At 43.6% G+C, this 60,948-nt stretch overlaps 2 protein-coding genes across 4 annotated transcripts; both read left to right on the top strand.

Annotated features, from left to right (window-relative positions):
• Window positions 1-5,472: 5,472 nt before the first annotated feature.
• Window positions 5,473-27,673, top strand: HNRNPUL1 (heterogeneous nuclear ribonucleoprotein U like 1). Of its 3 annotated transcripts, none has more exons than XM_063431300.1 (15): window positions 5,473-5,631; window positions 10,947-11,084; window positions 16,316-16,463; window positions 17,035-17,123; window positions 17,342-17,481; window positions 17,823-17,922; window positions 18,169-18,281; window positions 19,477-19,743; window positions 20,027-20,149; window positions 21,631-21,759; window positions 21,842-22,010; window positions 22,581-22,886; window positions 24,400-24,599; window positions 24,688-25,215; window positions 27,188-27,673. In XM_063431300.1, exons 1-15 carry the CDS (start codon window positions 5,553-5,555, stop codon window positions 27,332-27,334), a joined length of 2,676 nt encoding a protein of 891 aa, XP_063287370.1. In that variant the 5' UTR covers window positions 5,473-5,552; the 3' UTR covers window positions 27,335-27,673. The 3 variants fall into 3 exon arrangements, with proteins under 3 accessions (XP_063287370.1, XP_063287369.1, XP_063287368.1); XM_063431299.1 differs by having other exon boundaries at window positions 22,581-22,904; window positions 24,691-25,215; XM_063431298.1 differs by having other exon boundaries at window positions 22,581-22,904.
• Window positions 27,674-38,688: 11,015 nt separating this feature from the next.
• On the top strand, window positions 38,689-45,617 carry CCDC97 (coiled-coil domain containing 97). Its single transcript, XM_063433231.1, has 5 exons — window positions 38,689-38,756; window positions 41,161-41,646; window positions 42,058-42,318; window positions 43,429-43,555; window positions 44,533-45,617. The coding sequence occupies exons 1-5, from the start codon at window positions 38,699-38,701 to the stop codon at window positions 44,681-44,683; spliced, it is 1,083 nt and encodes a 360-aa protein (XP_063289301.1). The 5' UTR covers window positions 38,689-38,698; the 3' UTR covers window positions 44,684-45,617.
• The last annotated feature ends 15,331 nt before the right edge of the window (window positions 45,618-60,948 follow it).

The following is a 60,948-nucleotide window of genomic DNA, read 5'->3' as shown; positions in this document are numbered from 1 at the left end:
CGCTATGAAACTTGTTGGCGCTCGATTAATAATATACTCGCTACAGTGGAGCTCTGTGATATATTTATACCTTGCACATTACTGTATTACTGTGGAGCTCTGTGATTTGTGGAGCTCTGTGAAATGTGTGGAGCTCTGTGATATTTGTGGAGATCTGTGATCTCTTCATACACTGCTCATTACTGTATTATTACTGTGGAGCTCTGTGATATGTATGGAGCTCTGTGATTTGTGGAGCTCTGTGATCTCTTCATACACTGCTCATTACTGTATTATTACTGTGGAGCTCTGTGATTTGTGGAGCTCTGTGATATCTTCATACACTGCTCATTACTGTAGAGCTCTGTGATTAGTGGAGCTCTGTGATCTCTTCATACACTGCACATTACTGTATTATTACTATGGAGATCTGTGATTTGTGGAGCTCTGTGATCTCTTCATACACTGCTCATTACTGTATTATTACTGTGGAGCTCTGTGATATGTGTGGAGCTCTGTGATTTGTGGAGCTCTGTGATCTCTTCATACACTGCTCATTACTGTATTATTACTGTGGAGCTCTGTGATTAGTGGAGCTCTGTGATCTCTTCATACACTGCACATTACTGTATTATTACTATGGAGCTCTGTGATTTGTGGAGCTCTGTGATTTGTGGAGCTCTGTGATCGCTTCATACACTGCTCATTACTGTAATATTACTGCAGAGCTCTGTGATATGGCTGGAGCTCTGTGATTTGTGGAGCTCTGTGAGCTCTTCATACACTGCTCATTACTGTATTATTACTGTGGAGCTCTGTGATATGTGTGGAGCTCTATGAGCTCTTCATACACTGCACATTACTGTATTATTACTGTGGAGCACTGTGATATGTGTGGAGCTCTGTGATATGTGTGGAGCTCTGTACGAAGTGCCTGCTGACAGGTATAAACTCTGTTTCTGATCCAAGACATGGAATCTCCACCCAGTCCTGGATCCAGTGAGGTGTACCAACATGGCAGATAAAATGGCGGCGCGCTACTGTTGCCAAGGGTAACTGCTGTGTCACATGACTACCCGGTACTCGGTCTGAAACTACAGGCAACATGCCGGACAAAGAGAGCCCGCTTCCTCTGCCATGGCATGGAGGGGCACACCAATCTGTGTGTGAGCAGAGCTGGTGCTTGCTTTGCTCAGCGCACCAGCTCTGTTAGGGTGAAAGTTAAATACTGCTTGGGAAGAAGTGGGGGGGGGGGGGAGATATGGAAGGGAAAAAGAGAAATGGATGGAAAGGGGAAGAAAGACATGGATGGAAAGGGGAAGAAAGACATGGATGAAAGGGGGAGGGAGACATGGATGGAAAGGGGAAGAAAGACATGGATGAAAGGGGGAGGGAGACATGGAAGGAAGGGGGAGGGAGACATGGATGGAAGGGGGACATGGAAGGAGGGGGAGAGACACATGGAAGGAGAGGAGAAATATAGAACGGAGAAGAGATGGATGGAAGGGAGATAATAAACATGTTCAGTTAACAGTAGATTTGTGTAGAAATTACTTATTTTTTTCAAAATGGTAAAAGTATAGAATATCGGTAAGTTATCAGCTATCGGCATGAAAGTTGACAGATTATCGGCACTAAAAAAATCAGTATCGGTCGATCTCTAGTATCCAATGATCTTATCGCTGCAAAATCTCGCTGTCACTATTCTATCCTAATTATCCTTGACCTTTCTGCTGCTTTTGATACTGTTGATCATCAACAGCTTCTTCCCATTGTGTCTACTAGATATTGCCCTCTCCTGGTGCTCCTCCTAACTCACCCAGCGCTCTTTCAGTGTTCCTTTCTCTGGTCCTTCGTCCCCTACTGTTCACGATCTACTGCCTCCCTTGGTAAACTCATCAGCTTCTTTGGCTTCCAATATAATTTCTATGCGGATGACACTCAAATCTATCTGTCCTCTCACCAACCCTCTTGACTTGTGTCTCTGATTGCCTCTCTGCTATTTCTAACTGGATGGTTGCTCACTCCTCGCAACCTGTAAAAAACAGAACTTCTGGTCTTTCCTCCCTCAAGTGTCTCCCTCCATGTTAACGCCACTACCATCATCTCCACCTCGCAGGCTCGCTGCCTACGTGTTCTCTTTGACTTCGACCTATTCTTCACTTCTAACATTCAGTCGATCGCCTCATCCTGCCGCTTCCATCTGAAACACATAGTGTACATCCGCCCCTACTTAACGCTGGATGCAGGTAAGGTGCAGATCCATGCCGCTATCCTCTCTCGCCTTGACTACTGCAAACCGCTTCTTACTGGTCTTTCGTGGTCCCAACTTGCCCAATTACATTTTCGATTCTTGCTCAACAATCTATACATAATGGTGCTCCAACCGACCTATCCTCCCTAATACACAAGTATGTCGCGTCGAGGCCCCTGCGCTCTGCCGAAGAACTACGTCTATCCTCTGTTCGTACTCTGATGCTTGCCTTCAAGACTTCTCTATGACTGCACTGTTCTTGTGGATCTCCCTTCCCTTCTCCGTTAGACGTTCACCCAGTCTCCACTCCTTCAAGAAATCATTGTAAACTCACTACAGGAAAGCATATCAACTAAACTGTTAATAGCTCTCCTCACACACCCTGATTCGTGTCAGACAACTGTCATTAAAAAAAACCCCACAAAGTCATCAGTGAATACTATTCCACCAACCAACTCTTCTTCCCTACCCTTAGTGTCACTATATCCCACTCCCTCTAACATGTAAACTCACTGAGCAGGCCCTCAATCCCTCTGTTACTGTGTCACAATACCCCACTCCCTCTAACATGTAAACTCACTGAGCAGGCCCTCAATCCCTCTGTTACTGTGTCACTATACCTCACTCCCTCTAGCATGTAAGCTCATTGAGCAGGCCCTCAATCCCTCTGTTACTGTGTCACTATACCCCACTCCCTCTTTTATTGTGTCACTATACCCCACTCCCACTAGCATTTAAACTCACTGAGCAGGGCCTCAATCCCTCTGTTACTGTGTCACTATACCCCACTCCCTCTAGCATGTAAACTCACTGAGCTGGGCCCTCAATCCCTCTGTTACTGTGTCACTATACCCCACTCCCTCTAACATGTAAACTCACTGAGCAGGGCCCTCAATCCCTCTGTTACTGTGTCACTATACCCGACTCCCTCTAACATGTAAACTCACTGAGCAGGCCCTAAATCCCTCTGTTACTGTGTCACTATACCCCACTACCTTTAGCATGTAAACTCACTGAGCAGGGCCCTCAATCCCTCTGTTACTGTCACTATACCACACTCCGTCTAGCATGTAAACTCACAGAGCAGGCCCTCAATCCATCTGTTCCTGTGTCACTATACCCCACTCCCTCTGTTATTGTGTCACTATACTCCACTCCCTCTAACATGTAAGCTCACTGAGCAGGGCCCCCAATCCCTCTGTTACTGTGTCACTATACCCCACTCCCTCTAACATGTAAACTCACTGAGCAGGGCCTCAATCCCTCTGTTATTGTGTCACTATGCCCCACTCCCTCTAACATGTAAGCTCACTGAGCAGGGCCCTCAACCCCTCTGTTACTGTGTCACTATGCCCCACTCCCTCTAACATGTAAACTCACTGAGCAGGGCCTCAATCCCTCTGTTACTGTGTCACTGTACCCCACTCCCTCTAGCATGTAAACTCACTGAGCAGGCCCTCAATCCCTCTGTTACTGTGTCACTATACCCCACTCCCTCTAACATGTAAGCTCACTGAGCAGGCCCTCAATCCCTCTGTTACTGTGTCACTATACCCCACTCCCTCTAACATGTAAGCTCACTGAGCAGGCCCTCAATCCCTCTGTTACTGTGTCACTATACCCCACTCCCTCTAACATGTAAACTCACTGAGCAGGCCCTCAATCCCTCTGTTACTGTGTCACTATACCCCACTCCCTCTAACATGTAAACTCACTGAGCAGGCCCTCAATCCCTCTGTTACTGTGTCACTATACCCCACTCCCTGTAGCATGTAAGCTCATTGAGCAGGGCCCTCAATCCCTCTGTTACTGTGTCACTATACCCCACTCCCTCTAACATGTAAACGCACCGAGCAGGCCCTTAATCCCTCTCTTACTGAGTCACTATACCCCACTCCCTCTAGCATTTAAACTCACTGAGCAGGGCCCTCAACCCTTCTGTTCCTGTGTGTCCAACTTGTCTGGTTACAATTACGTGTTTGTTAGTCCACCCATTGAACAGCGCTATGAAACTTGTTGGCGCTCGATTAATAATATACTCGCTACAGTGGAGCTCTGTGATATATTTATACCTTGCACATTACTGTATTACTGTGGAGCTCTGTGATTTGTGGAGCTCTGTGAAATGTGTGGAGCTCTGTGATATTTGTGGAGATCTGTGATCTCTTCATACACTGCTCATTACTGTATTATTACTGTGGAGCTCTGTGATATGTATGGAGCTCTGTGATTTGTGGAGCTCTGTGATCTCTTCATACACTGCTCATTACTGTATTATTACTGTGGAGCTCTGTGATTTGTGGAGCTCTGTGATATCTTCATACACTGCTCATTACTGTAGAGCTCTGTGATTAGTGGAGCTCTGTGATCTCTTCATACACTGCACATTACTGTATTATTACTATGGAGATCTGTGATTTGTGGAGCTCTGTGATCTCTTCATACACTGCTCATTACTGTATTATTACTGTGGAGCTCTGTGATATGTGTGGAGCTCTGTGATTTGTGGAGCTCTGTGATCTCTTCATACACTGCTCATTACTGTATTATTACTGTGGAGCTCTGTGATTAGTGGAGCTCTGTGATCTCTTCATACACTGCACATTACTGTATTATTACTATGGAGCTCTGTGATTTGTGGAGCTCTGTGATTTGTGGAGCTCTGTGATCGCTTCATACACTGCTCATTACTGTAATATTACTGCAGAGCTCTGTGATATGGCTGGAGCTCTGTGATTTGTGGAGCTCTGTGAGCTCTTCATACACTGCTCATTACTGTATTATTACTGTGGAGCTCTGTGATATGTGTGGAGCTCTATGAGCTCTTCATACACTGCACATTACTGTATTATTACTGTGGAGGTCTGTGATATGTGTGGAGCTCTGTGACCTCTTCATACACTGCACATTACTGTATTATTACTGTGGAGCACTGTGATATGTGTGGAGCTCTGTGATATGTGTGGAGCTCTGTACGAAGTGCCTGCTGACAGGTATAAACTCTGTTTCTGATCCAAGACATGGAATCTCCACCCAGTCCTGGATCCAGTGAGGTGTACCAACATGGCAGATAAAATGGCGGCGCGCTACTGTTGCCAAGGGTAACTGCTGATCGCGTATATCATTGGATGAACTACGTCACCTCCTACCTGACAGCAGCCAATCAGATACGTTACAGATAGCCGCCCGCGCTCCCTATTGGCTGAACGTTCTAATCCGCCCCAGCCAATCAGGGAGCAGCAGGCTGCGCAGGTCGGACTGGGGAGACCGGTGCCGCCATTTTGTCAGCTTCCTACTGACCCCGCGCTCACAGCTAAGGATGGGGGACCACCAGCACTACCGTGGGGGCTACCAACCAGGGCAACCGAGGGACCACCGCAGGGACGGCGACAGCCGCTGTAAGGAACCCGGGGGAGAGAATGGGGGGGATATCATAATATTGGGAGCCCGGGGAGAGAAGGGGGGGGGGATATCATAATATTGGGAGCCCGGGGGAGAGAATGGGGGGTATATCATAATATTGGGAGAATGGGGGATATATCATAATATTGGGAGCCCGGGGGAGAGAATGGGGGGATATATCATAATATTGGAAGCCCGGGGGAGAGACTGGGGGGGATATCATAATATTGGGAGCCCGGGGGAGAGAATGGGGGGGATATCATAATATTGGGAGCCCGGGGGAGAGAATGGGGGGGATATCATAATATTGGGAGCCCGGGGATTGAAGGGGGGGGGATATCATAATATTGGGAGCCCGGGGGAGAGACTGGGGGGGGGGGGTATCATAATATTGGGAGCCCGGGGGAGAGAATAGGGGGGGATATCATAATATTGGGAGCCCCGGGGAGAGAATGGGGGGGGATATCATAATATTGGGAGCCCCGGGGAGAGAATGGGGGGTATATCATAATATTGGGAGCCCGGGGGAGAGAATGGTGGTATATCATAATATTGGGAGCCCGGGGGTGAGAATGGGGGTATATCATAATATTGGGAGCCAGTGGGAGAGACTGGGGGGATATCATAATATTGGGAGCCCGGGGGAGGGGGGGGGATATCATAATATTGGGAGCCCGGGGGAGAATGGGGGGATATCATAATATTGGGAGCCCGGGGGAGAGAATGGTGGTATATCATAATATTGGGAGCCCGGGGGAGAGAATGGGGGGTATATCATAATATTGGGAGAATGGGGGATATATCATAATATTGGGAGCCCGGGGGAGAGAATGGGGGGATATATCATAATATTGGAAGCCCGGGGGAGAGACTGGGGGGGATATCATAATATTGGGAGCCCGGGGGAGAGAATGGGGGGGATATCATAATATTGGGAGCCCGGGGGAGAGAATGGGGGGGATATCATAATATTGGGAGCCCGGGGAGAGAAGGGGGGGGGATATCATAATATTGGGAGCCCGGGGGAGAGACTGGGGGGGGGTATCATAATATTGGGAGCCCGGGGGAGAGAATAGGGGGGGATATCATAATATTGGGAGCCCCGGGGAGAGAATGGGGGGGGATATCATAATATTGGGAGCCCCGGGGAGAGAATGGGGGGTATATCATAATATTGGGAGCCCGGGGGAGAGAATGGTGGTATATCATAATATTGGGAGCCCGGGGGTGAGAATGGGGGTATATCATAATATTGGGAGCCAGTGGGAGAGACTGGGGGGATATCATAATATTGGGAGCCAGGGGGAGAGAATGGGGGGATATCATAATATTGGGAGCCCGGGGGAGAGAATGGGGGGGTATATCATAATATAGGGAGCCCGGGGAGCGAATGGGGGGTATATCATAATATTGGGAGCCCGGGGGAGAGAATGGTGGTATATCATAATATTGGGAGCCCGGGGGAGAGAATGGGCGGGATATCATAATATTGGGAGAATGGGGGGATATCATAATATTGGGAGCCCGGGGGAGAGAATGGTGGTATATCATAATATTGGGAGCCCGGGGGAGAGAATGGGGGGTATATCATAATATTGGGAGAATGGGGGATATATCATAATATTGGGAGCCCGGGGGAGAGAATGGGGGGATATATCATAATATTGGGAGCCCGGGGGAGAGAATGGGGGGATATATCATAATATTGGGAGCCCGGGGGAGAGAATGGCGGGTATATCATAATATTGGGAGCCCGGGGGAGAGAATGGGGGTATATCATAATATTGGGAGCCCGGGGGAGAGAATGGGGGTATACCATAATATTGGGAGCCCGGGGGAGAGAATGGGGGTATATCATAATATTGGGAGCCCGGGGGGATGGAATGGGGGGATATCATAATATTGGGAGCCCGGGGGAGAGAATGGGGGGGGTATCATAATATTGGGAGCCCGGGGGAGAGAATGGGGGGGGGTATCATAATATTGGGAGCCCGGGGGAGAGAATGGGGGGTATATCATAATATTGGGAGAATGGGGGATATATCATAATATTGGGAGCCCGGGGGAGAGAATGGGGGGATATATCATAATATTGGGAGCCCGGGGGAGAGAATGGCGGGTATATCATAATATTGGGAGCCCGGGGGAGAGAATGGGGGGATGTCATAATATTGGGAGCCCGGGGGATGGAATGGGGGGGGATGTCATAATATTGGGAGCCCGGGGGATGGAATGGGGGGGGGGTATATCATAATATTGGGGGCCTGGGGGAGAGAATGGTGGGTATATCATAATATTGGGAGCCCGGGGGAGAGAATGGGGGTATATCATAATATTGGGAGCCCGGGGGGATGGAATGGGGGGATATCATAATATTGGGAGCCCGGGGGAGAGAATGGGGGGGGTATCATAATATTGGGAGCCCGGGGGAGAGAATGGGGGGGGGGTATCATAATATTGGGAGCCCGGGGGAGAGAATGGGGGGGGTATCATAATATTGAGAGAATGGAGGGGATATCATAATATTGGGATCCCAGAGGAGAGAATGGGGGGATGTCATAATATTGGGAGCCCGGGGGATGGAATGGGGGGGGATGTCATAATATTGGGAGCCCGGGGGATGGAATGGGGGGGGGGTATATCATAATATTGGGGGCCTGGGGGAGAGAATGGTGGGTATATCATAATATTGGGAGCCCGGGGGAGAGAATGGGGATATATCATAATATTGGATGAATGGGGGGTATATCATAATATTGGGAGCCCGGGGGATAGAATGGGGTGTATATCATAATATTGGGAGCCCGGGGGAGAGAATGGGGGGTATATCATAATATTGGGAGCCCGGGGGAGAGAATGGGGGGTATATGATAATATTGGGAGCCCCGGGGAGAGAATGGGGGGGATATCATAATATTGGGAGCCCCGGGGAGAGAATGGGGGGGGATATCATAATATTGGGAGCCCCGGGGAGAGAATGGGGGGGGAATATCATAATATTGGGAGTCCCGGGAGAGAATGGGGGGGGGGGGGATATCATAATATTGGGGTCCTGGGGGAGAGAATGGGGGTATATCATATTATTGGGAGCCCGGGGAAGAGAATGGGGGGTATATCATAATATTGGGAGCCCGGGGAAGAGAATGGGGGGATGTCATAATATTGGGAGCCCGGGGGATGGAATGGGGGGGGGGTATATCATAATATTGGGGGCCTGGGGGAGAGAATGGTGGGTATATCATAATATTGGGAGCCCGGGGGAGAGAATGGGGATATATCATAATATTGGATGAATGGGGGGTATATCATAATATTGGGAGCCCGGGGGATAGAATGGGGTGTATATCATAATATTGGGAGCCCGGGGGAGAGAATGGGGGGTATATCATAATATTGGGAGCCCGGGGGAGAGAATGGGGGGTATATGATAATATTGGGAGCCCCGGGGAGAGAATGGGGGGGATATCATAATATTGGGAGCCCCGGGGAGAGAATGGGGGGGGATATCATAATATTGGGAGCCCCGGGGAGAGAATGGGGGGGGAATATCATAATATTGGGAGTCCCGGGAGAGAATGGGGGGGGGGGGGATATCATAATATTGGGGTCCTGGGGGAGAGAATGGGGGTATATCATAATATTGGGAGCCCGGGGGAGAGAATGGGGGGTATATCATAATATTGGGAGCCCGGGGGAGAGAATGGGGGGTATATGATAATATTGGGAGCCCCGGGGAGAGAATGGGGGGGATATCATAATATTGGGAGCCCGGGGAAGAGAATGGGGGGTATATCATAATATTGGGAGCCCGGGGAAGAGAATGGGGGGGTATCATAATATTGGGAGCCCGGGGAAGAGAATGGGGGGGTATCATAATATTGGGAGCCCGGGGGAGAGAATGGGAGGGGTATCATAATATTGAGAGAATGGAGGGGATATCATAATATTGGGATCCCAGAGGAGAGAATGGGGGGATGTCATAATATTGGGAGCCCGGGGGATGGAATGGGGGGGGATGTCATAATATTGGGAGCCCGGGGGATGGAATGGGGGGGGGGTATATTATAATATTGGGGGCCTGGGGGAGAGAATGGTGGGTATATCATAATATTGGGAGCCCGGGGGAGAGAATGGGAATATATCATAATATTGGATGAATGGTGGGTATATCATAATATTGGGAGCCCGGGGGAAAGAATGGGGTGTATATCATAATATTGGGAGCCCGGGGGAGAGAATGGGGGGTATATCATAATATTGGGAGCCCGGGGGAGAGAATGGGGGGTATATGATAATATTGGGAGCCCCGGGGAGAGAATGGGGGGGGATATCATAATATTGGGAGCCCCGGGGAGAGAATGGGGGGGGGAATATCATAATATTGGGAGTCCCGGGAGAGAATGGGGGGGGGGGGATATCATAATATTGGGGTCCTGGGGGAGAGAATGGGGGTATATCATATTATTGGGAGCCCGGGGAAGAGAATGGGGGGTATATCATAATATTGGGAGCCCGGGGAAGAGAATGGGGGGTATATCATAATATTGGGAGAATGGGGGGTATATCATAATATTGGGAGCCTGGGGGATATAATATTGGGAGCCCGTGGGAGAGAATGGCGGGCACCTGGGGGTTATATCATAATATTGGGAGCCCAGGGAAGGGAATGGGGGTATATCTTAATATTGGGAGCCTGGGAGAGAGAATGGGGGGTATATCATATTGGGAGCCCCGCGGCGGGAATGGGGGGTATATCATACTACTGGGAGCCTGAGGGAGAGAATGCGGGGTACCTGGGGATATCATAATATTGGGAGCCCGGCGGAGGGAATGGGGGGCACCTGTGGGATATAATATTTGAAGCCCAGGGGGGGGGGATGGGTGGCATCTGGAGGATATCATGATATTGGGAGCCCAGTGGAGAGAATTGGGGCACCTGGAGGATATCATAATTTTGGGAGCCTGGGGGAGAGAATGGGGGGCACCTGGGGGATATCATAATATTGTGATATCACCTGGGGGTATATCATATTATTGGGAGCCCGGGGGAGAGAATGGGGAGCACCTGGAGGGTATCATAATATTGGGGGCGGTATATGGTGGGGCAGGGTGAACAGAAGTGGATGCACGCTTTGTTCGGAGCATGTGCACCTTGTGATGCATGATTTAAACCTAATTGAAAGTGAATGAAAAATAAACAGGGAAAAGAAGCCTGGCATATCATATTACCTGGGCAGTATGTAAGTGAAGGGCTCCATGAAACCAGTCTATTCTTTTGGACTTAATAATTTTCATGCTTAACATGTTTCAGACTATGGACAAAATGCCCCAGAGCGTTATGGGCCCCCAGGTGGATATCCACCATACCGGCAGGAGCCCATCAAGCAGGAGCGAGACTTGGGATATGACAGAAGACCTCTGGATCCTGGTCCCCTGCCTCCAAATATTGGTAATTTAAAGTCATGTGTGTTGCATTTGTTTTGTTTTCTTTAATTTTAATTGAATATTTCGATTGGTGTTATTTTTTTTTTATTATTTTTTTTTTTTAAAACTGCTTTCTTTGTGTGATTTTGGTGGGGGGTTAGTATTTTTGACTTTTGAAAATACCCTAACTTGCAACATATTTTTAGTATTTTAAACCACACAAATATCCATTGTATTATTCAAAATGTTCTTAATGCCTTTGTGATGTGTTCCGTAACTTCGTACAGCAGCCATTTAAATCGCTGTCATACCGCTGAGATTGGTGTGACAGGGCTTTTAATTATTTTACAAGTGAAGCATGATATAAATAGTGCTATGGAGGTCCCGCCCCTCCAGCAAGAAAATCCTCTTGATTAAGAATGCACATCAACTGCAAGCATGTCGGCCTCCAATAAGAATGATTCACGCCGCAATTGCAAATCCTGAAAAACCTGGCAAAGGCATTCACGTGGTGTGTTTCTATACACCAGAGATTCAGCACAATACATAATCTGGGGTCATGGCAATCCTACAACACACAAGAACTGTGAATATTTAGTTGCATTTGTTACATTATTATAAGCAGAAGTATAAAATTTGTGGTGATTGTTTTTCCTAATTATTTTATTCACATGTAATATTGTGCTATGCCTACATGTGGCTTATCTGGAAGTGGATATAGGTGATACATGAGGTGCAATTACCGGTAAACACAAAAACATTTCAATCCAAATGCATTGAATTTCAGGAAAGCTCCAATCTAAGGGGTTATAACTGAATTCTTAATACTATTGTGTCTTAGTTCCCCCCCAACCCCATAATGGTTTAATAGTATTTTTACTTGTCCTTTTTCCCATGCCACTGCCCTCTCCACAGCCGGCCCTACCATAAATCTTTATGATCTCAGCCAATGCATTCCCATAGGAAAAATTGGGTGGCTATTGCACATGAGCGGATAACACCGCACTGTGTCAGTCAGATGGTCTCTGAGATCGTGTAATTGAAAACAGTTTTATTGAAGCGCCTCTAGTGGCTGTTATTGTGACAAGTTAACTCTGCAGTGTAGACGCGGGCTGTCTTGCAGAATGACAATGCTTTCTCCTTCAGGGCTAAAACTAGAGAGGCACTTGGCAACCAGACCTCATTATTAAGTTGCAGTGCGCTGGGTGCCTGTAATGTCTAACCTCGGAGACATAGTTAAAAACCTGTTTGAATACATAAATGTGGCAAAGATGCCTCTGCCACGTGTTCCTGGAGGGGCCTGCTGGCTAGCCTTCTGCCCAAAGACTATGGGCCATGTTAAAAGACTAGGTTCATGGAATTTCCCTATTGTGTTCGTGCACCAAACAAATCCTCAAACTAAAGACCACCCGGGATGCTTGTTAAACCCTATGGACACCTTGTAATGATTCTCACCTCAGTGTTCGTCTGGGTGGCCGCTGTTCGTATGCACGAACACGTGGTGGCGGCCATCTTGTTCGTACAAACTCAGTCAGCGGTGTTTGGTCGTCGAGTGCATGGAACTAAAATCGAACACTCGACCTCGCGAACACCGCTGAACTTCCATCCCCGCCTCCATTCGGTTCTGTACATCCAAAAGAGCATTGTTCGTATGGGGAACAAGCTTCACGTTATGATTATGCACTACTTTTGGTAGTTTATTCGTTTTTGTACTCCTTACAGAGACTGACCGCTACCATTGATTCTATGGTGGCTTTTTGGCTGTATTCGTGGGATCTAGGGGCTTTTTGGATCTGTTGTGCGCTCAGATCCAGGCTATCTGGGGATATAAGACTTGAGGAGGTACATTGTTGTTTTATGTATGTTTTGGGGGATTATAAAATATTGTAGATTTTTCTGTACCTGAGAGATAATTTAATTATAGATTTTCCCCAGGCAGTTATCTCACGGGAACAGTGGATCTTGGGAGAAAATACCCTGTATGTTTGTATTGGAAAAACACCATGTTGGGGCTTTTGCATGAAAGGCTGTGTATGGCCCTGAATAAACCAGCCTACTCCCAGCATTAAGCCTGGGCTTATGTGTGAGGGAAACAGCTATACCTGCTATACTCTCAGGAGGAGAGGTCTATCCACTGGGAGCTGGATCCAGGACTTGGGTCCAGGTTGAGCGGAGACGGCGAGACCCCAGCCAAGCTGCGGCGGCTAGGGGCTGTAAGTGCTTATGGTGTCCCCGTGCAGTGCTTATGGTACTCTGTGAATACTAGGAAGTGTGAATTGGTGGAGGTTCCCAGTCAGGGTATCGGGTGGTCCGCCACAATAAATATATATGCATACAACATAGTCTGGAAGTTTCACAGAGTATGACTCTGTGAACCGACACCGAACGTCCTCATGCTCTGCATGAGGACATCCAGCGTCAAGGAAAACCCCATAGGAAAGCAATGATGTAATGCATTCCTACGGGAAGGCCTTATTTACACGCGATGCTCGCTGCACATACGCATTAGGTCCCCCTGTTGGAAAAGGCAGAGCGCCGACCCAGCACCGAGGGACATTGGCGCTGCAATTGGGTGAGTTTATAAAGTTGAACTCTTTGCATTCCTAACACTAGATTTCCTTTTTAATAAAGCAGTTTTGGTGTTTAAATCATTTCCCTGCAGTTTCACTGCTCAATTCTCTGCCATTTAGGAGTAAAATGACTTGTGCCAGACACAGCATTCTTGAGAAAGTGCAAACAAATGTTTTAGCTTTCCTTATTGCACAGTTTGTTTAATTTAGAATGTATTCAAATTCCAATATAAAAGTAAATAAGAACTTCTAAACTAAACACACTGTGCTGTAAGATTTGAATTAAGATAAATCATTCCTTCCTCGAGGCTGTCTCTTTAGAACAGAGGAATGAGATTGCAGGACCTGATCCATACTGCTTTATATGTCTGGAGGCTGTCATTTGTTTTTCCAATTTCATAAAAGTGCTGATTTCAATAGAAATGTTTACTTTTATAATTGTGGAATGAAAGCCCAGGACATTTTCTTATGCTTTTGTTAGCTCCACAGAGATGGAACACACCTGCCCACTCTCAATGTGCTCAACTACAACTCCTTGAGAAGCATTGGAAAACCTCATCCTTTCTAATAATAAGCCTCTTGACATGTCAGTCTGTGTCAGGGAAAGAGAGGGCTAGGTTGCAGCCAGCTCTACAGTTCTTGGCCACTGTGTGTTTCCATATACCCCCATAAACATGTGCATGCATTTCCATATACCTCCATAAACATGTGCATGCGTTTTTCTGCTACAATTAAGATACCGGTACCTCCTTCTTTTTTTTTTTTTAATACCTTCGTGGTGCTTTCTCAGACCTGCGCAGAGGGAGAGCTTTAGAGTCTTCTCCGTGAGAATCCTCTGGTTGGCTATTTCCCGTTAAGAGACTTTTTGTTGGTCTATTCCTTTTGCTAGGGATCGACCGATACTGATTTTTTAGAGCCGATACCGATAATCTGTGAACTTTCGGGCCAATAGCCGATAAATTGGCGATATTCTGTACATTTACCATTTAAAAAAACAAACTAATTCTAGAGGTACGGTAAGTGCACAAAATATACATGCCACATGTAGTGGATGAAGTGTGTTTAGACAGGGGAGCTGTGTGTGTTTGTGTAGTGTGTGTGTAGTGGATGCAGTGTGTATTTGTGTAGTGTGTGTATATAATGACTGCAGAATGTGTTTGTGTAGTGTGTATAGTAAATGCAGTGAGTGTTTGTGTAGTGTGTGTGTATATATAGTGAATGCAGAGTGTGTGTGTTTGTGTAGTGTGTATAGTGAATGCAGTGAGTGTTTGTGTAGTCTGTGTATATATAGTAAATGCAGTGTGTATAGTGAATGCAGAGTGTTTGTTTGTGTAGTGCGTGTAGTGAATGCAGTGTTTGTGTAGTGTGTATAGTGAATACTGTGTGTTTGTTTGTGTAGTGTGTATAGTGAATGCAGAGTGTGTGTGTGTGTGTAGTGAATGCAGAGTGTGTGTAGTGAATGCAGAGTGTGTGTGTGTGTAGTGAATGCAGAGTGTGTGTGTGTGTGTGTAGTGAATGCAGAGTGTGTGTGTGTGTGTGTAGTGAATGCAGAGTGTGTGTGTGTGTGTGTAGTGAATGCAGAGTGTGTGTGTGTGTGTGTGTAGTGAATGCAGAGTGTGTGTGTGTGTGTGTAGTGAATGCAGAGTGTGTGTGTGTGTGTGTAGTGAATGCAGAGTGTGTGTGTGTGTGTGTGTGTGTGTAGTGAATGCAGAGTGTGTGTGTGTGTGTAGTGAATGCAGAGTGTGTGTGTGTGTGTGTAGTGAATGCAGAGTGTGTGTGTGTGTGGTGAATGCAGAGTGTGTGTGTGTGTGTGTAGTGAATGCAGAGTGTGTGTGTGTGTGTAGTGAATGCAGAGTGTGTGTGTGTGTGTAGTGAATGCAGAGTGTGTGTGTGTGTAGTGAATGCAGAGTGTGTGTGTAGTGAATGCAGAGTGTGTGTGTGTGTAGTGAATGCAGAGTGTGTGTGTGTGTAGTGAATGCAGAGTGTGTGTGTGTGTAGTGAATGCAGAGTGTGTGTGTGTGTAGTGAATGCAGAGTGTGTGTGTGTGTAGTGAATGCAGAGTGTGTGTGTGTGTAGTGAATGCAGAGTGTGTGTGTGTGTAGTGAATGCAGAGTGTGTGTGTGTGTAGTGAATGCAGAGTGTGTGTGTGTGTAGTGAATGCAGAGTGTGTGTGTGTGTGTGTGTGTGTAGTGAATGCAGAGTGTGTGTGTGTGTGTGTGTGTAAATCTCACGGCCCTTAGTGCTGCGCGGAGCGTTGCCATGGTAACCCGTGGCAACGCTCTGCGGCCGCGGTACTCGCGAGATTTGTACCGGGGAACTGGGGGAGCTGCAAGAAAGGTAAGAAACAGCTTCCTGCGGGCCCCCCCCCCCCAGGACCGCCGGGCTTGTAATGAGCCCGGCGGTCCTGGTATGTATTATCGGCAATATCGGTATCTATATTGGCTGATACCGATATTGCCGAAAATACCGAATATCGGCCGATAATATCGGTCGATCCCTAATTTTTGCCCATTTGGGCAATGTAGCTAATGTTTTGGTGCTTAGTTAGTTTTTTTTTATTATCTCATTCCTCTCTTCTTATTGGGTAATGCTCCTCGGTCAGCATTTACATGAAACAGAAATGTCACACAGCAGATGCATGTTTTTTAATATTGATTTCCTTCCCTCTTATTTCATTCTACATAAGGTATTAAAACAGAGTTTAAACAGGAAGAACCCGATCCAGGATACAGGACACATCCTGTAGCAGGAGGACCTTCGCCACCAGCACAAAACCGTAAGAGAGGGTTTGATGACCGCGGCCGCGGATACTACGAGCACAGAGATGATAGGAGGTGTGTGTGTGTGATCCTTCCAATAAGATCGGAGATCTACCATGGAAACATGGTGTTATCATGCAAACGCCCAGTGACCACTTACTCGGTATAACTCGTGTAATTTTGTGCCCAGCATGTTTATCTGATATACTGCCTATTCACGGCATCGCTCCTTTATAGGGCGTTTGTTTTAGAATTTTTGCTCCTATTATAGTCCCGTTAAATTCTGTCTGCTGTCGTTTAGTTAAATGCAGAACCCTCCCTGAGAGATTAGTGCCCTCTTCCTGCCTGCCAAAGGAGCTGGGCTCATTGACCTGTGCCCACAGAGGGAGCTGGGCTCTCATCGACCGTAGATGTCCATGGGGGGTTGTAGGGCTCTCACCGGCTCCTGACCAGGATGGGGAGGGGGGGGGTGCTGGGCTCTCACTGGCTTCTGCTCACGAAGGGGCTAGGCTCACACACTCTCCTTATGAGCAGTTATATCCATACATGCATGGCTCCACTCTTCACACCTAGAGGAAGTATTAACTCTACCATTGACTTGCTTTATTCCACACAGCCTGGCCTTATTTTGGTGTTTCTCTTGCAGAGCGCGATCCCCCAAAGCTCAAGGTGGCAGTGGTGGTGGTGATGATGAAGATGATGTCTTTGATGACAGTCTTGTGGTTCTTGATAATTGTAAGTATGTGGTAGACAATCAATTATAAGAAATGTTTCCAGCCAGATCTGAAAGTTTCATAAGTTTTTAATTTACTCCAAGTACTCCGGCTTTCACAGTCCCTTGTGGATCTAGGAAATTCTCTGTTTTGATTTAAACTTGGTCGCCCCTGTCAGTTCTCAGAGGAGAACTCTGTGCCATGACACTAAAGGTTCAACTGTGTTTTACCTGCTTCCAGATAATAGTGATCTTCACTTCAAACTGGAAAAAGATCGAACTATCGGTTATCCTCTCACCATTGAAGGGTTTGCTTACCTATGGTCTGGAGCTAGAGCTACTCATGGAGCAAACAGAGGGAGAGTCTGTTTTGAAGTAAAGGTAAGTGTCTCTCCCAAATAGCATCCTCTCCTCATTCTGATGCCAGTTAGCGAGTACTAACCTGAGAAGAAAGCTGCTGTGGCGTGGTAATCGCTGGCACTGTGTTGTTGCCATAAACTTGTTGTTTCTCATTTTGACTAACTAGAACCTCCATGTGTTCCAGCAGCTATCTATTCTGCAAGACTCTGTGACATTTTCTTTTCCGAAATATGCAGTTAGCATGTTTGTGGTTATCGGTCAGACTAATGCAGATTGTATCTATCAGAGTCTTCACTTCTACCATCGTAAAGTAAACTGAAACTATTTTAAAATGACTCCTTGTTTTTTCTCTTTGTGCCAAGATTAATGAAGAGATCGCTGTAGGTCACTTGCCCGCCAGTGAACCAGACCCTCATGTTGTCCGTATTGGATGGTCTTTTGATTCCTGCAGCACTCAGTTAGGTGAGACACTAAGAAACTTGTTCAAGAGATTATCGTCAATCAATGCATTGGTCACTAAAAGTTTAATGGCTGTACCTGACTCTGACCTGTGTACCTCAAGGCTTTTATAATGGCTGTGTCTGACTCTGATCTTCTGTGCACCTCAAGGCCAGTTTAATAGCTGTGCCTGACCCTGACCTTCTGTGCACCTCAAGGCCAGTTTAATGGCTGTTCCTCATCCTGATCGTGTGTATATTAATTCCACAGGTGAGGAACCTTTCTCTTATGGCTATGGAGGAACCGGAAAGAAGTCCACAAACAGCAAATTTGAAAACTATGGGCAGCCCTTTGCAGAGAATGATGTCATTGGCTGTTATATTGTACGTGTGGACAACATGATCTAAGTAACCATATAATCATATTACCAGATTTATTAACCACACAGTTTTATCTGCTTGTTTCTTGGTTTCACATATATTTACACTTTGTAGAATTAAAGGGAACTTGTCATAAAACTTACCTTATTCTCCACTTTAACAATGCATTATCCCATTCCGAGCCATCCGCTCTCCTTCCGCAGTCATTTCTGATTTGTCCTGATTGGGCATACTTCCCGAAGCAGGATAAACCTCCTTTCTCCATAGTGGTCCATAGGGCATATTACACAGGAAAGGTCCCCTCTCAAAAGGGTTGGGTGTAACCCTTTAAGTAGCCAACTTAATTGTCTTGGGACAATTGGGCAAGTTGAACACATGGTGTCTGTTATCAGAAATGGAACTAAGTTTTGGACAAAATTTACAATGAAACATTCTACCATTACCAAATTTAATTATAATAGAAATCCACTGGAAAATACATTTCAAATGTAAAATAATTAACATTTAATAGATCTGTTTAAAAATATTTTCACAAAATGTGCCAATTCTAATAAAACGATAACAAACGCAAAACATATTTTTAAGTCATTGGTTAGAAAATAGGAGCCTTTTTTTTTATTGTTGCTAAATTTAGTTGTAAGTTGGGGGCTTACACCATATTGGGTCCTATATTAATCCTCAAATTGTCTGAATGCTGGAAATGTATGGGGTCCTGAGTTGAAGAGAAATCTACGATTTTAAGAATCCCCTAGTAACACATTGTGGCTGTCAAGCTGGCTGCCAGAGGAGTTACTGCGTCTCGTACGGATGGATTGTGTCCCAGCGCTACTCTATGAGAAGCATTTGATTGGACATAGGTCATCGAGCAACCTTTTTAGTGCTGAAATAGGGATAACTTCATCTTTTATTTTTAATTGGATCGTTACTTTACTGAAATGTAAAAGGAGAGCAGTTGTGGGCTCTGTAAAAGGAGAGCAGTTGTGGCCTCTGTGTAAAAGGACATCTCGCTGTGACAGTCCCACTAAATAGTGTATGATGTGAATGCTAATATTGAGACCACCTTGAATAGGAATGCAGGTTACAGGACGAGCTGTGGAAGTAGGAAGCTGGCAAGACGGAGTCATTGACCAAACCATTGAAACCGGATTATAACGGCTGATAGTGTCCTGATAAAATGTATTTAAAATGTTTTCCTTAGGACTTCGAGACCCGCGGTGACGTTGAGATGTCATTCTCCAAGAATGGACTCCCTCTGGGAGTGGCTTTCCGAGTGCGCAAGGAGACACTGGGCAATAACGCCCTTTTTCCTCATGTCCTGGTAAAGAACTGTTCGGTAGAGTTCAATTTCGGACAGAGACCTGAACCGTTTTGTAGCATGACGCCTGGCTTCACATTCCTACAGCAAGTCCCACCCATCGAAAGGGTGCGAGGCTCGCTGCCTCCTAAGAACAAAGGCGAGTGTGAGGTGAGTACTGGAAGGGAGGTTAGTACAAGTGGTTCTCCCTATACGGGCACAAGAGAAGCCATAAGGGGGGAGTTAGTACTTATTGGATTATAGGGGTTAATTGTCGCATGTAAAAGGTTTGTGTGGGGGTTTAAAGTTAGTTATTTTGTTGTAGGACATGTGGAGATTGTGTAACCAGTATGCCTATTTAAGCTAGTCTCATCTCCTGCTGCTGGTGGCATACTAATCGTGGGTTAGCTGAGGACTAGATTTTTTCTTTTAACATATTTGTCCATTGCTCCAGATTCTCATGATGGTGGGGCTTCCAGGAGCCGGCAAAACTACGTGGGCTATGAAGCATGCTGCCAGCAATCCAGCAAAGAAGTATAACATCCTTGGGACCAATGCCATCATGGAGAAAATGAGGGTAAGAACATTATGGTTCAGAACTGTTTCTCCATCTCTCAGTAATACTTAAACACCAGGCCCTGGTACCCCAGTCAGACTGTCCCATCATACTCCTCCTGGCTAGTTCTAGTGGATCTACATTTTTGGGAAAATATGTTCCGTATGTACCAATAATTAGATGGCTACGTAATGACACTTGACAATTGCACTTACCATACAATAGTAATTTATTATGAAAGTAGTTTGGTCTGCCACAGTGGTCAATGTGACTGCCTTAGCACTCTGTTACCGTATTTCAGTGAGAAAATACCATGTATCAATATTTAAAAAAAATAGTGCAATCAAAAGCTCACTCGTAGTTACTGGGTTTTTAAATTACTAGTCTGTCCTCCGTGGCTTGTCGTAACTGCAGATCTGACCACACATCTCGTTATATTGCACTGTAAAATCCCATTCATCCTTTAATCTTTGTAGAGCTAGCTGCAAATAACTATGCTTTGTTCATAATATGTTTGGGTTTTGTTTGTTTAATGCCATTAGGGCGGCATAGCACGCCCTAATGAGCAGGTCCTCTTTGCAAAGTTACATTTGCCAGCCCTATATTTGGCCCTTTAACTTTCCAGAATTCCATAAAACCTGTACATGAGGGTTTTACTTTTGAGACATCGCTGAACAAAATTGAATGTTTTTAGAGCAGTAAAACGTATAATGATGATATAATCGTTAAAAGGCCAGTTTTTGTGTTGAAAAATTGAAAAAACAAATATGGACACTAACTTTGGCTACAGCTTGAGACTACTAACAAAAGACTGGACATATCTAATTTTGAATACCCTCGGTTACCTTTGCAAATGGTATGCAATGATGGGGGTAATTTTCTTTCCGTGGCTGCCATACGGTCTCAAATGCTTCATAGGCCCAGCAAACAAATCTGGTAAATTTCAATGTGTAAAAACTGAAAAGGGGAAAGCTTGTTTGACCGTGTAACTTTGCAAAAAATACCATCATTGTACCCGTGGGAAATCACTGCTTACCAATGTGTGTTTTATTGCAGTAAAAGCTATTTGTATTATGACATTCACAGTTAAAATGCCATGCAGAACTGGGGAAAATAAAATGTCTTATATAATAAGTGTGGGTGCACGTAATATGAAAGAGGTAAAATGTGGTTGAACAGACACACAGCTCAAATTATAGGTTTTGTTTTAGTTAGAATTTTTACAATTGTCTCTGTCCTTAAGGGGTTCACAAAGCAGTGTACATCTGTGACATTGTCTCAGTGCTAGGAGCTGGAGAGGACGTGTCGGCCCGTGTACCCCCCCAGTGACCATGTCGCCATTGGGGGTCTTTGCAGATACTGCAAAGTTGACAGGCTGCTTTAATAGTGTAAATTCCAGAGAAGCAACAGTTCCCCTTTAAAACCTTTTTCTACTTCCAGTTATGGTTGCTTTTTTTTTCTACAAAAACTGTGCTTACACTGAAAGCTATTCTCTCTTGCAGGTTATGGGCCTTAGGAGACAGCGTAATTACGCTGGCCGATGGGACGTCCTAATTCAGCAAGCAACAGGATGTCTAAACCGTCTAATCCAGATTGCAGCCCGCAGGAAACGGAACTACATCTTGGATCAGGTATGGAATGGGAGCATGTCACAACAGTGAATTCAGTTTCCAGAATCTGTAAGCAGGCAGTCACAATGTTTATTTTCTCCAGACAAATGTGTATGGCACTGCACAGCGGAGGAAGATGCGACCGTTCGAAGGCTTTCAGCGTCGAGCTGTTATAATATGTCCCACAGATGAAGATCTTCTGGATCGGATAGTGAAACGAACGGACGAGGAAGGGAAGGATGTCCCAGATTCAGCTGTGCTAGAGATGAAAGGTACAGATGCACTCTTTGTTCCTTTCCTGCATCTGGATATGAAAATGTCACAAATTCATCCATAAAAGATATTTCCATTTCTTGTGGCATGCCTCCTCTGTTACCTTCTGCACCTGCCAGAATTGCAGTTCATTCCCTGATCTGTTTGTGATATTTTGTAGCGATATATGATACAAAAAGACTAAACATTGCTTTAGGCAGGCAGTGTAAGTGTGAAACGTCTCTCATTAGTCCCTAAGCAGCATAACAATGACTGTGAGCTTAGAGTGCCCCATTTTAAAAAATGAATTCAAGACAGGAGAAGGTCACTGGCAGAGCAGAGAGACTAAGTGATATACCTTGTAATCAGTGAAGACATATAACAGGTTGTTTAGTTGCTTTATAGGTAAGAATTTCTATTTTAAACTGACACCTATAGGATACAGGAAGCCAGATATATTCTCTGTCAGATGCATTTTCCTTTATTATCATCATTGTTATTTTGTAATCCATGATAAGTGTGTGTTTTAACTCTCCCTCTCTGGTACATTCACTGACATGTGCTACCTCTTTCTTTATAACCCATTGAAGCCAATTTCACCCTACCGGAGGCAGGGGATTTCCTTAATGAGGTTATCTATGTTGAGCTGCAAAAGGAGGAGGCACAACAGCTGGTGCGCCAATACAATGAGGAGGGAAAGAGAGCTGGCCCACCTCCAGAAAAGAGATTCCGGGGTCGAGGGGGAGGAGCCCCAGGTGGAAGAGGTGACAGAGGAAGAGGAGATGGAGGAAGGAATTTTCAAAGATTTGATAGTCGTGAACCTCCTGGAGGAAGAGGAGGAAGCAGTAGCTTTCAGGGCAGAGAAGGAAATATGGGAGGTGGATACGATACCAGGGGTGGATATGGTGGAGCTGGTGAGTAAACAAAGTTTGAAATCTCAAAAAAAGAAAAAATTTCTGAAATTGAACAGTGCAATGTTAGTTGTCTTTCATGTGACTGATATTTACATCCTAGTCTGCTCTCACTGTAATGATTGCAGTTTTTTTTTTTCTATCTCCCCTATTGATGATTGCATTATACAAGTAATGTTCTGGGGTTAAAAACAATGAAGCTAGGCCTGTGCTGGAGCGCTTACCCCTCCTGAGTGGCAGCAATGACTCAAATACAGAAACAAACTCGTTACCGGAGCATAATCCAACTTAGTACTACTGCAGTTTGTATTAACGTATTTTAAAGGCACAATCTCTCATGGAATGAATGTGGCCTTGTTACAGTGTAAATAAGGGTTCATTAGTATGCAGCGGTTCCTAAAAACACCCACTCTCATCTCATTAGAGCAGCATTTCTTCCGCGAGAACAAAATTGAGGTTCCGCGGCGATTAGCCCGTCGGGTGGCCCAAGCATTTAGGACCACCCGATGGGTATCGCTAAACGGGTCCGGTGAGGCACCGCGGGCATCTAAAACTGCGACCGGACCCCTGTTGTATGGGATGCTGGGAGGATGTGACAGCACTTCCTCCCAGACAGAGCCCGCCAGCTGGAGGTAGAAGGAGCAGCGACAAGTGAGCAGCTGTCGACCTGGCACACCATCCTCAGCCAGCAGCACTGAAGGAAGAAAAAAGGTATGGTAAACATGTGTATGTGTATGTATGTGCCAGTTTGTGTATCTGTGTGTCAGATACATACATACATACACACACACACTGACACATACAAACACAGATGCACACACCTTGACACACAGATACATACACACACATACTGTGTGTCATGGTGTGTATATCTGTGTACCACTGTGTGCCAGTGTGTGTATCTGTGTGTCAGATACACATACCGGCACAAACAAACAAACAGATACACACACTTTGACACACTGTGTATATATATATATATATATATACACACCAGCACACACAAAAAAAGGTTTATGTAACGGCGTAAATTTTTTTGGGGGGGGAAGTGGGGGGTGTTTACGATGCTGATACACTATGTCAAAGGGTTCCACATGAAAAGTTAATTGGGAACCCCTGCATTCGAGATTTTGCCCTTTAGATGGGAGCAGCAAGATGATTTATTTTACTTTGACATTGGCAGGTGAGCTCACACTTTGAAGGAATAATCCAATTAGAAAAACTACTTGGTAAAAATACTCCCATGGCAAATATACCCGTAATTTGATTAGCGTGTTTGCTTGGGGGAATATGAAGTTATGGCTTGCAGTATCGGCACACTTACAGCAAGCCCTCCCACCTCTGTCTCTCTATGTGCACATGCAGTCTCCAAGCACCATGACCACTTCAAATTACTGAAAGGGATTGGAGCAACCATTAATGTTGTTGGGAGAATCATTGGGCATCCACAAATTAAATATAAGGTAACTTAATATTTTTATTTGTTCATATATTCCAGGTTTTAGCCGTGGTGGCCAAGCCTCTCAGTCTCGGTGGTCTGGTGGCTCCCAAGATAATGGCTCTGAAAACCGTGGCTATGGCCACAACAGCCAGCAACGCAGTTACAGTCCCTCAAATGTAGGTGGCTATGGGGTCAGTGGGAATATAACCCAGTCTTCACAGAGCATGAGTGGTCCCAGCAGCTACAGTCAAGGACCGGTATGTGACCTTTGAAATCTTATAGTTTTACTCAACGACCTCTTGTCTTAATCTTGCCTTAATGTCTTTTCTCTACTTTCATATTCAGCAGCAAAGTTATGGGCAAAGCGGCTACGGCCAAGGCGGATCTGGCGGGTATGGCCAAGGCGGATCTGGCGGGTATGGCCAAGGCGGATCTGGCGGGTACGGCCAAGGCGGATCTAGCGGGTACAGCCAAGGTGGATCTGGTGGGTACGGCCAAGGCGGATCTGGCGGCTACGGTCAAGGCAGCTCTGGCGGCTACGGTCAAGGCAGCTCTGGCGGGTCCGGCCAAGGCAGCTCTGGCAGCTACGGTCAAGGCAGCTCTGGCAGCTACGGTCAAGGCAGCTCTGGCAGCTACGGTCAAGGCAGCTCTGGCAGCTACGGTCAAGGCAGCTCTGGCAGCTACGGTCAAGGCAGCTCTGGCGACTACGGTCAAGGCAGCTCTGGCGGCTACGGCCAAGGCGGATCTGGCGGGTACAGCAACAGTAATCCGAGCTATGGCCAAGGATACACCGATACTCCACCTCAACACAGCTACTCCTCTGGCCAGCCATCCTCAAATCAGAGTAGTTACAATCCTGGGTATCAGCAGCAGGTGAGCCTAATAAAATGTACTGCAATTCTCACATGTGTTTACAACAATTCGTTAAACTTCTATGATATCCCCTTGGTGCCCAAAGTTGCAGTCACAGGCTGGAATTGACTTATAATGCACTACAAGCACACATTGGACATCATAACCACCTTTTCTCTTTGAGCACCCTTGTGCCACATCTCGGTTCACTGTTAAAACGTTTAATGGTGAACTAGTCCCTTATTTGCCCATGGGACCTTCAACCTCTTCCACTTGGCTTACCCTTTGTCAACCCATGCAGTGATGAGGAGCTGTAATAGGGTGAGTGTGCTAAGAGAACTCCTTAGACGCCCTAAACACAAGGGTAACTCCAAGCACCTTGATCACCTTCAGTGATTTGAATTGGTCATGGTGCCTGGAGTTTTTTGTAATTCTGCAACACCGAGCAAAATAGGTGTCGGTCAGCACACATAGCATGGTGGTGGCACGTCCTCGCCAATTCCCCTCAATCAATAGGGTGTGACATCATTTAAAGAGTATCGGGCTGAGTGAGAACTTGACCCGGACTGGGGAAAAGAGGTAAGCTTAAAGGACCACTATAGGCACCCAGACCACTTCAGCTCAAGTAAGTGGTCTGGGTGCTATGCAGGGACGGACTGACAGTGGTCAGGGCCCCTGGGCAAAATTAGGACCTGGGCCCCCTGTAGACCAATATAAATGTTGGTGTAGATGTACCGTGTATTTGATTGAATGTGCATGTAAAGTGAATGAATGTTTCTGTGTGCATATTCATTGTGAGCTCTGGTGTAAGTCTTCAGAGTATAGTTAAATACATGTTTTTTTTTTTTTCTTTTTAAATAGGGTAGTAATTTTTATGTGTTTGCGTAGCAAGGGGGATCAAGAGGGTGCGTAGGTGGGAGGGTCTGTAAAGGGTGCACTGGGGTAGGGGCTGTAGTGGGTGCAGAGCGGTAGGTGCTGTAGTGGATGTTAGGGAGGGGCTGTAGAGGGGGCAAGGGTTTAATAATGACTTTAAGGGGTAAGGGGGTATGGGCTGCAGAGGGTAGTGGCTGTAGTGGGTGCTGAGGGTATAGGGGAATGTAGTATACGAATGGGGAAAATATAGGGGCTTTACAGGGAGCAAGGAGGTATTGGCTGTAATATGTGCAGGTTGGTAGGGGCTGTAGTGGGTGCAAGGGGTATAGGGATTAAGAGGGTGCCTGGAGTTAGGGGCAGTAGTGGGTATAGGGGTCTGTAGTGGGAGCATGTGATAATAGGGGCTGTAGAGGAGGAAAGGGGGGTATTGGTTGTAGTATGTGCAGGGTGGTAGGGGTAACAGGTACAGGGGGTATAGGGATCTAGATGGTGCTTGGGGGTAGAGACTGTAGTGGGGTAAGGGCTGTAATGGATGCAGGGGGTAGGGGCTGTAATGGGTGAATGGGATGTAATAAGTACAGGGGCTGTAGTGGGTGCAGGGGGTATAAAGCATCTATAGGGTGTCTGAGGGTAGGAGTTGTAGTGGGTGCAGGGGGCTGTAGTGGGGGTATGGAATAATAGGGGCTGTAGAAGAGGCAAGTGGGGTAATGGCTGTAGTGGGTGCAAGGGGTATGGGGACCTAGAGGGTGCCTAGGAGTAGGGACTGTAATGGGGTAAAATGTGCTGTAGTGGGGGCATGGGATATTAGGGGCTGTAGAGGGGGCAAGGATCCCACATGTATAGGTTGCACCCACTGCAGCCCCCTATACCCCCTTGCCCCCACTTGCCTTCCCAAGGACAGTCAGTTATCTGTTCCTGTCCCACAAACTGCAAACTCATTTTCTTGGTCATCGGGTGCCGTCGCCGGCTTCCCTGGAAGTGATGAGAAAATAGTGTAATAGTGTCAGTCAGAGAAGTAGTTTTTGTAGCATTGTTTAATGTGAATTAACTTTTTATAACAAAATGGCCATCTTGAATTACATGTTAACAACGGTGAAAATGTCACATGTTTCCTCCTCAGTACGGAGGAGGCGATGGTGGTCAGCAATGGAACCAGTATCAGAACCAAGGACCTCCTCAGAATTCTACTAAAGGTCAATCACAGGGGCAATGGAATTACAGCGGAGGTGGCTATGACCAACCAGGTCGATATGGAGGAGCACCGTGAACAACTCCACTTCCCACAAAGAGACTAAACTGCTGTCCTGTCTGGCATTGGGTCAACTCTTAATATTTACCAGAACAATAACGGATATGTTCAGGCCTTGTTTGGGATCCATACAATTTTTTTTTTAACTCTGTTTTACCCTAATTTTTCATTGTCTACGTTACCTGTGTCCTTGTGGCTGGAAGGACAGATACATGTGGGATCCATTTTAATTTGTCTAATTGATTTAAAGGGTGAAACAAAAAAATAGCTTGTGGAATATTACAACTTAATACTAATTGTCTGTTTTAAAGTTAGTTCCACACTTTGTCCTTTTGAAAAATAAACCCTTTTATCACAGTTGCATTTGCATTTGCATTTAATGGTGTATAAAGTGAACATCGCTTTCTTGTAGTTGTTCATTTGACCTACTGTATACATGTTAAAGGACAACAGTCATCAAATATTTATAAAAAAAGGAGAAACTGTCCTCGAGGAGAAACCTGATAGAGGGATATTAATATCAAAAAAGATATTAAAGTAGGTATGGTATCCTGTAGCAATAGGCGTTAAAATATCATGCTTTAATAGGGTAAATAGACGCCAATTCTGAGTCGCAGTAGGTGCTGGCTAGCGACCAGACTTACTTGCACAAGACAAAACGGGGCGTGTAGGTAGGGGGGTAACAGGTAATAGTACTTTATTTATATATACTAAAAACACATAGTACAAAACAAATATAAAAATAATCAATCCACCCTATCCTTTGCTCTTAGTCTGGTCCAATATAATGGACAGTGGCAATAGGAAGGGAAGAGCGAGTTTAGGAAAAGGGGAGGGGGAGATGGGTGAACAAAACTAGGCTAAGCAGAGTATGCAGTGCCTAGAAGAAAAAACTCATTTCAATTACTGCAGTGTACTAGTAGCGTACTATGGTAGTTAACCACTAGGGGTCGCTACAGAGTTAACTTCAAATCTGGTAAGCTTACTTCATTGACACAATAGTATCCGATGTTGGTGTATATACAAGTAAAGGCATAAACTAGTGTCAGACAGTCTAAAGTAGAATGTAACAAGTCTGTCACTATAGTGCTAAGCCAAATACTGCGTTGACATCCAACAGGGAAAATGAAGTCAGTCCGTAGTATGAACTTTTACTCCAGTTCTGAGAGGAATCAAATATGTCTTAATCGTGGTTTCTCAAAGAAATGGTTGATCCGAAAGTCAGACACATTTAGCTAATCTGTTATTGGGTTGCTACTGTGTCTGAAAGGGTGTTAAATGCATATGTGCTCTTGCAAAAATAACACCTAGCTTGGATAGTGAAGTAGATCCGTTGTGTGGGCTATATCTATAGTGCTGTATGGAATTCTGTGTATCCGATAGTACACTGTAATCCCAGTACCTAGTTCCCTGCGTTTGGTATTCTCGATAGTTTGAGTCCTCTGTTGATCCTGTGTAGCATCCGATTATGCTCACGATTTATCAGGATACTAACAGTGATTGGATTAGCAGGTATAGCTCACATACCAGAAAGTCTATGTTTAGAGAAACCCGGAAAAAAGAATAGTGCCTTCATGGGCACTAGTTATAGTAAAGAGAGTGTGCCAATGAGACGGCACAATAGTAAATAGGTAAAGAGAATTATGTACACTGTGAAATGGTTTAGATAGATGAATACCCAAATCGATATAGAGATAGCTTTCCGATTCAATTATGTCAGAATGTCAAGTCCCCAAGACAATTGTATACAGTGTCCTCTCATAACGTAATCGGTCTGTTAACTGTTTGCACTTCCGAAGGGCTATAAAGACCGCTAGGGTAGGTTTTAGTGAGGCAGGTACTGATACCCGATCGTCAGATATTTGGAGGAATGAAGTATTTTTTTAGGAGATGACGGAAAGCAAGTAACGATCTCAAGCTGATGTCTGTGTAAACCCGGCGCGCGTTTCGCCCTGTTTAGGGGCTCGTCAGGGGGGAAATGTCTCCCTCCAGTGGTAAAGTTTATAAATCCCGCCCTGGCAGCTGATTGGTCGGATTTCGGCTGTCATGGAGTGAGAGACTACGGTGGCTCACTGGAGTCAGAAATGTGAGGAGATCACTGTAGTGTAATTTCGATGTATATACATGCCGGAATTCTTGTGCATAATTAGTTCACAAACTTGTCCCTGAAATTAGAAGCCTTTCAGGATAGTATTCTGCCAAGTTGTGCGATATAGTACATAGGAGGTGATTGGTGTATTTATAATCGTGAGTCTATATTACTTATATATGATAGTAGGTACTCAATTCGTCATCACCTCTTAGTAGAGTCATGTTTTTACATATTGTATCCAAATAGGAAGTGATACAATGGAGTTACAGGAGGTGATCTTTTGATACAAGAGTATTTTAAAGATCAGTGGTGGTATTCTTCCCTTGTTTTCTAAGAATAATGTCGGTCCATATGATCAGTAGCTCATCACTATATTATGTATAGGAGCATAGAAATCACTATATTATGTATAGGAGCATAGAATGTATAGGGACACCATTTTGGGAGTACATCGTTTATGATTAGGCACCAGTGGGCGAGGAGTGATAATTGGTTGTACTTAATCACCTCAAATTACTGGTGGATAAATGGTGTATAATTAAAGTCTTCGTTTAGGCCAGTGGTAGTCAACCTTTTTTTACCTACCGCCCACTAATGCATCTTTTTGGTTGAAAAAATTTCCTTACCGCCCACCAGTTTTCGCGCAAATGCGGAATATTTTTTAGAAAGGAGGGTGTTTAACAAAAAATAAATGTACGTACATTTTATCTTTTTATTTCTACTTAATGCAGGTTTATAAGGTGTTTAGCTTTATAAAGTTTAATGAGAAAACAATAAAGTAAATTGAAATTACCTTTACTAGTGATTAATGAGATCCTTGAGGTTGATGCTGCGAGACTAAATATTTGATATCTGGTTCGATTTTCGTAAGGAACAAACGAAGGTCTCTTTCAGTGATATTCAGACGACTTCTCTGTTTGCGCATAATATGATTTCTCATTTGTCGTCTCCTCTCCCTCCTCAATTCCCCTCCCCACCTTTTTTTCCAATTTTTTCTATTTTGTAACCTTCCTTGTATCAATGCCCAGTAGGAAGGCTGAGCTAGGTAGCCCACTTACTATATAGTCCACTATAACAGACAGACACACGTATACAGACACACGTATACAGACACACGTATACAGACACACGTATACAGACACACGTATACAGACACACGTATACAGACACACGTATACAGACACACGTATACAGACACACGTATACAGACACACGTATACAGACACACACATACAGACACACACATACAGACATACACAAATACAGACACATAGACGACACACATACAGACACACATACACAAATACAGACACATAGACGACACACATACACAAATACAGACACATAGACGACACACATACAGACACACATACACAAATACAGACACATAGACGACACACATACACGACACAACACATACAGACAGACACACATACATACAGACACACATACAGACACACATACAGACACACATACAGACATACATACAGACATACATACACACACACACGACACATACATACACGACACATACATACACACACGACACACATACACAAATACAGACACATAGACACACACACGACACACATACACAAGACACACACAACACATACAGGAACACAGACAGACACACATACACAAAAGACACATACATACAGACACACACAAGACACACATACCAACAGACAGTCACACATACATACACACACACGCGACATATATACAGACACACACACACACACAACATACATACAAAGACACACACAAGACATACATACAAAGACACACACACACACACACGACATACATACAAAGACACACACACACACACATTATATTTAAGTCACCCTCCTGTTTCCTACCTTTTAGATTCAGGAGGGTGACTTTCCCTGGGGTCCAGTGGTGGCTCAGGTGGATGGGAGTCAGAGTTCCCACTCTGACTCCCTGGTCTTCCTCCCGCGCGGCTCTCAGGGTTAGCTGGGAGGAGTGATGTGCAGTCACTTCCTCCCAGCTCTGCGATGTCATCACAGGGGGCCCGGTCGCGCTGTTAAAGCGCCCAGCGCTGACCGGGCCCCCTCACAATCCACATCCATCGGGTGGCCCTGACAGCATGGGCCACCCGATGGACCTCTCCATATGCGGCCCCGGCGGTTTGCCGCGCGGGCCGGGGCCGCAAATTGTCACGGCGGTACCCAGTCGCAGGGGTACCGCCGGCTCGCACCCGCCCGCCCGGTCGTCAGGTCGTCAAAACCTGGAAATCCCTACCGCCCACCTGAAATCCTAAAACGCCCACTAGTGGGCGGTAGGGACCAGGTTGACGACCCATGGTTTAGGCCATGAGGGGTTAAAGTTTTAAAGGTGAAAATCCAATGTGATTCTTTTTGTAATAGGATTTTATTGAAGTCACCTTTCCTTGGGTTGGGCATTAGTTTTTCAATGGCCTGGAATCGTAGGTTGTCACTGATGCCATTATGGAAATTAATGGTGTGTCGTGCTACTGTAGTTGGAGTCACAGTATTTTTGATGGAGTTTATGTGCTGCAAGACCCTTTGTCTGAACTGTTGGAAGGTCTTGCCTATATACTGGATACCACAACTACACGTGATCAGGTAAATCAGTCGGGTGGTGCCACAGTTTATCAAAGCGTTGGTGACTACGCTGATACGTGTTTGAGTGGAGATCACTGATTTTGTGGGTGAGATGTACTGGCAGGCCTTGCAATGGCCGCATTTGTAGGTCCCCTTTAGATCAGAGAGCCAATTTGATGGTGCTGAGGGGGAGGAGAGATGACTGTGAACCAATTGATCCTGTAGGTTAGGGGGTCTCCGTGCTGTTAGGGAGGGGTAGCTGGGTAATATTTTTTGAAGAGCGGGATCATGTTGGAGAATGGGCCAATTCCTTTTGAAGATGTTGGTCATGCATTCCCAACCTTGGTCGAAGGTAGCGATGCAGCGGGGGGTCCTGGAGTCTTGTACAGGTCTAGTGAAGTGAAGACTGGTATGTCGATCAGTGCTGCTTGCTCGTTGAAATGCCCGTTTGAGAACCCGATTTGGGTATTGTAGTTCTTTAACCCCTTAAGGACCAAACTTCTGGAATAAAAGGGAATCATGACGTGTCTCACACGTCATGTGTCCTTAAGGGGTTAAAGCGGGATTTCAGGAGTTGGCATTCCTTGTAAAAGGTCTCATCTTTTGAACAGTTCCGTCTTGCCCTAAGATACTGCCCATAGGGGATAGATGCTTTGAGTCGATAGGGGTGGTGGCTGGTCCAATGTAATAGGCTGTTTGTGGATGTTTCTTTTCTAAAAAGTTCGGTCTGAATAGTCCCGTCTTGTTCCAAGATAATCTTGAGGTCCAGGAACACTAACTGGTGCTCATCAATCACGTGTGTCAGGCTAAGATTAATGTCATTGTCGTTTAACAACTTGACGAAAACAAAGTCACGGAACCTGTCCATAGGAGCAGCATGTCATCTAAGTACCGGTGCCAGGTTAAAATGAATTCATAAAACTGGCTGAATTTGGTGGTCGTGACGACATGCTGCTCCCACCATCCCAGGAATAAATTGGCGTATGTGGGCGCACACGCTGTCCCCATAGCAGTGCCGGAGATCTGGAGGTAGTAGGCACCGTTAAACACAAAGTAATTGTAATAAAGTACTATTACCTGTTACCCCCCTACCTACACGCCCCGTTTTGTCTTGTGCAAGTAAGTCTGGTCGCTAGCCAAGAGCTAGCCAGCACCTACTGCGACTCAGAATTGGCGTCTATTTACCCTATTAAAGCATGATATTTTAACGCCTATTGCTACAGGATACCATACCTACTTTAATATCTTTTTTGATACTAATATCCCTCTATCAGGTTTCTCCTCGAGGACAGTTTCTCCTTTTTTTGTACTTTATACTTTGAGGGTTACCCCCTCCCTGTCCGGTCACACTTGATAACCTCATGGGCCAACCCACTCCTTTATCAAATATTTATATTTTTAACATTTAATGAAACTTAAAGGAACACTATAGTCACCTAAATTACTTTAGCTAAATAAAGCAGTTTTAGTGTATAGATCATTCCCCTGCAATTTCACTGCTCAATTCCCTGTCATTTAGGAGTTAAATCACTTTGTTTCTGTTTATGCAGCCCTAGCCACACCTCCCCTGGCTATGATTGACAGAGCCTGCATGGAAAAAAAAAACTGGTTTCACTTTCAAACAGATGTAATTTACCTTAAATAATTGTATCTCAATCTCTAAATTGAACTTTAATCACATACAGGAGGCTCTTGCAGGGTCTAGCAAGTTATTAACATAGCAGGGGATAAGAAAATCTTAATTAAACAGAACTTGCAATACAGAAAGCCTAAATAGGGCTCTCTTTACAGGAAGTGTTTATGGAAGGCTGTGCAAGTCACATACAGGGAGGTGTGACTAGGGTTCATAAACAAAGGGATTTAACTCCTAAATGGCAGAGGATTGAGCAGTGAGGCTGCAGGGGCATGTTCTATACACCAAAACTGCTTCATTAAGCTAAAGTTGTTCAGGTGACTATAGTGTCCCTTTAAAGGGTTACTCCAGCCAAAAACAGTATTTTAATAAATCAATTATTATGGTTGGAGTAACCCTGCTGACATGGTCCCCACTGGTTAAAAAATAAATAAACGTAAAACTGCAATTCCAGTCCGAAGCCTAGTTCTACCTGCAGCCCAGTGACATGACTCCTAATGGCTGAGCCTTTATTGCTTTTTCTTTTTAAAGCACAGAAATTTACATTAGTCCTCTTGAAAAAGTGGAAATAGAACATAAGAACTCATTTAAAACCAAAACCTGCAAAGTGACATGGCTGCGTTAAAGGGTTAGTCAAAGCATCTTAACCACTACAGCCTGCAGTACTGTACCCTGGTGCTGGTTATAACCTTTTGGGTATTGCTTCTCTTCCCCGGTTCAAAAAGCTTGGTTCTGATAGGGCACATATTACACGGACCTTGCAGGAGCCTCCTGTATGTAATGTTTACTTTACAGAGAGTAGATACAAACTTATAAAGTAAGTGACATCTGTTTGAAAATGAAATAATTTTCTTCATGCAGGCTGTGTCAGTCACAGCCAGGTGAGGAGTGGCTAAGGCTGCATAAACCAAAACAAAAAGTAATTTAAAGGGACACTATAGTCAACAGAACAACTACAGCGTATTGTCAGGTGAGTATAGTCAGTCCCTGCAGGCTTTTTGTTGCCAACAGTCTTTTCAGAGAAAATGCAGTGTTTACATTACAAAGCAAAAAAAGGTGGAGGGGGAAGGCTGCGCCAAAGGGGGAAAAAAAAAACCTGATTATAAACTATACAAGGCACTACATAAGAGAAAATACATACAAGATAAAAAAAAGTTCAAGAAAAGTTAAATACATATCTTGTATGTATTTTTTTTTTCTTTCTTAAATAGTGTCCTGTATATTTTATAATCAGATTTTTTTCACCTGTGGTGCCGCCTCCCCCTCCACCTTTTTTGGCTTTGTCTACTCTATAGGGCATGTGAGGGAGCCCTATTTTTCAGTTGTGCTGCCTTATATTTGTTATGTCTAGTATATTAGTGCTGATCCTTTGTACATATTTTTAGTGTTTACATTACAGCCTATTGTTAACTCCACTGGACAATCGTCAAATGGCTACTAGAGGTGCTTCCTGGGGCAGTGCTGCACAGTGTGACTGACATTCAGTGTCTCCATCCTCTGCATGGAGACACTGAACTTTCCTCATAGAGATGTATTGATTCAATGCAGCTCTATGGGCATATCCTGATTGGCCAGGGCTGTTTGGCTTGTGCTGGCTCTGCCCCTGATATGCCTCCTTGACATTCTTGGCCAATCCAATGCTTTCCAATAGGAAAGCATTGTGATTGGCTTAGATCACTACTTCTGATAATGTCAGCCAAGTAAGCAGATTAGGGGCTGAGACCGCAGCAGCAGACTTGAATAAAGGTAAGGTACTACATTTAGTAGGGGCAGGAGGGCTAGATAGTGGTTTTAACACTAAGTCAGGAATACTTGTTTGTGTTCCACTGCCTAAATGGCAGTGAGACTCCAGGGGATGATCTATACACCAAAACTGCTTCATTAAGCTAAAGTCTCTTTAAATATTGGTGTCTTTTTAAATATTCATCTAATTTCAAGCAACTGATTCTAATGTCAAATGAATCCTACAAACAATTTGAAAGTGTTTGCAGGGATTTTTTCTTATTTGAAGGTTAATTATTTTTGGGACTATTTGGGGTTTATATTGCTGCTGTCCTACCATTTTTTTTTTTACTTTTGAAAAAAAGCATGTTCTTTGCGCTAAATTATACTTTATTTTTATTTTTTTTATTTAAAGCACCTTTGAAAAGGTAAAAAAAACTACTCTGTAGTCGTCACTGTTCAGTTGTGAGCCATAAAATAATTGGATATTTGCCTCCCACTCTAGTATGGAGAGCTGTGATGACGTTAGGAGAAACTCTGTACTTAAGACAAATGCCTCAGAAACCATATATGGAGCGTTAATATGGACACCAGATATCCAGCGTTAATGCCAGTCAATGTCCATGGTTAATCTTGTTACACTTGCCACTTTGAAAGTGTCTGTAATGAGCTACACAGTGTTTTTCCTTCTAACCTGTATTTATTTAGAGTAGATTCTCTGGGTGGAGGGCTTTTCCATGTATGATGTCATTTTTTTTCAGGTCTTCTCCTCCCCCTTCCTGATAGCACCCTACAGTGGGGGGGGGGGATATGTATCAAAGTCTTATGAAAAGTTACTGTTAAATTCCATCATTTTGAATATATTAAAGAGAAGTAAAAAAAAAAAAAAAAACAGCAAATGTTCATGTTTTTGCCGAAATTTACAGTGGAGAAATGAATTCCACCAAATCCATAAATACTTGACATCACTGAAGGTGTGTATTTAAAAATTACCCAATGCAAAAAGAGACAGATTTAATAAGTGATACCGAAAATGAGATGTTAAAGTGTGGGCGACACTTTGATAAATCTCTCCTTTCTCTCCTTCATTATCCATTATTCAGTTCAGGCGCATGCAGAGCTAGTAATAAGACTCTATTATGGCCACTGATAAGTGTATTTTTAGACCAAAATACCTCAATTAGGAACTGGCCACTGGGCTCCCAGGTGCGATGCCACAGTTCGCATTCTCTGCGAATTTGGCAAAGCCCCTAGACAGTGACGCTTTAAGAAACTGCACTGTAGGTTAGACTGCCCCTTTAAATTCCCGATAGTTTACAATATAGTGGACAGCAATGACTGCTTCCAAAAGAGCAATTTTAGAATAAAATTTTTAATTTAGCTTGTGTTTAACTACTTGATAATTAATGTGGCAAATCAGGACTAGCATCTTGAAAGAGAAAGTTTAGTCTTTTGAGGGTACGTTCACTATAAAGTTGGTGTAGATTCAATCTATAGTATACTATGCTGGCAATCAGATTTAAAAATATGCGGACGTGAAGATCAAGGTATCTCGAGGGATAGTGGATCAGTGCGCAGTCAGTCACAAGCTGTTTGTATTCATAACTCTCCATCATGAAGACTCTGTATACCAGAATCACCATGACCAGTTTATGGAGCAAACCGAGAATATGGCAATTTAAGCTTACAGAGCTGTACTATGGGCTTGTAGGTATAAAACTGGTCATTAAAGGGTTGATCCAAACACCATGACCACATCAGCTGTATGTGCAGTGTTGCTGCATGTATATTAGGCTAGCTGCCAGTGGTCATTAGCCAGTTCCCAGGTACTCCTAGCACCATAAACTGCTTACAGCGGGCAGTAATGGTTTTAATTCACGTTTGTTTTTAAATTCATTCCTTTCTGTCCTATTTCCTTTTGTTTTGATATGTTTTGCAAATCCCCTTCGTTTTCTACTGATACAAAAGATTTCAAACGCCATCTGCACAATGGGTCGGATTAAAGGCAGTGACCTCATCACCCTTTGCTCTGAGCTCACTTCCAGGGCAGTGACATCATCACTCTGAGGTCATGTCTAGGGCAGTGACATCATCACCCTTTTCTCTGAGCTCACTTCCAGGGCAGTGACATCATCACCCTTTTCTCTGAGCTCACGTCCAGGGCCGTGACATCATTACCAATAGCTCTAAGCTCATGTACAGGGCAGTGACATCATCCTCCATCACTCTGAGGTCACGTCCAGGGCCGTGACATCATCACCCATCGCTCTGAGCTCACTTCCAGGGCCGTGACATCATCACCCATCACTGAGCTCACTTCCAGTGCAGTGACATCATCCTCCATCTCTCTGAGGTCATGTCCAGGGCAGTGACATTATCCTCCATCACTCTGAGGTCACATCCAGGGCAGTGACATCATCCTCCATCCTTTTGAGGTCACATCCAGGGCAGTGACATCATCCTCCATCCTTTTGAGGTCACATCCAGGACAGTGACATCATCCTCCATCTCTCTGAGGTCACGTCCAGGGCAGTGACATCATCCTCCATCTCTCTGAGGTCACATCCAGGGCAATGACATCATCCTCCATCTTGTTGAGGTCACATCCAGGGCAGTGACATCATCCTCCATCTCTCTGAGATCACATCCAGGGAAGTGACATCATCCTCCATCTCTCTGAGGTCACGTCCAGGGCAGTGACATCATCCTCCATCACTCTGAGGTCACATCCAGGGCAGTGACATCACCCTCCATCTTGTTGATGTCACATCCAGGGCAGTAACATCATCCTCCATCTCTCTGAGGTCACGTCCAGGGCAGTGACATCATCCTCCATCTTGTTGAGGTCACATCCAGGGCAGTGACATCATCCTCCATCTCTCTGAGATCACGTCCAGGGCAGTGACATCATCCTCCATCTCTCTGAGGTCACGTCCAGGGCAGTGACATCATCCTTTTCACGGGTAGGGAAATTTGATAGAACACAGGCTGTCGAGGTAATAAAACTCAGATTGGTCCCAGCAGTTTTCTATCATCTCCCAGACAAGCCATAGCCAGTATACTGTGAGCCCCCAGATTACAATTCAAACAGCAGGAAACGGCAAATGAGAAAATAAGAAGCAGAGTGTGGAGGGAGAGAACAGGAAATACCCGAATAACCCTGCTCACTGTGTGACTTACTCCCAGGAGCAGCAATATGGCGGCCTAGGTGTGCCAAGATGGCGGCGGGTGCACAGGTCATACTATGGGTACTCTCACGAGTCGAAGGTGTACCAAGATGGCGGCGTTGGAGTTTCCGGTGGGGCTAGACTCTGTTTCCGTTGTCTTTTCAAGAAAAGACCAAGATGGCGTCACCCGGGGCTAGTTCCCAGGAAGAGAGAGGGGACTGTGTGATGGGGAGAGGTAGGTCCGGTCACTCACCGTCTGGAGGAGAGGAGGGGGAGTCAGGAGTCACGTTTAATTAACTGATATTCTTCTGTATGTGGGATTCATTTACTGCAAGTGCCCCCAATGAATAGTCCTGCTGTATGTGGGGTTCATATACTGCAGGGGTACTCAATGAAAAGTTCTGCTGTATGTGGGGTTCATGTACTGCAGGAATACTCAATGATTAATGAAAAGTCCAGCTGTATGTGGGGGTTCATATACTGCAAGTGCCCTCAATGATTAAAGGTTCTGCTGTAGGTGGGATTCATGTACTGCAGGAATACTCAATGATTAATGAAGTCCTGCTGTATGTGGGGTTCATATACTATAGGTGTCAATGATTAATAAAAAGTTCTAATGTATGTGGGGTTCAGATACGGCTGGTGCCCTCCATAATTAATGAGAAGTGCTGCTGTATGGGAAGTTCATATACTGCAGGAGTTCTCAATGATTGATGGGAAGTTCTGCTGTTTGTAGGATTCACAGTAATTAATTAAATATGTCAGTCTGCAATATTATTATTATTATTATTGTTATTATTATCTGTTTAATTAAATATTTTGTCAAAAACATATAACAACAACTAATTGACACATAAGTAATGTTAACGCATGCAAAAGGTAAAGAGGGCACTGTAGTATGTATAATTCATATGCAGATTCCTAAATGATTGAGAAAGCATTATATTGGCCTGAGATTAATGGCCAGGAGTGTAATTAACAGTTGCTAATTGTTTTGTCTGTCATTTGTTTGCTAAGCAGAATCCAGCCTGGAAATCTGGGCAGGAACAAGAATCATGAATTATAGGATCACTCCAAGCACCATAAGCACTGCTGAGTGCCTGGCACCCTGCCAGAGTAAGTAAACAGACTGTCGAACGGTTTTACAACTTTCCTGGATCCTCATGCTACTTCCATTGCCGCAGGAAGCAACTGCCACTGAACTAAGCCTGAATTCACAGCGCTAATATAATCACTAAGCCTGGCCGCCCAGAGCTAATATAATCAGCTGTCACTAAGCCTGGCCGCCCAGAGCTAATATAATCAGCTGTCACTAAGCCTGGCCGCCCAGAGCTAATATAATCAGCTGTCACTAAGCCTGGCCGCCCAGAGCTAATATAATCAGCTGTCACTAAGCCTGGCCGCCCAGAGCTAATATAATCAGCTGTCACTAAGCCTGGCCGCCCAGAGCTAATATAATCAGCTGTCACTAAGCCTGGCCGCCCAGAGCTAATATAATCAGCTGTCACTAAGCCTGGCCGCGCAGAGCTAATATAATCAGCTGTCACTAAGCCTGGCCGCCCAGAGCTAATATAATCAGCTGTCACTGAGCTAAGCCTGGCCTCGCAGAGCTAATATAATCAGCTGTCACTGAGCTAAGCCTGGCCGCGCAGAGCAAATATAATCAGCTGTCACTAAGCCTGGCCGCACAGAGCAAATATAATCAGCTGTCACTAAGCCTGGCCGCCCAGAGCTAATATAATCAGCTGTCACTGAGCTAAGCCTGGCCTCGCAGAGCTAATATAATCAGCTGTCACTAAGCCTGGCCGCACAGAGCAAATATAATCAGCTGTCACTAAGCCTGGCCGCCCAGAGCTAATATAATCAGCTGTCACTGAGCTAAGCCTGGCCTCGCAGAGCTAATATAATCAGCTGTCACTAAGCCTGGCCGCCCAGAGCTAATATAATCAGCTGTCACTGAGCTAAGCCTGGCCTCGCAGAGCTAATATAATCAGCTGTCACTGAGCTAAGCCTGGCCTCGCAGAGCTAATATAATCAGCTGTCACTGAGCTAAGCCTGGCCGCGCAGAGCTAATATAATCAGCTGTCACTAAGCCTAGCCGCACAGAGCAAATATAATCAGCTGTCACTGAGCTAAGCCTGGCCTCGCAGAGCTAATATAATCAGCTGTCACTAAGCCTGGCCGCGCAGAGCTAATATAATCAGCTGTCACTGAGCTAAGCCTGGCCACTGGCTGGAGCTAACTGGAAGCTATTTGCTGGATATGGCAGTGGAAGCAAGGTAAGTTGTTAAACTGTTCTTTAACATTTTAACTACCTACTGTTTAAGGGTGCCAGGGCTGTAGTGGTTATGGTGCTTGGAGTGTTCCTTTAATGAAAATATTTAAAAGGTATAGCTGAATTTTAATAATGTACACAATGCTGCTACATTATGTGATAGATTTAAAACAGAAGAAATAAACCTTTATCACAGACACGACTTCCATAAAGATGCAGGAAACCAAGAGATCAAATGATACACAGTATTTTACCATTGTTGCCTGTGATTTATTGTTTATTTCCCCATTAGGGCACGTTGTCCTCTGTAATAACTGTTAAATGCAGTAGCCCCTGTGCCTTAAATGTATTAATTTTTCCGCAGAAAATCCTAACCCTGAGCTGGGCATGAACCCAGTTGACAGTCCTGCAGAGCATGAAGCTGAACAGAACAATCATGGAGAGGACGACGAGGTGCTTGAGAGAGCCCTGAAAGAAGCCCAAAGGTTGGGAAGTCATAAGGATCCTGGGATTAAAGTCCCTTCAGACGTCAGTGGTCCGCTGCTTGAGATGTTCCTGCTGATCAGTGGGAGTCACATTCCTATCAGGAGCCAGCAGAAGGGGGATCCTGACTTTAGCCAGGAGCAGAAGATGGCCATGCTACTTGAACTGTATGACTCAAAACCTCTCGTGTTCCTTGAACGTTTCTGCAAGGTTCTGACTGAGGAACACTTACAGTGCTTCAGCCATCTTAAAGGAGACTACACCGCTGAATTCTACTGTAAGGAGGTCCGCAAGGCTTCTCTTAAGAGGCTGGATCACACCCGAATCCGAAACAAGAGGTACGCCGCTCTTCAGAAGCTTATAACAGGTAACCTTCATGTTAGTGCAGGTATTTTAGGAAGTAATGAAGTCAATATCCGAGTATAGATACTCAGTATCATTATACGGAGCAGTGTGTTCATTATCAGTGTATAGATACTCAGTATCATTATACAGAGCGCTGTGTTCATTATCAGTGTATAGATACTCCGTATCATTATACAGAGCGCTGTGTTCATTATCAGTGTATAGATGATACTCAGTATTATTATACAGAGCAGTGTGTTCATTATCAGTGTATAGATACTCCGCATTATTATAGAAGGGTAAGTACAGTGTAAGTCCCCTGTAATGCTGTTAACTATCTGTATATAGACTCTTACTCATTTTATTAATATCAGCAGTCCCTGTCATTGTATAGCTACTCTGTATCATTATATATTGTGTATTGCACATGCAGTGGGGGAATATTTCAGCGATGAGCAGATGCGGGAGCGAGACCCTCTCATGTACGAGCACTATATCGGCCAGTATCAGAGCGAGGAGGAGATCATGTCCCAGAACAGGAAGGACATGTCACAGGCCACCTGCCTGTCCGATGTTCTTCTCGACTCCTGCCAGGAGGAGGCACTGCAGAGGAGGCTTGAAGCCCAGAGGCAGCTGGAAGACGATTGTATGGAGGAGGAGGAAGATGAAGAGGAGGAGGAGGATGAGAAGGAAGGTATTGAAGATCTAATTGTGCTTTCAAGAAATCTTGTGTTTCAAAAAATGATACTTTCATATATCTTTTAATCAATCCCATATTTACCAGTTTTGATGCAGTTTTAGACCCTGCATCAGCCTCCTGTATATGATTAAACTTCAATTTACAGAGCAGGAGATAACTTCTAAAGTAAACATACTGTGCTGTAACATCTGATTGAAAATGAAATACTTTTTTTAATGCAGTCTGTGTCGTGGTATTGGACTAGGGCTGCATAAACATAAACAAAAGTGATTTAACTCCTAAAGGGCAGTGAATGGAACAGTGAGAGTGCCGAGACATGATCTATACACCAAAACTGCTTTATTAAAGAGTAATCATAGTGTTTCCCTAGCACTATATGCGCCTGTCCCTCGCACCCAATCCCCCCCCCCATTAAGGGCTTTCATTCCTACTAAACACAAAAGAGAAAAGAATATTGTTCAATTAACAAAACATAGAAACATAGAATGTGATGGCAGATAAGAACCATTCGGCCCATCTAGTCTGCCCAATTTTCTAAATACTTTCATTAGTCCCTGGCCTTATCTTATAGTTAGGATAGCCTCATGCCTATCCCATGCGTGCTTAAACGCCTTTACTGTGCATAAACATAACGTTTATTACGATTGTCATTAAAATTTCTCACTAAAGTTGTTTTGGTGCCAAGAGTTTCCCTTTAGCACAGGATGTACAGGGTTATTTACAAAAGGGAGAATTTAAAGTAAATTTCAAATTTAAGGCCAAAGTAGTCGAACTTGGACCACAATTGGGGGGGGGGGGGGGGGGGATTCTTTTGGTTTTACTATTTTGGCCTTAGATGGGAAATTCCCTTTGAATTCCCAATAGTCCTCCCTTTAGTAAATGACCCTGTTGGTGTCCTTTCTGTAAGACTGTGAGGAGCTAAATCTGCTCAGACTGCTCGCTGCATGCCTGATGTTTTGCTCTAAAGGGGCAGGTCAGCATTTTATCTGCCCAGGGATCCTGAAATGAACCCAGTGCTGTGCAGTGATGTGTCAGAACTCAAACTGCAGGGCTGCCACACACTATTCAGATTATTTACTGCTAACCTTCTATGCTCTACCATAGGGCCAGAGCTTCAGTCAGATGGAGAGCAAGCCATGGACAGTGAGGAGAGAGCTCTCATGAGAGAAGAATTCATCAGTCGCATGCACCAGAGATTCCTGGATGGAATGGATCGAGACTTTGACTATAGGTAATTACAAACTCATAGCTCCTTCTGTCTGTGTCACCCTGCAGTGGGAGGGACAGACTCCGTGTCCCATAGCTCCTTCTGTCTGTGTGACCCTGCAGTGGGAGGGACAGACTCTGTGTCCCATAGCTCCTTCTGTCTGTGTCACCCTGTGTGTCCCATAGCTCCTTCTGTCTGCGTCACCCTGCAGTAGGAGGGACAGACTCCATGTCCCATAGCTCCTTCTGTCTGTGTCACCCTGCAGTGGGAGGGACAGACTCCGTGTCCCATAGCTCCTTCTGTCTGTGTCACCCTGTGTGTCCCATAGCTCCTTCTGTCTGCGTCACCCTGCAGTAGGAGGGACAGACTCCATGTCCCATAGCTCCTTCTGTCTGTGTCACCCTGCAGTGGGAGGGACAGACTCCGTGTCCCATAGCTCCTTCTGTCTGTGTCACCCTGCAGTGGGAGGGACAGACTCCGTGTCCCATAGCTCCTTCTGTCTGTCACCCTGCAGTGGGAGGGACAGACTCCGTGTCCCATAGCTCCTTCTGTCTGTGTCACCGTGCAGTAGGAGGGACAGACTCCGTGTCCCATTGCTCCTTCTGTCTGTGTCACCGTGCAGTGGGAGGGACAGACTGTGTGTCCCATAGCTCCTTCTGTCTGTGTCACCCTGCAGTGGGAGGGACAGACTGTGTGTCCCATAGCTCCTTCTGTCTGTCACCCTGCAGTGGGAGGGACAGACTCCGTGTCCCATAGCTCCTTCTGTCTGGGTCACCCTGCAGTGGGAGGGACAGACTCCGTGTCCCATAGCTCCTTCTGTCTGTGTCACCCTGCAGTAGGAGGGACAGACTCCGTGTCCCATAGCTCCTTCTGTCTGTGTCACCCTGCAGTGGGAGGGACAGACTCTGTATTGAAAGTGCTTGTTGTTTTTTTTATGACATATTTCATGATTATTTTTATTGAAGTTATATTCATTTTTTTTTTTTTTTTTCTTCTGACAGTGAAGTTGATGAGAACCCAGATTTTGATAACCTGGATATTGTCACACATGATGAGGAAGAGCGATACTTTGATGATGATGATAATGATGATGATGATGATGAAATGGAAGCCACAGAAAGCGAGGTGGAAGAAAAGGGGGTAAAAGAGTGACAAATTAGTCCTCCTCACCTGTTCCTTTCACATTGTGCTCTGAACATGGCGTAGTGTGCCCGCCACGCCATTATTCTTCCCGGAGTCATCCAGCGGCTGTTCTACCAAGTGTTTGCAAACTGAGACCACTCGGTGAGCGTTTATCCTTACCTGCCCTGTCTGAGTGCTTTACAGACCATGTCCACTAGAGGTCAGCAGGGTCCCAAAAATCAAAAGTTCATTCACTGGAAATGCATCTGACGCAAAAATAAAGACTATCTAATGGCTGCAGATATAGGGTGTAACATGGACACCACAAAATCCTTCTCAAAATGTGACACATAAGCTAGCGTCATGGAGCAGGAGGTATTTGTCCCCTAATAATTCTATAATTCTATAGAAAGACAATGTGTGCGCCAGCGTTCTACATTAGAACTGTGACAGGTTGATCAGAGCGTTTTCCTAAATCTAGTGTCACTGGCGGCCTTCAAGCCATGCGGCTTGTGACGTGAATACGTTGAGCATCCCTCTCCACCATGTTTCACAGCATAGTCTGTTTACACTCGGGTTTCTTATTTTTAATAAACAGCCAGCTGTAGTGAATTTAACATGCAGGATAAAGTCGCCAAGCTGTATCTATAGCGAGTTGGAGGATTTTTCTGCTCATTTTCCCAGTGTCTCTTGCTTACTGTTTACTGACCCCAGAGTATATTGAATCTTGCCGATAAGCTCCGATATTTGTCATTATCTAGTTTGAGCTCATTTTCCATCCATTACATTTCTTGAGGAACATGTGGAGTCACTTGTAACGTAATGATTGAATGGCGCCTGACATTGAATAGGCATCTTTCACACAAAATAACCACACTTTCCCATGAGCCTCTGCAACAAAATGGCTCCTGTGTGCTGGTTTTGCAGACACTTTCCGCAGGATTGTAAGAATAGAAGTTTGTTTTAGATAATCCTACCCTCCGGATTGTTAACTTGTTTCCCTCAATCATTATGCACAGCTGCCTGGGCGCCTGTATTTTAGTTTAAATTAGAGTTAAAGAATAGGCGCCAATCTAATTCCTCGTACATTATTTGGGTTATTAAAAAAAAAAAAGTTTGTTTTTTTTCTTCTTCATTTTCTTTTCATACAAAGTTGGTAACTTTAGGATGTAGTCTAATAAAACAGAAATGTGTTACAATTAGATCTCGCCTTAATAATCTAAAAACCTTTTCCTACCTGCCGTGAGCATTGAGAGCTGGATGTTTGTGGAATTCCGATAATGCACAGCTATTCCAGGAATATCTGGGATTGCCGTCTCTGTTCTGTAGAGACTGTGTGTGTGTGTTCGTCTCAGTTTATGGTTAAGAAACCCGAATCTCTGTAAGATGAGCCCATTGTGGGGATTTTTCCTTTTGTGAAACTTTTCAATATGGATTTAACTGTAAATAAGAAAGATCGATGCTATTAAATAAAATGCTTATATATTTGTTAGCTTGTTTCTGCGTGTTTTCTGCAAGGATTTCTTTAAGTTTTTTTACATTCGATTAATACGTTATATTTTGTACAAATGAATACATATTTTTTTTTAATTGGAATATATATATATATAAACAAATGATCTTGGGGATGGGGGAGATATGATCGGTTAATGGAAAGGCTTATAATTACCTCGTACTGCAGATCTTTATGCAGTTTTTACTAACCGGAAATGTGCTCTTGAATGATTTTGGTGTAAGTGTCAGAGTTTGTACCGGCTGCCCAGGAGCTTGAAACTGGCATTTTATTAATTATTTTGCATGGACTGAACCCCCGCAGCTCTCAGCGCAGACTAATTGGCTGGAACCTGGGCCGGACTGGGGAAATCTATTGGTCCCAGGACGTTATAGGTAGAATAGCCCAATAAGAGGGAGCGTGGTGTCATGACATCCTCAATGGCACGTTTAAAGTGAGCTTGTTACTTTGATGCCCCACTAGCTCCTCCCATGCACAGAGCTCTGCTTTCATATGGGGAAAATTGCAAACGTAATGAAAAGTATGCGCTGTGTTAACTGGTGAATTATCTCTGGTGTTCCCATAAGTAGGATACCATGGGACAAAAGTAGGACAGCACTGATAAATGGTAAAAACCAAAAAAAAAGTTACCTGCGCTCTCTCCCAAATCCCTATGTATATTTAACGTGGCAGGCGGGCATTCCCTCCAATGGCCATTGGAGTAACTAAATAAACTCCATTTGTTTTAATATACATAGGGATTTGGGAGAGAGCGCAGGTTTTTACTGTATGTATTGGGGCTGATGAGTACTATGGTCGTTGCTGCCACCCAGGAGTGATGGGAGTTTGAGCGCAGGACTTTTTTTTTTTTTTGTACTGGTAAATGGTGTTGTACTTGTGTGGAAGGGTGCTTGTGGAATGCGTGTGCGCAGTGGTGGCGGTTTGTGGTATAGTGTGTGTAAAGGGATCTGACTGTGGTGTACTAGTTCAATGTCACCGAATGGCATTCTGTTTGGCTATACACCATATTAATGTTACTGAATGGCGTTCTATGTGACAATCCACTGGTTCAATGTCACCAGATGGTGTTCTATATGACTGTCCACCGGTTCAAGGATTCCGAATGGTGTTGTATGTGACTATCCACCGGTTCAATTTCACTGGATTGTGTTTTATGTGACTATCCACGTTTTCAATGTTACCGAATGGCATTCTATGTAACTATCCACTGGGTCAATGTCACCAAATTGCATTCTATGTGACAATCCACCAGTTCAATGTCACAGAAAGGCATGCTATGTGACTATCCCCCGTTTCAATATCATCGAATGGCGTTCTATGTGACTATCCACAGGTTCAATGTTACTGAATGGCGTTCTATGTGACTATCAATGGTACCAAATAGCATTCTATGTGACTATCCACCAGTTTGCTGTCATTTTTGGAGAAGCTGTTGGGCCCCTGGCCCTGACTTTGCCATCAATACACCACATGGTGAATTTATAAGGTCATATCTAGGCATTCTGGTTTGAGCTGGATGGGGTTTATGGATCCTGATGTGGTGCCAGTTGCCAGTGAGCTCTGTGCCATGCAGGGTGTGTAATGTCTTGGTCTGCTCTGTGTGTCACTAAGGAAAGCCACTGTTTGATGACAAATCTATGGTTTGTGTCAATGTTGTTCCGCGTGGGGGAAACCCAGCAATCATTGTCTCGTAATAACACACTTTGCAATAAATATTGCTTTGGGTGAGGCAGTAAATTCCATACCGTGAATTGCTGATATAATTACCTTCTGCTGAGCTCAAGCTCTGTACTGGGATCTCTTCAGAATTCAGGATTTAAACCAAATAACGTTACCTGTGCTCTATACCTTCAAAAGCTTTATACTACCCCTGCAATGGTCATTACAATCAAAACTTTCCTGATATTGGCATGTGAGCTTACACTTTAATTCCCTTTGCAGGGGTACCAAAATGTGGGAAATGTAAAGCTAGTATGGGTGTACGTAATTATATAGTTATTAGATAAATCATTAAGCTACAACATTTTGAGGAAATAATATTTTAATTTTTTAATTCGGGATAACCGTGCGAAATATTCAAACTGCTTTGATTTGGGCCTCGAATGGCCCTTAGATGGAGCTGATCTCCTCGATGTCATGGTATAATGTAGTGCTTCAGCGGTGAACATGGTGTAACATAGGGTAATACGCTCTGCACTCTGCATCGTATAACACCGTGTAATATATCGGGTAAAACGTTCTGCGTTCTGGGCCGTGCAAGAGAGAGAAAATACGCTGTGTACCTGCCAGTAGAGGATTCTAGAATTGTGGCTCAATTGAGTTACTACTCCAGCATATCACTGTAAATATCTGTTACTAAGAATCAGTGTCCGTTTCTGATCGCGCACCATGCTTGGTGCCCAGTGACTGGGGGTCTCTGAGGCTGGGAGCGGTGTCACACCCAAGTAAAATGAGGTATCATATCCCAGTGATGGGGTCTCTGAAACTGAGAGGTATCACATCCCAGTAATAAGGGGTCTCTGAAACTGAGAGAAATCACATCCCAGTAATAGGTGGTCTTTGAGACTGAGCGGTGTCATACCCCAGTGACAGGGGATCTCTGAGACTGATGGCAACTTGAATCGAACACCAGAGAAAGTCTTTAACCCCTTAAGGACCAAACTTCTGGAATAAAAGGGAATCATGACATGTCACACACGTCATGTGTCCTTAAGGGGTTAAGGAATAGGATTTATTGCTTGGTGGGGTCCGCCTGGGTCAGAAGCACCGGTTACCTGACCAAACATTATGGGCCATTAGTTTAGGTAAAAATGTCAGCGGTTCATATTTCGGATGGTTGACATGTGAGGCCAGACTAACTCTTCATTACCTGCATCCGTTTCGGTCAGAAAGGCTGTTGATCCGAGAGGCCGTCCCTCGAGGGAAGCTGAGCTTATCAGCACACATCACAAAATAATACACAGTGAGGCTATATTACATTGAAATAATAAAATGGGGCCAATTTTACTTTGAATAAAATAAATTTGGGGATCCTATAAACGTATTATGTAGCAGCAAAATATTTTGGGGTAACTTGGCTTATGAGGGTGCAGTCTGTAAATAGTGAATAGAGAGCGGGGTGGTTATAGTGTCACACCGCACGCTGTCATGTCCGCCCAATTATAACTGCTACACCTCTCCCTGCGGCAGGAAGGAAGGAATCCACGGAATCTCACCTATTTCTCCCCAGGCGGATAATTCCATATTTACATTATTAGATTTTTGTATAGCAGGTTTCACAATTTGGAAATTATTTAATTACCGTTGGATATACCTGGCTGTGAAACCATCTTCTTCAATGGGAAATGTCACCACGAAATGAAGCATTGTGAGACGGGGCCACACGTGTTATGAGTGGGCCCTCAACAACTTCTCGTTGTGTGCGTCCAAACTGGCTGAAACTACCTGTTTTGATACGTGGAGTAGCATTGCAACAGGAGCAGTAATAGTGATATAGAAAGGGTAGTAGATACCTGGAATAGCCTTCCAGTGGGAGCAGTAACAGTGATATAGAAAGGGTAGTAGATACCTGGAATAGCCTTCCAGTGGGAGCAGCAACAGTGATATAGAAAGGGTAGTAGATACCTAGAATAGCCTTCCAGTGGGAGCAGTAACAGTGATATAGAAAGGGTAGTAGATACATGGAATAGCCTTCCCGTGGGAGCAGTAACAGTGATATAGAAAGGGTAGTAGATACCTGGAATAGCCTTCCAGTGGGAGCAGTAACAGTGATATAGAAAGGGTAGTAGATACCTGGAATAGCCTTCCAGTGGGAGCAGTAATAGTCTTATAGAAAGGGTAGTAGATACCTGGAATAGCCTTCCAATGGGAGCAGTAACAGTGATATAGAAAGGGTAGTAGATACCTGGAATAGCCTTCCAGTGGGAGCAGTAACAGTGATATAGAAAGGGTAGTAGATACATGGAATAGCCTTCCAGTGGGAGCAGTAACAGTGATATAGAAAGGGTAGTAGATACATGGAATAGCCTTCCCGTGGGAGCAGTAACAGTGATATAGAAAGGGTAGTAGATACCTGGAATAGCCTTCCAGTGGGAGCAGTAACAGTGATATAGAAAGGGTAGTAGATACCTGGAATAGCCTTCCAGTGGGAGCAGTAATAGTCTTATAGAAAGGGTAGTAGATACCTGGAATAGCCTTCCAATGGGAGCAGTAACCGTGATAAAGAAAGGGTAGTAGATACCTGGAATAACCTTCCAGTGGGAGCAGTAAAGGCTAACAGTGATATAGAAAGGGTAGTGGATACCTGGAATAGCCTTCCTGTGGGAGCAGTAACTGTGATATAGAAAGGGTAGTGGATACCTGGAATAGCCTTCCAGTGGGAGCAGTAACAATGATATAGAAAGGGTAGTAGATACCTGGAATAGCCTTCCAGTGGGAGCAGTAACTGTGATATAGAAAGGGTAGTAGATACCTGGAATAGCCTTTCAGTGGGAGCAGTAACAGTGATATAGAAAGGGTAGTAGATACCTGGAATAGCCTTCCAGTGGAGTGTGCCATGCTGTTTGTTTACAGAATTGTGGACCGAAGTGTGTCTATCAGATATCAGGGTGTTACATTGTGTGTCTATTCGATATTGGGATGTCTATAAGATTTCGGGGTGTTACAGTGTGTCTATCAGATTTTGGGATGTCTGTCAGATTTCGGGGTGTTACAGTGTGTCTATCAGATTTCGGGGTGTTACAGTGTGTGTGTCAGATTCCGTGGTGTTACAGTGTGTGTCAGATTCCGGGGTGTTACAGTGTGTGTGTCAGATTCCGGGGTGTTACAGTGTGTGTCAGATTCCGGGGTGTTACAGTGTGTGTCAGATTTCGGGGTGTTACAGTGTGTGTCAGATTTCGGGGTGTTACAGTGTGTGTCAGATTTCGGGGTGTTACAGTGTGTGTGTCAGATTTCGGGGTGTTACAGTGTGTGTCAGATTTCGGGGTGTTACAGTGTGTCTGTCAGATTTCGGGGTGTTACAGTGTGTGTGTCAGATTCCTGGGTGTTACAGTGTGTGTGTCAGATTCCGGGGTGTTACAGTGTGTGTCAGATTTCGGGGTGTTACAGTGTGTGTCAGATTTCGGGGTGTTACAGTGTGTGTCAGATTTCGGGGTGTTACAGTGTGTGTGTCAGATTTCGGGGTGTTACAGTGTGTGTCAGATTCCGGGGTGTTACAGTGTGTGTCAGATTCCGGGGTGTTACAGTGTGTGTGTCAGATTCCGGGGTGTTACAGTGTGTGTCAGATTTCGGGGTGTTACAGTGTGTGTCAGATTTCGGGGTGTTACAGTGTGTCTGTCAGATTTCGGGGTGTTACAGTGTGTCTGTCAGATTTCGGGGTGTTACAGTGTGTGTGTCAGATTCCGGGGTGTTACAGTGTGTGTCAGATTCCGGGGTGTTACAGTGTGTGTCAGATTTCGGGGTGTTACAGTGTGTGTCAGATTTCGGGGTGTTACAGTGTGTGTGTCAGATTCCGGGGTGTTACAGTGTGTGTCAGATTTCGGGGTGTTACAGTGTGTGTGTCAGATTTCGGGGTGTTACAGTGTGTGTGTCAGATTCCGGGGTGTTACAGTGTGTGTGTCAGATTCCGGGGTGTTACAGTGTGTCTGTCAGATTTCGGGGTGTTACAGTGTGTGTCAGATTTCGGGGTGTTACAGTGTGTGTCAGATTTCGGGGTGTTACAGTGTGTGTCAGATTTCGGGGTGTTACAGTGTGTCTGTCAGATTCCGGGGTGTTACAGTGTGTCTGTCAGATTCCGGGGTGTTACAGTGTGTGTCAGATTTCGGGGTGTTACAGTGTGTGTCAGATTTCGGGGTGTTACAGTGTGTCTGTCAGATTTCGGGGTGTTACAGTGTGTCTGTCAGATTTCGGGGTGTTACAGTGTGTGTCAGATTTCGGGGTGTTACAGTGTGTGTCAGATTTCGGGGTGTCTTTCAGAATTGGAGAGATTTCATAATGTAACTTTTTCTCTGTTAGCTTTTTCCCACGCCGGTTATAATTTATTACAGTGTTTGTGGGCAGCGTGCTGGGATACTGCCGTGTCTGCTCTACATCCCACGGCATGGCGGAGTCTATTCTAAATATACAGAGATTGGGACCACCAGGGAGAAACCAACCCACCCTCCCACATCATGACATCATAGCCGGCCAAGTCAGCGAGGATTCACAAGGTGGGGGTTCTGAAAACGGAAAAGCTACTTCAAAGAAAAAAATCAGCTAGTAACAATGTAACTGTACCCAGCGTTACTCATTGCCTTAAAGGGGAAGCACCACCATTTCTTGAAATGTATATTTAATAAGTGTCACTGCTTGCCTAGCCGCCTGTAACTAATAACCACCCTTTATATCATTCCGTTTATTATATATGTAATAACAACCCTTTATATCAATCCGTTTATTATATATGTAATAACCACCCTTTATATCATTCCGTTTATTATATATGTATTAACCACCCTTTATATCATTCCGTTTATTATATATGTATTAACCACCCTTTATATCATTCCGTTTATTATATATGTATTAACAACCATTTATATCAATCCGTTTATTATATATGTAATAACAACCCTTTATATCATTCCATTTATTATATATGTAATAACCACCCTTTATATCAATCTGTTTATTATATATGTAATAACAACCCTTTATATCATTCTGTTTGTTATATATATAATAACCACCCTTTATATCATTCCGTTTATTATATATGTATTAAAAACCATTTATATCAATCCGTTTATTATATATGTAATAACAACCCTTTATATCAATCCGTTTATTATATATGTATTAACCACCCTTTATATCATGCTGTTTATTATATATGTATTAGCAACCATTTATATCAATCCGTTTATTGTATATGTAATAACAACCCTTTATCAATCCGTTTATTATATATGTAATAACAACCCTTTATATCATTCCGTTTATTATATATGTAATAACCACCCTTTATATCATTCTGTTTATTTTATATGTATTAACCACCCTTTATATCATGCTGTTTATTATATATGTATTAGCAACCATTTATATCATTCCGTTTATTATATATGTAATAACCACCCTCTATATCATTCCGTTTATTATATATGTATTGACAACCCTTTATATCATTCCGTTTATTATATATGTAATAACAACCCTTTATATCATTCCATTTATTATATATGTAATAACAACCCTTTATATCAATCCGTTTATTATATATGTAATAACCACCCTTTATATCATTCTGTTTATTTTATATGTATTAACCACCCTTTATATCATGCTGTTTATTATATATGTATTAACAACCATTTATATCAATCCGTTTATTATATATGTAACAACAACCCTTTATATCATTCCGTTTATTATATATGTATTAACCACCCTTTATATCATGCTGTTTATTATATATGTATTAGCAACCATTTATATCAATCCGTTTATTGTATATGTAATAACAACCCTTTATCAATCCGTTTATTATATATGTAATAACAACCCTTTATATCATTCCGTTTATTATATATGTAATAACCACCCTTTATATCATTCTGTTTTTTATATGTATTAACCACCCTTTATATCATGCTGTTTATTATATATGTATTAGCAACCATTTATATCAATCCGTTTATTGTATATGTAATAACAACCCTTTATATCATTCCGTTTATTTATGTAATAACCACCCTTTATATCATTCCGTTTGTTATAAATGTAATAATCACCCTTTATATCATTCCGTTTATTATATATGTATTAACCACCCTTTATATCATTCCGTTTATTATATATATAATATTCACCCTTTATATCATTCCGTTTATTATATATGTATTAACCACCCTTTATATCATTCCGTTTATTATATATGTATTGACAACCCTTTATATCATTCCGTTTATTATATATGTATTAACCACCCTTTATATCATTCCGTTTATTATATATGTATTGACAACCCTTTATATCATTCCGTTTATTATATATGTATTAACCACCCTCTCTATCATTCCGTTTATTATATATGTATTGACAACCCTTTATATCATTCCGTTTATTATATATGTAATAACCACCCTTTATATCATTCCGTTTGTTATAAATGTAATAATCACCCTTTATATCATTCCGTTTATTATATATGTATTAACCACCCTTTATATCATTCCGTTTATTATATATATAATATTCACCCTTTATATCATTCCGTTTATTATATATGTATTAACCACCCTTTATATCATTCCGTTTATTATATATGTATTGACAACCCTTTATATCATTCCGTTTATTATATATGTATTAACCACCCTTTATATCATTCCGTTTATTATATATGTATTGACAACCCTTTATATCATTCCGTTTATTATATATGTATTAACCACCCTCTCTATCATTCCGTTTATTATATATGTATTGACAACCCTTTATATCATTCCGTTTATTATATATGTAATAACCACCCTTTATATCATTCCGTTTGTTATATATGTAATAACCACCCTTTATATCATTCCGTTTATTATATATGTATTGACAACCCTTTATATCATTCCGTTTATTATATATGTAATAACCACCCTTTATATCATTCCGTTTATTATATATGTAATAACCACCCTTTATATCATTCCGTTTGTTATATATGTATTAACCACCCTTTATATCATTCCGTTTATTATATATGTAATAACCACCCTTTATATCATTCCGTTTATTTTATATGTATTAACAACCATTTATATCAATCCGTTTATTATATATGTAATAATCACCCTTTATATCATTCTGTTTATTATATATGTATTAACCACCCTTTATATCATTCCGTTTATTATATATGTATTAACCACCCTTTATATCATTCCGTTTATTATATATGTATTGGCAACCCTTTATATCATTCCGTTTATTATATATGTATTAACCACCCTTTATATCATTCCGTTTATTATATATGTATTAACCACCCTTTATATCATTCCGTTTATTATATATGTATTAACCACCCTTTATATCATTCCGTTTATTATATATGTAATAACCACCCTTTATATCATTCCGTTTATTATATATGTATTGACAACCCTTTATATCATTCCGTTTGTTATATATGTATTGACAACCCTTTGCAAAAATATAACCCAAGATTCTTAATATAGAACATATACACAAACTGAAAGAGTAATAGTATTGTTCCAGTTGTGGTATGTATCTACAGTAGGCCGATGACTTCCAATGGCCCATTTTCTTTATGATGTGTGTAGGAATGTTGTGGCTAAAGGAGCACCTATGCGAAAGGAGCGGCCTGAGTATGAAGTTGAAGTTAGACCTAAACTAAGTAAGAGATACATTTGTGTGTACTTAGGGGGTTATCATGTATTGGTAGCAAAGGAAACCGAGGGAGCTTACCTGAAAGTGATTTAGTGAGGTCATCTAGAACGTTTACTCGACACCATTTAGTATGAGATGGATAAAGAGGAATTTCTAGTGCTGGGCCTATTTGACTAGTCTTAGTATGTTTTAACAACAGGATATAATGATTGTTGGACTTAATAAGATTTTGAGGTCATTATTCTGAAGCACAGGGAGCAGATATGTAGTAGCCTGCAGGCGCTGTAGGCACATCCCCCTGCACTGAAGTTATTGCATGCTTGAGCTTTTCCCAGAAAGACTAAGGGTCTTCCCAACTTATTTTTTTATTATCTCTGTACAAGTTTGGTTGAATGAGGCCCCACTGGTAGTGGGAATACTAACTTCATTAGGGCATAGGTTTGTAAAATTGGTAGAGAATGTACACAGTGCACAAGCAACTGTCAAGTGTTAAGTTGACTCCAGTCTGTTTTTATATTGAACTGAGCCAACGCCACTGCTACTTTTGCTGAGACAAACTTGTGATAGTCGAAGAAGGCAAGCCCTCCATACTTATGCCCCATACTTATGTCAACCAGCTTGTGCAGGTATAAATCTGGCTCCTCTCTACAGTGTAGAAAGTTGGAGCAAATATCATCCCAGAACAATCCAAACACGAGTACAAATAAAGGGATAGACAGTTTCTGATTTAATAAGAACAGATTCGGTTGACATTCTAATGGAAATTGAGAAAGGTGTAATGAGAATCGAGAGATCTCGACTATATGAAAAAATTGTGTGAACTGGTTAACTAGTGCCAAATGGCGAAATCATTATTAGATGGTGGCGGGTGAGACCTATCTAAATGCCAAGTGCCGAGAGAGGCTCTAAGTATGAATGTGGGCCATAAGGAATTGTTTTTGCCATTAGCATCATGGAGGGGAGTTGGCTTCTCAGTGACAATTAAGAAGCGTCAAGACAGAATGGGTGTCACTTGTGAGGCCCTGATTGTAAATTTATGCAAGGCGTTGGACGCTACTTATGCAAGGTAGTTGGCTGTTGGGGACAGCTAGATATGGGGAAGAAGCCTATGAATGTATTATGCTATTTGAGCTTACAGTCACCAATATGCCAGTTCACCTTACTGAACCTACGTAGCAGGAATGTATAAACGACTTAATGAAGAATATTTGCAAGGTCATCTTGAACAAAGGTAGCATGACCTGAGAGTATAGAAATGTTTGGAGTAGGTAAGATGCACCTAAATGAAAACATATGAAGCAATATTACACAAGGGACCAATATCATGCCTCACGGCCTTCTATTAGAAATAGGTATACCAGTACCTACTTTCCTATAACTTTCTAGGACTTTGGTGAAAACGTTTTGTCCACGTTTTGGGAGAAGACCTACAGTTAATGACATAATTGACAGTTTGTTAGAGAAAAGGTTGATAAATTATACAGTTGTTGAAGGCCTAGATGAATCTAAGATTACAAAACTACTCCTAACAACTGAGTGAAACAGCCTAATATGTATCTAGGGATAATTAGTTCACCGGGCACCAGATTCTCAAGGTTGTGAGAGTTCGTGGGTTGTGCCTAAAACAAAAGACTGTATGTATTACACCAGTTTAAGACTGAAACAAATGTCAGAATATATGTAAATACACGTGATGTACCAAACAATGACCAAATCTCTCTGTTGGTGATTTTTCCCTTGCTATTGTAGCTTAATTCTTCGATTTAGTATGTCAACAGATAACCTGCCATGGCAAAGTAATAATAACATTAGGCACTACAATAATAACATGAAGAAAATAATTTGTTGTAAATCCTTCAAAATGTAGCAAATTAATATTTTATTTAGACATTTTATATTTTTTAGACAGTTTTTTACATTTATAATTATTGGCCACTAGATGGTTCTCTTGCGCAACTTCCCATATGTTAGTGTGAGGGAGTGGACATGGAGCCGACTGACTCTGTAAGTCGAAGTTAAATGTCTTACAATGGAAGTATACGAACGTGTGGCCGAATGCAGGCCTATTTGCAGTGATGAGAGGCCATAAAGGCCCAATACCTTAACAATCAGTAAACTTGCACGGCCTATCCGTATAGACAAATACTGAACTATATAATACCATGTGGCCTAACGTGGTCTGTTCGGACCGATAAAGGGCAAATTTACATTGCTATGTGGCCGAACGTGGCCCATTTGATGCGATAAAAAACCTGTGCCAAGGTCACATCCACCACACTATGTGGCCGAACGTAGCCTATCTGTAACAACGGAAAGCCGTACAATGGTAACAACATAAAACACTGTGTGGCCTATTCGCAACCAGAGATGGCTGAATGCACTCTGTTCGCAATGATTATGGGTTGCTCTGCAACTAAATGCAATGCTTATAGAACTGATAATACTACAAATTATGTGGGCCAAACACTGCGTATGTAAGTATAAGAGAGTGGCCGAACCACCGCCCAGGTGTACGCTAAATATAGCCAGACACGGCCTAACAAATAAACGTGAGTGTTTAGCCTTAAGACAAGTAGTGTGCTGGGTGCCGAACGAGCCGCTTGTCTTTACTCACTGTTAAGAGGGAGTTGTTATATGATCGAATGTGGTTACTCCGAGGTTGACTTTAAAAGTCATGTAATGCTTGAATGTGTATTCGCAAATGTAATGCCATTGCTGGGTTCCAGGAGACCTCACACTCAGTCTGGCAGAACGACTCATACGTGTCATCAGGGTTTCCAAAGGATCAGGATTGAGCAGTGGCAAACGTTGGTACCGTCTTCATACATGCTGCCACAAGCATGCCCTTCCTAGGAAACGCACTCATTTGTGTTCTGAGCCATAGTTTACATTACTGGAAAAAAAGGAAATTGTAAACAGCCAGAGTATTGAAATTAGAATGCCTGCAGTCATCCGATTCGTAATATGAATAACTTCATTTAACTAGGGTGGCAGGTCCCACAAATGGCGGAAATAGCAACAATGACTTCATGAATTATTGCGTTATTTAAAAGTTTTAAATTGATTTATTCAACAAACACCAATTTTTTGTGAATTGAAAACTCATTTGCAATACAGAGACAAAAAGAGACATTTTGAATAAAATCTTCAGCACCGGTACCGTCGCAGATTTGTTAGGTTTCGGATGTCAGTGCTAAACTCTCGCGCATACAGCTTGTTGAGGTAACACGCAGCCCCTGGAGATATCAATCGGCTCATGGAGGTGACACTCAGCCTGTGGAGGGGTCACTCAGCCTGTGGAGGTGACACGCGACCCGTGGAGGTAACACGCAGCTCAAGGCTGTGATGATGTCACATTTTGAGACATTATGATGAATGTTAGGTTTTTGTGATGGTTTGAGACCCACTTTCATAGATGATTCAAACTATTTACACCCAAAGCCAGCAAATCGTGACGCAGTCTGCATTATTCTCAACACATTGAGCTAACTGAAAATGGAACTAAAAAATGTAGGAAGAAAGTCAGATTTAAAAAAAATTGCAGCCTAAATGTGCCATTTGGTTTCATTTTACCACAATCCAGTGTCTGGGAATAAACGCCAATTAATCAGCATTGCCCACCGCTGCCTTTTATAACCGAGCTAAAACCATGAGACTCCAATAGCTGTTAACATCCGTCTCCCCCTCTCGCCTCACTAACACGCTTCGCTTCCTCTTCTCCAACTGCGTCAAGTTACACTCAGAGTAACCAGCCTTTTCTATAAATTGCATGCATTTTACATTTACCCTCGCTCCCCTCCGTATGTAACCTGGTTTGAGCAAGGCCATTAGCTCTTTCTGTTTCTCTATGTCCAACTTGTTTTGTTACAACTGCTTGTTTGTTAATCCATCTGTTGTACAGCGCTGCAGAATATGTTGGCACTTTATAAAGTAAATAAAGGGAGCCTGTCATGCCCCTGTTAGCTTTTTTTAAAAGAGCGTCAAATTCCATATATACGTTGCTTTAGCAGTTTTGCTAACAAATGTATAGATTTGGAGAGAAACTTATTTTAAAATAGTTTCTCTCCAATCTGTCTCAGGTCCTTCTGGTCAGACACTGAATGTCCCACAGGTGGACCCTCTGCTCTCCATTCACATAGCGCATGCACTGTGGTGACTATGGTACCTCCCTCTCTGGCACTGGTAGGGGTGACTATGGAGTATAGGAACAGTGTGACATGATGTCACTCCATTCAGACACTGGCAACAAGGCCAGCGTGTCAACGCCCTGCTGGAGAAAGTGGCCACACGCAGGGCAAATCAACAAATTGCTGAGGAGGATCGCCTGTAGCCCAGAGGTAAGTAATAACCCACCTCTGTAAGGAGACCACGGCAGGGGAGCTGAGGGCCAGGTAAGTGGGGACAGGTTACCTTTTATAATAAGCATCAGCAGAGGATGCACTAAGTAAGAGTCTCCTGCAGATGGCGCTCTGCGTTACTTCAATGCAATATTCAATATATAATGACCAGTAGGCCTAGTCACTAAAGTGAGACATGTTAAGAATTCAAGGTAAATTTCAAATTAAAGAAACATTATAGGCACCCAGACCGCTTCAGCTCATTGAAGTGGTCTGGGTGCAGTGTCCCTTAACCCTGCAAAGGTGCCTGTTGCAGTTTTAATAAACCGTAATAATTACCTTTGAGGGTTAACTCCCTCTCTAGTGGCCGTCTACCAGCCATTAGAGGGACTTCCGTGTCGATAAGCGACTTTTTGTCAATAAACTGACGCTGGACCTCCTCACACTCTGCATGAGGACATCCAACGTTATGTAAAACCGCATAGGAAATCATTATATATACTTTCCAATGGGAGAAATACTATGCGAGCGTGGCCATTGCCGACGTCGGCAGGGAAGGAGCGCAGATGGAGCCCAACTCGGCGCAGATGGACATAAGTTACAGAAGGGGTTTTTAACTTTGTTTTCCTGGCACTATAGTTTCCCTTTAAGGGCAAAATAGTCAGACTGGGAGTATAGCTGACTATTTTGGTCTTAAACTTTAAATTCACCTTGAATTTTTGACAATTTGCACATTAGTAATTGTGTTGCAATGGAATTGGCGATATTGATGCAACATTAACATTCACCAGTTGGAGGAGCAACAGAGATCAGTAGGACCTTAATGCTTTCTCATCATCCAGAAAATGTTTCTATGCATCTCCTATCATCAAGAACTGTTATTGTGTTCTTTGCCAACCTCCCCTTTTTTCTGTTAAAATTAAAATGTTTAGCTTTTTGGGGTTTTCTATGTTTGTGGTCTGGCACCAGGGGCTCCTAGTTCCTGAGAGTCACATGGTTGCAGCACCTGGTCATAGGTTGTTGTAAATTCCCAGCCACAGCGAATGCCATTCTTTTAGAGGCCT

Source organism: Pelobates fuscus, chromosome 9 (genome assembly GCF_036172605.1).
Source record: "Pelobates fuscus isolate aPelFus1 chromosome 9, aPelFus1.pri, whole genome shotgun sequence".
Classification (NCBI taxonomy): domain Eukaryota; kingdom Metazoa; phylum Chordata; class Amphibia; order Anura; family Pelobatidae; genus Pelobates; species Pelobates fuscus.
Note: the sequence above shows the minus strand (reverse complement) of the source record. Positions and strands in the feature narration are given on the sequence as shown.

Coding starts and splice junctions, on each gene's coding strand:
- HNRNPUL1 (XM_063431298.1), top strand. CDS start 5,553: ATGGGGGACCACCAGCACTACCGTGGGGGCTACCAACCAGGGCAACCG. Junction 22,011..22,580: donor AGCTGTGCTAGAGATGAAAG/GTACAGATGCAC, acceptor AACCCATTGAAG/CCAATTTCACCCTACCGGAG. Junction 24,600..24,687: donor GCAGCTACAGTCAAGGACCG/GTATGTGACCTT, acceptor TTTCATATTCAG/CAGCAAAGTTATGGGCAAAG.
- CCDC97 (XM_063433231.1), top strand. CDS start 38,699: ATGGCGTCACCCGGGGCTAGTTCCCAGGAAGAGAGAGGGGACTGTGTG. Junction 38,757..41,160: donor GGACTGTGTGATGGGGAGAG/GTAGGTCCGGTC, acceptor ATTTTTCCGCAG/AAAATCCTAACCCTGAGCTG. Junction 43,556..44,532: donor GATCGAGACTTTGACTATAG/GTAATTACAAAC, acceptor TTCTTCTGACAG/TGAAGTTGATGAGAACCCAG.